The 72,089-nt window shown below is 37.4% G+C and overlaps 4 protein-coding genes and 1 pseudogene across 4 annotated transcripts; 4 read left to right on the top strand and 1 right to left on the bottom strand.

Moving 5' to 3' along the window:
* Positions 1–15,887: 15,887 nt before the first annotated feature.
* On the top strand, positions 15,888–21,789 carry LOC149840088 (tubulin beta-7 chain-like). The gene is made up of 3 exons (XM_090004340.1): positions 15,888–16,281; positions 16,768–17,037; positions 20,821–21,789. Exons 1-3 carry the CDS (start codon positions 15,888–15,890, stop codon positions 21,492–21,494), a joined length of 1,338 nt encoding a protein of 445 aa, XP_089860466.1. The 3' UTR covers positions 21,495–21,789.
* A 1,769-nt stretch (positions 21,790–23,558) lies between these two features.
* LOC149840087 (kinesin-like protein KIN-1) lies at positions 23,559–31,113 on the top strand (annotated as a pseudogene).
* Positions 31,114–33,794: 2,681 nt separating this feature from the next.
* LOC149840086 (ER membrane protein complex subunit 8/9 homolog) lies at positions 33,795–40,603 on the top strand. The gene is made up of 5 exons (XM_090003033.1): positions 33,795–34,072; positions 34,323–34,469; positions 34,596–34,655; positions 40,192–40,358; positions 40,439–40,603. The coding sequence occupies exons 1-5, from the start codon at positions 33,863–33,865 to the stop codon at positions 40,467–40,469; spliced, it is 615 nt and encodes a 204-aa protein (XP_089859159.1). The 5' UTR covers positions 33,795–33,862; the 3' UTR covers positions 40,470–40,603.
* A 333-nt stretch (positions 40,604–40,936) lies between these two features.
* Positions 40,937–45,379, bottom strand: LOC149840085 (ribosome-binding factor PSRP1, chloroplastic-like). The gene is made up of 5 exons (XM_090003032.1): positions 45,027–45,379; positions 44,762–44,905; positions 44,309–44,560; positions 41,310–41,418; positions 40,937–41,229 (listed from the first exon to the last, which is right to left on the bottom strand). Exons 1-5 carry the CDS (start codon positions 45,315–45,317, stop codon positions 41,153–41,155), a joined length of 873 nt encoding a protein of 290 aa, XP_089859158.1. The 5' UTR covers positions 45,318–45,379; the 3' UTR covers positions 40,937–41,152.
* Positions 45,380–50,273: 4,894 nt separating this feature from the next.
* On the top strand, positions 50,274–53,442 carry LOC149840084 (uncharacterized). Its single transcript, XM_090004991.1, has 3 exons — positions 50,274–50,576; positions 51,965–52,300; positions 52,954–53,442. Exons 1-3 carry the CDS (start codon positions 50,274–50,276, stop codon positions 53,440–53,442), a joined length of 1,128 nt encoding a protein of 375 aa, XP_089861117.1.
* Positions 53,443–72,089: the final 18,647 nt, after the last annotated feature.

Here is a 72,089-nt window from a genome sequence, read left to right as displayed (position 1 = left end):
TGCCTCTTTTTTTGCTTTCTGCAAGGTTAAATAATAAAAAAATCAATTAAAAAATATGTAGAAATACTTATAAATTTGACAATATATATATTAATGAGTTACCATTTTCTTCTGGTGGCTCCCAAAAGTCCTAGATCCACCTGTGTGTAGATGGGCATCGGGCATCTTCGCTCAGTTTTGTGCAGCCTTTGCTGAGCGGTTTCAAAATTCATTGCTCGCCCACTTGTCACACATTTCATCCCAATAATCTCTCCTGATAGTAGAAAGGTCATGGCCCTTCCACTGTAGTGGATCATCTATCTCAACAACTGTTTTTATTGTTGTAGTCTTCATATTGTGCAGCATGTCGGCAAATCGATTAGCAGTCACCTTCTGCCACACTACCCTCGCGTCCTTTTCCTTGTTCGCAGTCGCGAAGCCTACAAATACTTTTATAAAGTTAACACACATGACTAAAAAAATTTAAATATGAAACACATTAGTTATGATAAACAATTGCATACCATGAATGAGCACAATAATCTGTCCAACATCTCCTTTGAGTACTCTTTCCATTGAGCGATCGGTCCTGAAAGATGTTGAAGTAGTGACTTCCTAATTTCTCGTATTACTTCTTGTGACTCGAACCTCGCATTGTACATGAATTGATACACATTAACAATCGACTGTCAATATACATTATTTATAAGATAAGTATTTGACAAGTAACAATGAAATACTTACGATCGACTATCAATACACACTATTTCAATGAGTCATTGTGTGTCAGACTGAGAAGACCCTACATCCGACGTTGTCTCGTTATGTGTATGAGTAGTTGGTGTAGGTGGGTCATGTGTATGCGAAACATCACCTACAGAACAATGAGTTAGAAATTTATACAATGCATATTTAAACTAATCAAGTATATAATTATTTAAATAATATACCTATCGAAGCATTACGTGAAGACGAATGCTGAGACTGACTATCACTGAGCTGAGATCCTATAAATACTATTAACAAATAACAATTTTTATATCAACATATATGCAAAAACATAATCAATGCTTATATTTAAATATAACACAAAGACATCTACCTAATGATGTCCCATGACCTCCTCTTGGTTCTCGACCACTGAGTGTTCGACCATTGTTACCTCCATGAACCATATTCTGACAAATAAAAATGTTATTTGGATTAGTCACATGATATGCAATTCTATAGATACATAATCAAATAAAAAATAACTTCATGCAAGCATGGATACAGTCACATCAAACATGACAATACATTCAAATCATTCATATCACATCAATATCAAACATGTATTTGCATCAAATACATTCAAATATCCTGCTAACTACTACCATGACTAGCATGGTCTCCGAACAACAAAAATAAGAGCATATGAGAAAGTGATATGGTATGTATTACAAGATGTATTTCACTAGCTCAAGTATGTTTTCTCATCACTTGTTTGACATTCATATTCTTCTTATTCTTCCTCTTCTTCGTCCTCTTCGTCTTCTTCTTCATTGGGCGTCCATCCACTTGGTATATCATTTGGATCACATTCTTTCATACGTGTGCCATCGGACAATGGAGATGTGACATGCAGACCATGTGTGACATCGTGACCATAAGAGAAGTCATACATATCATCTGATTGATAGTAATCATCTTCTTCAACAATCTTGTTTTCCTGTAATTAATCATACTCGGGGTATAGTTTAGACTTCACCTTGCAAATCGCCCACCATTCATTTTTATCTGACTTTTTTGTATTCGGATATGAAGTATAGTAAACTTGTTGAGCTTACGATGCTAATATGAATGGTTCATATGTTCCAAAACTTGATTTATCATTCACCTCCACAATGTATGAGGCTTTGTCGACTCTTGTTATTGTGGGATCAAACCAATGACACTTGAATAAAGTGACTTTGTTATTTAAGTCTAAGTCAACTCTATTATTTCTTCAATAACATTATAGTAGTCAAGTTCATTTTCACCGTAACTGCTACCCTTGACACACATACCACTATTCATCATTGACTTGTTTATACCATAGTCTTCTGTATGGAATCGGTAATCATTTATGATGTATCCGTTGTAACATTGCACAACTTTGGTCAGACCATTTTGTAAATCACATATTTCTTCGTCATTAACATCACCATGGTGGACCTACAAGCATAAACAATGACTGTAAACTGACCAATTAAGTAATATATTGTTGTTTACATGGAAAGAATGCATGTCATCATCCTTACCAACTCTTTCAACCATGCCATAAACTTATTTTCACGTTCTTTTTGTAATTCTGAATCAGTGAGATGAGGAAGTTCTCTTCGCAACTCCAGATCAAATCGTTTGCACTTAACAAATAATTATATTACCGAACCATGTACGTAAAGAACTTAGTGTAACATATTATGTATACTTACTCAATATAGGGGTCGATCTTTGAGCAATTAAAATGGATATAGATTTGTGTTGTGTCTTGCTCTCGATCTTCTGAGAGTCTTTACCGGCAACTGCCAAAGGTATTCCCAAGTGGTGTAAATATTGATAGTTTGTCAGCTACAATAACTTATTCTCCATCATCATTACGAGGTGGGCAAGTGTAACGTGTTGGAATGTGAGGCTCAAAGTACATATATGAGAAATTTAAAATCTCTTCTAAACTGTATGCCTTACAAATTGAACCCTCCAGTCTTGCTTTATTCCAAACCTTTTGTTTGAGGTCAAACATGCATCTGTTAATAATATACATCTCATAATACAATAAATTTTTAATAGTATTAGAGAGAAAAATATATATAAAAAATACATTTCAAATGGGTACATCCATCGATATTGCACAAGACCACCAACCCTAAGTTCATATGGCAAGTGTATGATCACATGTTCCATAACGTCGGAAAATATTGAAGGAAATATCTTCTCTAGCTGACAAATAGTAGTGACGACAGAATCCTCTAGATTCTTTACCTCATTTACTACAACTTTCTATGCACACAATGTTCTCAAAAAATAACTCAACTCGGATAATACCTCCCATATAGGTGTGTCTAACATATTATAAAATGCTAGGAGAATCAACTGTTGCATGATAACATGACAATCATGACTCTTCAACCCATATAATTGTCCCTCGTCTATCTTCACAGCCCAAGCAATATTAGAGACGTATCCATCTGGAAATCACAATTGTCTCAACCACTGACATACCTGCTTTACTTGATCTTGTCCAAGCACGTACCTTGCCTTTGGATTCAGTAGTTTGTCATTATACTCTTTGAGTTACAATTCTGGTCTTTTACATATTACTTTTAAATTCATACGGACCTTCAAATTATCTTTCATTTTCTCTTTGGCATTCATTACCATATTGAACACATTATCAAACACATTTTTCTTCACATGCACCACATCCAAGTTATGTCGTATCAATAAGGTTGGCCAATATGGTAGTTCCCAAAATATAGATTTCTTTGCCCAATTGTGATCATTCCCAAATCCAAGGAAGGGCCTCACACTACGGACATCTATCAGTCCATATGGAAATTATCTCAAACGTTTTAAAATCTCTATGCCAGATAACCGTGTAAGTGGACCTTCTATTTTAGTTGTGTCTGCTTTGAACACATTCCTTTATCGTCAGAATGGATGGTCACTGGGTAGAAATCGACGATGACAATCAAACCAACATGGCTTCCTTCCATGCATCAATCTAAAAGATTTTATATTCTCCATGCAGTACGGACATGCCAACATCTCATGTGTGCTCCAACCAGATAACATACCATATGCAGAGAAGTCACTAATTGTCCATAGAATAGCATCCTTTATATTGAAGTTTTGTTTTTTGTGGGCATTGTATGTGAGAACACCGTCATCTCACAATATTTTTAGTTCATCAATCAATGACCTTAAATATACATCAAGATTTTAGCTCAGAGACGTCAGGCCAGGGATCAATAGAGACAAGAAAAGATTTTGACGCTTCATACACAAGCTTGGAGGAAGGTTGTATGGGGGTGACAAATACTGGTCAACACGAGTATGGGGTTGATCTACCCCCAATTGGATTAAATTCATTTATACATAAACCGAGCCTAACATTTTTTGCTTTCATTGTGAAGGTCTGATGAGTACGATCAAAGTGCTTCCAAGCTTTCACGTCAACAGGATGCGTGATCTTGTCTTCATCATGTCAAACTTTATTTGCATGTCATCTCATGTGTGTAGTTGTCCTCGAAGACATATACAATCGTTAAAATCTAAGGTTGAGAGAGACGTAGCAGAGTGACTTGTATGGAACTTCTTTTGATTTCATGGTATTATTACCCCTTGTCTTTGGCTTGAACCGAGGATGCTCACATGATGGACATGATCTGCTATTTTATTGATCTTTGAAATACAATATGCAGTGATTTGGACAAACATCTATCTTTTGATACCCCATACCTAAAGTGTTAACCATAACCTTCGCACGATAGAAATTTTATGGCAATTTCTCATCTTTGGGCAACATACTTTTCACAATAGAGCACAAACAGTCAAAACATGATTGACTCAAATTATACTCAGACTTCAAATTCATTAGTTGAAGAATTGCAGACAAGATAGTGTGACTCTCGCAACCATTCCAAAGTGGTTCATCAGCATCTCTAAGTAAATCAGAAAATCTATTAGCTGCATTGTTTGCTTCTTCTTCTTCTACCTCAGTTGGTACATCACTAGAACCCATAGCAGAACCCAGTTTTGGTCCTGCGGCATCAAATATCAAATTCATATATGGATTATCGTGCACCACATCCACCCGTGCGTCAAAATTATTCTAAAATTCTTCACCATGAAGCATTCAATTCTAATAATCACTCACAAAACCCTTTATGTATAGGTGATGTCTAATGCCATGAGGTTCTGCAAATCGATTGTTTTTACACATCGTGCATGGGCATCTGATCCGACCTGTGGGATCCACTGTACCGACACTTGCCATTGCAAATTCAATAAAACTGTCAACACCATCCATATATTCAAGCGATACCTCATTGTTAACTATCCTACGGTACATCCATTCACGGTTTGCAGTCATTTTGTCCTATGATGTTACAAATATGATCTTAACCAGTTAAAAGAGAATCATAAGAATGCTATGATAAAGAAAATATCAAATTTATCCTACATTCATGGTAAATGTAATGATTTGATATATATCACACACACACACATGTATATATATATGATGTCATTCAATCACAAGAACAATGATGCATGCATTGATAACTTAATATTTTTATGTGCAAAACCATTCATTTAAAGCATGTTTGAAGCATTGATAACTTATCATTCATTTTCATGTGCAAACTCATTCATAACATGATGCATTCATTTGAAGCATGTTTTCATGATATAATTTCACATGAAAGACATAATCCAATTGAGAATAATTGCATGCAATAATGGATACAGTTACATCAAACATTGTAATACATTCAAATCAATCATATCAAAATAATGTCAAACATGTACCTATAGCAAACACACTTCAATATCCCACTAACTACTACCATGACTAGCATGGAATCCGAACTTCAAAAATAAGAGCACTTCTATTTTCATACGTTAAAATCATGTCCAGCATGATCTCCGAACTCCATCAAAGCAGTCCTAGATATCCACAACTAAGTGAGTGTGTGAACAAAAAATTGTTGCATCCAAGAAATTAAATAACATGTGATGCACTTGCATCACTTACTCACCATGGGTATTTACTTGATTTGCATGCTATTGTCTTTATATTTTTTATTTATTTTTTTTTGTATTTCATTTTTAGCTGCATGCGATGCTTAGCACTAAGCATCGCGCAATTAGCTCAGCTACACACCTACAAAGCATAGTTATATATGACCAAGAAAAAAAATAGGGGGGTGCAGGGGCCAAAAGGCCCCTGCGACTCTTGAAAAGGAGGAGGCAGCCGGATCAAGACGAAAGGGGGGGGGGGGGCACAGGGGCCGATGGCCCCTACCGGACCAAGATGGAAAAAAAGGTGTGTGGGGTGCAGGGGCTAAAGGCCCCTGCAGCTCTTGAAAAGGAGGAGGCAGGGGTCGATGGCCTCTGCATGACCAAGATAAAAAAGGGGGGGGGGGGGGGGGGCAGGGGTCGATGGCCCCTATCGGACCAAGACAAAAAAAAGGGGTGGGGGAACAGTGGCCAAAGGCCCCTACGACTCTTGAAAAGGAGGAGGTAGGTGTCGATGGCCCCTACTGGACCAAGATGAAAAAAAATAATAAGAAGGAGACAACGCAGGGGAGAGAGGGATCACTTGAGGGAGAGGGAGCGCAGATGGGGGGCTCCGACGAGGAAAGGGAGCGCAGAGAAGGGGCTCCGGTGACTGAGGAAGCTTGAGAGGGAGAGAAACCAAGAGGAAGTGAGGGGGGGGGGGTTGAGGTGACCGAACAGGGTCGATCGCCCGACGAGTAGGCACCAATGGAGCTACCGGAAAAGGGGCAGCGGTGGTCGAACAGGAGGATCGGCGGAGACAGAAGTGTTAGGGTTCGATTTGGGAGAAATCAGAGAGAGAGGAGAGAGAATGTCGCAGCTTAGACGGGCTTATATCAAAAAATAGCGACAAATTAGCGACAAAAATATTCTGTCTCAAACTCTGTCGCTAAGTAGCGACTTTCGTAGCGACGGAAAACTTATGTCGTTAATCCGTCGCTACGTTGCGATAGAGTTTGACACAACTTTTTCGTCGCTAATTAGCGACGAAATATGAGACAGAATGTTTTCGTCGCTAAATCTGCAGCAAATTTCAATTTTAGTGATGACTACTTTTCTCTCACTAAGCCGTCACAATGTTTTTCTTGTAGTGTCAGTTTTCGAAAAAGAAAAATGAGTAGTTGTTTAATGTCGCCTCAGCTTTCCGCAATCACTCTATCTCAACTACTCAGTACCTGAAATTGTTTTAGTAGAGAGTCAAAACAACCCTCGATAGGATTATAATAATAAGCATATATGCATAGAAACATGCATACATGAAATGCCAGTCTTTTTAATTAAATAAGCAATTATCAGTACAAACAAATAACAGTTCAATATTACATGCAATAATCTTACTCATGTATGATCATTAAATTCATACATGACTTACCAGAAAGTGAAGTGATCATAGTAAGCGTAGATAACTTATAATTATTTTATTTTACATTTTATTTCTTAGATGGTGCATGTCATGCTTTACTATATGTACAAAATACTTTTTTTTCTCTTTCTTTATATTTTGCTGGTGTGACACAGACAATACTCAGATTAAAAGCTCGGTCTAAAGGTATATTCAATCAATTTGTATCTTATTATCCTAGCCTTGCTTCTCTTCTCATATTCTCTAATGAGAAATGTTTCGACGAGAGAGAAAACCCAACACATGCATCCTGATATATCAGATTTGACTTTCAACTGAAACAATCTCACTACCACCCTGTGACACTGGTAGTAGCTATCTCCTTCTATTCAAGGTTGAGGAAGCAATCTTTCGTACTTTAATAAAATCTCATGGAACATAGTGTACCCTCTTACTCTCTTATTGTAAGCTACAACAAGAGAATTAATATACACATTCTTTATCATTTGATTAATTCTCTTAACATATATACTTTAAATAATAATTAGTCTTTTATAGGTTCAATAGCTTCTATAACGTATAAACACATATGATTTCATTTAACCCATTCTAAGGTTATCAGCCACCCATTTGGGGCACTAACATATATCAGTCCAGTTGACTGTGCACAAGGTCAAGAGCCATTCATCCGGGCTCAAGCCATCATAAAATAACAAATGTATAACATGCATTTCATCATGGATATTCTGCAATAAATACATTCATTATTTAATATGCATTTCATCATTCATCATGTCATAAGCATAAACATCATGCTAACATGCATCATGAATCCATATTGTATTTATGCATCAAAATTTTGGTTTTCTATTCATACACATGCTTGAAATTACATAAACATTCTTAAGCATGCATATTCAAAAAGCCTGAGTCACATATATACAATTATTCAAAAAACTCAAAAATGCATTAATATGTACATGTTCGTAAAATCTGAATTACACGAATATACTCATAAATTTGAACATAAACGTATTTTTATTTAAAACATATTCAAAATATTCACATATGAATGATTTTGAAACTTTTTGCACACATACATATTTTTGCTCATAAAATCCAATGGTTTCTTAAATATACATTTTTTTCATAAAGTATGCAATACGAATAATTTCAAAAACTATATATATATATATATATATATATATATATATATATATATTAACTACGTAAATATGAAATTTCATGCATTTCAAATAACCTAAAACTACACATGTACATAAGTTATCATAAACCTATCTTATAGTGCATGAAGCCTACGATGAGCAAAAAAATCCTAAAATTACCCTTAGGCATTTTCCTCTGAAATGTGCAATATGGATCATACTTTGCTGATGATTTAGACACGAATGAGTATGTGTGCGCTTTCCTTGGGTTCCATGTTGTGAGTGTGCACGCAAGTGATGACGTTCCACTTAAGTGGGTCTGTGAACCAAGATGGCGGGTTGGTGGTAGCCGTAAAGGTGAAGAGTGAGAGTGTCAAGAAAAATGAGAGGTGGAGTGAGGTGTTGGTTGAGCATGTTGGTGGTGGTACCAGTAACTTACTTCTGCTCACCTGAAGGGAGGGTGGCCACCGTGAACCACTATGCGAAAGAGGGAGAGAAAGAAAAAAAGAAAGGTAGTGTGTGAGGGTATTAAGTGGGAGGGGGAGAGGATGAGTGAGTGAGAGTGAAGGGTGAAGGGGGGTATTTAAAGGGGAGAAAGAAAGTGGGTATGTGAAAAAACAGAAAAGTAGAGAGTAGGGAGTAGTAAATAGGAAGTAGGTTCATAGGTAGGGGGTTTAGGGTGGCTTGATGGGAGGTGAGAGGTGATATCATTTGGATTTAGATTTGGTGAGACCCATTTGGGTCTCATCAAATCCGAATCCAATCTATTATATATATATATATATATATATATATATATATATATATATATATATATATGGTCCCATTTTTCGTTTTGTGCCATTCTGCCACCCATAGATTTTAAGTGTTTTATGATAGATCTGAACCGTTAGATGTGTTCAGCATACTCGATTTAGTGGGGATAGACTCTTGGATCATATTTTTTTGACGAAAAACATACTTTTTTGAGATGGAAAAAATTGGAATGGGTCTAAAATACATTTTCAACTAGATCCAAATCCCTTTAGGGAAGGATCCATAATACATTTTACTTTAGGGAAGGATCCATAATACATTTTACTTTAGGGAATGATCCATTTGGGTCTTCAAATAGATCTAAATCCCTTCTATGCTCGGTTTAACCCCCGATATAGGTCTAAACCCTACCCAAACTTATTTGGATTGATCCAAATCATACAGAGATCTAAATATCTTGTAAAAACCTTGTAAATTCTAAATTAAATATCAATTATCTCATATAAATGCATGAATAATATCAATAAGTGATTTCCAATTAATCGAACAACATTAGCTAATTAAAATGCCAAAAATAGTATTTAATCAAGGCTAAATACCAGAATAATTCACAAAAAATTCTCTTTTATTCATTTCAAAATTATGAGAAATTTGTGAATTTTACAAAGGAGCTATTATCTGAAGTGGAGTGTAGGCTAGCCTGATGAAACAAGGATGTCATTGGGGATCTCCCCACTAGAATTGTTGAGGTGTTTTGTGAGCTAGAAGCAACATAAGTGGATGTAGACAAGGGTAATCATGTTGCAGTGGAACAAGAAGTGCACCTACTCATGGAACTCCAAACTCTCCTTTCTATGGTAGAATCCTTTTGGAGACAAAAATCAAGATGTATATGAATCGAGGAAGGAGACACAACGCATCGTTCTTCCATGCTCTTGTTAATTGCAACAACCGAAGGCACCACATCAGCGATCTCATTAGGGAAGATGGAACTTATGCAGTTCTTTACAGTGAAATTCAATAGGAAGCAAAGAATTTTTTTTAGAATTTGTTCAAAGGCTCAACCATGAGTAATAAGGGATTTGATGGTATACAAAGAGATTGTATTGAAAACAAAAGCTCACATCTTCACTATTCCATCCGACAAGAAGATCAAAATGGTTGTATTGGACATGGATGGTTCTAGTACCCCAGGTTCAGATGGCTTTTCTGAAGCCTTCTTTCAAGGTTTTTGGGATATTGTGGCCAATGATGTGTGATTTGTTGTGAAGGGTTTCTTTCTCCTTCCATCGCATTGTGAGGAACATTAATGATACCAATATTGTACCTATTCTGAAGGTGGATGAAGCATACAAACTTTCATAATTTAAACCTATTAGTTAATGTAATTTTGTTTACAAGATCTTTTTGAAAATCATTGTGGAGCACATGAGAACTATCATTTAACACATCATCTCACACAACCAAAGGGCATTTCTCAAAGAGCGCAATATTCAAGAAAGCATTATTGTCACTCATGAGTTGATGGATTCTCTACATCACTCAAAATCTTTGAATGTGATGTTCAAGACTGACCTTTTTAAGGCCTCTGATAGAGTGGATTGGAGCTTGTTAGAAGATTCTCTTTGACTCTTCGAATTTAGTGAGGAATGGAGTCACTTGATTATGATATGTGTTACTACTCTCTCCTTTGTCGTTATCATCAATGGTGAGCTAGGCATGAAATTCCACCGTAGTAAGGAACTACAACAAGGTTTCCCAATCTCTCCCTACCTTTTCCTCTTTGTGATGGAGAGACTCAGTAGAAGACTATTTAAAGAAGAGCAAAAGCATATGATATTTTCAGCCTAAATCAAAGACCATGAATGGGGTCATTTTTTTTTTTTTGCAGATGATGTAGGGTGTTTCCTACTGGGGCTATGGTTAATGCCCCTACTTTTAATATTTCAGGTAATCAGTAAGTTGGAGAGTGATGACGGAAGGCTCCGGGTGGCGCCAAGAGAGTCACACTTTTTTAGGTTGTTGAGAAGACTTGATATATTTTAATGATTTGATTATTTCATTAAGTTGTGTAAATTCTGATTATTGTGAGACTAGTATTTGATTAATTTCAATGCAAATAATAGTTTGATTAAGTTATTTCTAGTCTTATACATGTGAGTTGGAAATTGTAACCCGCCCAAGGCTTGAATTGTGCTTAAAAAGTGTTTTCATTATTTTCTTGAAAAATCGTGTAAAGGAATTTTAAAAAAAATCTAAAATTTCGGTATAAAAAATTGGGGTATTATAATTAGTATTGGTGTACATCTCCATCGACCATGCATTTATATCAAAAATAAAGAAAATCACATAGAATATATATATATATATATATATATATATATATATATATATATATATATATATATATTCATGGTTTCATCCATGAAAATCCTTTTTCATACCCACATGCATTACATGAATGCATTGTTGTATGGATTGAAAGGAGAGAAGCTTTAAAATAATACTCAAGATATAATAGATAGAGATTAACTTACTTTTTTTTGTTGTTGTAGTGGAACTTAATCTTTCAAAAATGTATTATACTACTACATAGGATGGAGTCCTTCTAGGTGCCCCACACTGCACTTGAGTGAAGAGAAATGAAGAACCTCAAAAACATTGGAGGAGAGAGAAAGAGAGAGAGCTCAAAGATGCCTCTCTTCTACTTTTTAAGAGGTATTTATAGGTAAAGGCTCATGTGTAAGTGAGATGTGTGATTATGCTTACATGAAGGAAGATGGAGTCGAATTCGAAAGGTCGTCATGCATGAAAGTTAACAATGAGAAATCTTGCTTATTTGAATCAAAGGCATTCTCAAGACATTGCACACCTTAGTGGATGATGCCCTTCCTCCCTCCCAATAACTTACGTAGATCTCCCATTATTTATGGATTCCTTGAAAGTCAACATGTGTCAACCTTTGATCTCTAAACTCCAATGTCACCTTATCTCCATGGCGAGGAGGGTGACTTATCAAATTGGTCATCACTGCCTTCCTATCCCACTGGATGAGGTGTTTTAAGCTTCCTTTGTCAATCATTAAGAAACTAGAAAGAACCATCAACTAGTTCTTATGGTATAATTCTAATGAAACCCGCCGAGTTCACCTTCGAAGTTGGTCAGCGATAGGTCGAACCACTAGTGAAGGAGGTCTTGGGTTACATTTCTTGACTGACATCAACATACCAAATCTGGCAAAACTAGCTTGAACAATAGTTTAACAAGTAGAGAACCCAAAATATTATGACCACAATTCACTTTGGTTCATCCGCATCCATTTTTTAAAACTCCTTTGCGTGAAAGAGTGTTAAGCTTGGGGCAGAAGTCATTTTCCAAGGGAGAGTTTAGAAGCTCGAAGATGGTACATCATTTTGATTTTGGGTGGAACCTTGGATTCAAGAGGATCCGATCATATCCACTATTTCCCAAGAATATAGGAAGATTCAGGCCCCTAAATTCTTTTCATGTAGAGTTGTTAATGTTCTAGACTCTTCATAGTAACCTCATCACCAACTTCAAGTCTAGCTCAAGAATATCTCTGCTCAAATAGTTACAAAAAAATAATTTGGTGTAAACATCATTTACCTCGTGTTACCCTCACTGTCTATTTTGTGTATTTCAACTGACTACTCATGATCGAGTCGATCCCTTCTTTGTTCAAGGTATGCAAAACCAGGGACCACCTCTTCCTCTTCTACCTTGTAACTCGTAAGATATGAATTCAGATTGTGGACCACCTCTTCCACTTGATTGGCACCCTTTCCAAGCATTCTTTTCTGATGTAATTTGCATATATATATATATATATATATATATATATATATATATATATATATAGGTATGGGTTGTTACGGAACGATTCATCGGCCTTCCAATGGATCAAAAAAATAAGCATGAAAAAACAAAACTAGAAAAAAATAGCCACGCACAAAAACAAGGATTTTACATGGTTCTATGAGAACTGCTTACATCCACATTCTGAGCCTTATTCTCTGTTCAATTGAGATACACAATACATAGGAGGATGCTTCCTTAAATAGGAGTTGTCTATAAATTTTACATGGAGTCTACCAGTATTGCTGGATACAACATGAAAACTACAAAAAGAGTTGTAGTTTGATCCTACAAAGAGTCTAGGGTAAAATTACAAAAATATCTTTCAAACTTATCTAAAAAATCTGTCTCGGGACTACCCCCTAAACCCCCACCTTACAGACAGGGAGGCGCGACCCTCATGCAACCCCTATGAACTTGTCGTGAAGTTGGATCCATAAAAATTAGGAATCTATATCCATGTAAGAAACAAGTTTTATTACTCCTCCAATAGAGATCATGCCAAACCCCAACACTTTCCATCAAAAAAACAAAACTTCATAAAAATTACAACAGAGAGCTTCAGCAACCAGGAAGAGTCGCAAATCAAATTAATGCATTCTATGCCAAAAAAGAGAATAGGGAATGCTTAGGAGTGTGCAGGATCATGAGAGGGTAGAGCAGCATTCAGGGATCCTTCTCAAACTGGGATCACTTGCAATGTACTATTGTATCTGAGCACCCTCCATCTGTTGTTGTACAGCCTGTCTGCCATGGGCCCCAACAGTAGATGGAGTGTTATCAGGTGCAGCCACATATTGCATTTGTATAATGTGATTACACTTTATCTGGCCTCATCCTCAGTAATACTACCAAAATGAATGGACATGGGTCTAGTTTTGTATAGAAGAATCTTGGGGTTAATTGAAAAATGATTAATTAGAATAATCTTTTTTTGTTGTTGTTAGTTAAAGCTGGTTACATCAAAAGGTTGCTACTCAATTTTACTTGTTGTTCTCTTTTCATTTATTTATTTTTTATTTGACGTGAAGAAACCACTGCTACAGTTTTTCTGTTCCGTTGCAGGTCAAGAGGTGTCACGTTGACTATGAACCTAAGTCTGTGTTTGCAGTGTAAAACTCCATGATTACTTCCCCTTGCTCAACACATGGAACTGGGAAACCAACTGAGCTTTTCTTTTCTTTTTGTTTGGATAATCCAAGAGAAATATCCTTCCGTCATCGATTACCACCTCTGGTTGATAAAACCTTTGAGGTGTCCCTTGCCCACCAGTGAGTACACGGCCAGCTTGGACCTTGAGACAAAGAATGTTACCTATGGGTTTCAAACTCGTGACATCCCCCTCACCTTGGTGACGTTCACAAGTCACACTTACCAAATGAGTGAAGCCCTTGTTAGCTTGTGGGTCGGTTCTATCTTGAAACCAATATACAGTGATAAATAATTCTCAGAAAATTGGGTAAAACGGTGCTTTTACAAGATTTTTGTGAAACACAATACAAAACATGACATTTGTCTTGTTTGGCATGGCATCCAAAGTATTTAGTGGGTCCCATTGCACATGATGTTTGATGCGTGTAGCTTTTGTGTGGACAATTTACATCAACATTTTACCTAGTCTGCTCTCTTAATCGGTTACGTCATTAGATGGACAAACTGCAAAATTACTAACAAACAGGCACTTAACAAATGAATACTTGTCAACATGCTACTTCACATGTCCCCTTGGATTAATACTCAAGCAAACTAATCAGATGTTGGCTTTACCATATTCAACTAATTAATTAGATGTTGGTTAAATGGATTTGGATTCGGATTGGGATGGTGAAAAGCCTACACCAGATCTGTTTTTTTTTTTTCAAGGGAACAGATTTGAATATCTGTCAATTTCGAATATTTGTCAGATTCCGTAACAAAAAATCAAAACTATATCCGCATCCGATTATAATCGGATATGATTTTGGCTTACCAAATGCAACTAAATATAATCGAATTCGGTTGTATATCAGATAAAATCCGTCCGATTGATTGACATCCCTATCGATCAGGCTCATAACATAATCTTCACAAATTTAACAAAGTGTCAATATGAGTGTCCATGTGTATTTTGCATGGAGCCCGACCCATGTAATTTATGTACGTTAAAAATATAAATTAGTAGGAAAGCAAATTGACACTCAGCTATGTTACGTTCAAACCCTACCCGGTATTCGATCCATCGACTCAAACCACACCTGAATTCTAATCGAGTCATTACGTACAGGTCTGGTATCCAGATTATTTCATATATACCGATCTAGGGTTGTCAACATAGTGGATTTAGATCCGATATCCAACTGAATCAAAATCCGATTAGTCAGATTTGGTCAATAAGCGGATTTTTAATTCATTTAGGTAGAGTTGCATCCAAATCCAAATTCAAATCCAAGTCTAAGTCCAAACCGAGTCTGCGTCGAGCTGACCCTATTACAAACAAAATCATCCGGTTACCTAATTGGGTTCAGATTTGGCACCTTTTCTCCATTAAACTCTGAATCCGATTAAGGTGGATACCTTAAGGCCCAATTCAGTGATGCCTAGATCTGACCCGAATCCGATTCCTTTACATGGCTACCCGGACACGAGTTGATTGTGATTTGGATGATTCATAAGGACGCGAACGTAATTTATCCTAGAGGTCGTTATATCGACGAACACGGCGACAAACATCCACCGGGAGTCTCATCAAACGGACGGCCAGGATTGCACGATCGCGGAAGAAAACTCCAGATCACGGTTATATCCGTTGAAATGAAAACTATTTAAGCGCTCACTTCCCACTTCTCAGTGAGCAAAGCGGAAACCCAACTCCTTCCTCCACTCTCATCCTCTCTGGTTCTCTGGTTTTCAGATTTTTTTTGCTAGAACCGGCTGATTTCCTCCCGGAGCTCCGGTTATCTTAGGGTTTCTTGCTTTCTTCTCCGGCGATAATGAGGGAGATCCTTCACATCCAGGGAGGCCAGTGCGGGAACCAGATCGGGGCGAAATTCTGGGAGGTCATCTGCGACGAGCACGGCATCGACGCCACCGGGTCGTACCACGGCGACTTCGGCCTCCAGCTTGAGCGGATCAACGTCTACTACAATGAGGCCAGCGGCGGGCGGTACGTCCCTCGGGCGGTCCTCATGGATCTCGAGCCAGGGACGATGGACAGCGTCAGATCCGGCCCCTACGGCCAGGTTTTCCGGCCGGATAACTTCGTCTTCGGCCAGACCGGCGCCGGAAACAACTGGGCCAAGGGGCATTACACGGAGGGCGCGGAGCTCATAGATGCGGTGCTCGATGTCGTTCGCAAGGAAGCGGAGAACTGTGATTGCCTTCAAGGTTAGATCAGAATCCATTTCCTTTCCCTTTTGTCTTTTTTTTTAGTTTAGAAGAATGTCTTCTATTCTGTGTCTTTGTTTGCATAAATTAAGCAGTTTTTTTAAATCGTCCGATCATGTTGCGTAAGCGGGTTTTCTAAGGGTTACACGATTCAACAGTTTACAACGTGTACTTTTTTTTTCTGATCAATAACCGGAAGAAACCGCAGTCGGCACAAAGACCTGGTCACGCTACTAAGAAAATCATATGTTTGCATCCAAAATCACTCGATCCAAAGTGCGTTTCATAGTATATTAAACATGCTGAACGTATTCATAGGGTCAAATTGGCCGAAGAAAGAGTGTGCCTATGAGATTCAGCTAGAGAGTACCGTACTCTGGAGTAGCCCTCTTTTAGTCATGTTCAACACGAGATAGCAACGAGGTTTTCAAGATCTTTCTCAAAACTTTTTGAATAACAGCATTTGGGTGGTTTTCTGCTGAGCAGGGTTTCAAGTGTGCCATTCTCTTGGAGGAGGAACAGGATCGGGCATGGGAACACTGTTAATCTCGAAGATTCGGGAGGAGTATCCAGATAGAATGATGCTTACGTTCTCTGTTTTCCCGTCGCCGAAGGTTTCGGATACGGTGGTGGAACCATACAATGCAACTCTCTCTGTGCATCAGTTGGTGGAGAATGCGGATGAGTGCATGGTCCTTGACAATGAGGCTCTGTATGATATCTGCTTCAGAACCCTTAAGCTCACTACTCCTACTTGTAAGATCTCTCTCTCTTTATCTATATTTAATCCTACAGACTTATTTGCTGCGTCGATCATGCTTTAATTTTTAGATTGCACTCCATGTATATAAAGATTGATGCAAACATGCTAAATGGGTTTTTTTTGGCTTTTCCGGTGCTTTTTTCACAGGTCGTGTTTTTCAATGAAAATGTAACACCTGTGGGCCTGGCATCTCTAGAGCCCGGGTTAGCGGATATTATAAGAAAATATAAAAGTAGCTCCAAAAAATATGGCACCATTTTTTTTAAATAAATATTATAATTTAAATTTAAATAAAAAAATCATACATAAACCATAAAAGTTACATCATTCAAAGGGGACATCACATCTTAAGTTCAATAAATAAAAAAAAGGGAAAACTATTCTATCAAAAGACAATAGCATATATATATATATATTGCAGAAGGCTGACAACATCCTACACCAAGTCATGTCTCACAAGTTATCTGGAACCTACAATTATAATAATTAAAAAAAAGTGAGTTTAAAACTCAATAAAGATTAAATTACAAGCAAAATAATTCAAATTACAATTGTAGTAGGTTTTATCACACATCGCACATATGTTTGTGCTTTTTAATTTTCTTCAATTTTTTAGTCGATTCTCATAAGTTAGCATACTCTCAATGTTAACCGCTATCTACTTTGACTATACCAATAATAGCCTACTATGGGCGTAGCAACCTATATAGAATATTTAAATTTTATAATGTTGGCCAAATTATGAACCACTTTGAGTGATCACATTCGAAATCACTAGGCACTACAGTGAAGAAGGACCCAACAATAGCGATCTGGCAAGTCACTACCCTAGAACTATACATGTCCCAAAGTTTTTCGTGGTTCATGCTACATCTTAATTTCATTCTAGAGTCTCAAATTTCTTGGTAAAACCCTAAAATTTCTTAGGACATATGCATCTTATGCATTCACATAAACTTTTACTCAAGTTCATACCCATTGTCTTTCGACAAGTTTTCTCAAGGAACATTCTCATTCAAGTATTCTCAAGGGACAATCATGGGGTTACGAGGTTTACCAATTTTCTAAGTACACAGAGATGTAGTCTTTCTACATCTATAAATCTTAAGAGCTCCAACAGTAACAACTCTCACGTTGATGGCTATCAGTTAGTCATTTTTACTCGTCTTTCTTGGTAATTTATGGGGTTTAGCATGCTAAAGTATTTCAAGTCATTAATAGTACCTTTGTAACTAGTATGTGACTCAAATCTTATGTCGATGACTCAGTTCTTATGCATGTATTTTTAAGTTCTTCACACAAACTCAAGTATGCATTTCATCTAAAATACAATAATTCAATACATGCAACTCATGCTAAAGTACCACATATATATGAAATCATTTATATCATTTAGGACTAATTCACATGTATTCATTCTTTAATCATAAGAAAAAGTGTTTCTAATTTGCAGTCGCAAACTCATTAGAAAAACATGATTTCATGTAGTCTAATTTATAAATACGTCAATATACAATATTTTGTTAACTAAAATGCTTATAATTTTCCTTCCCTTAAATGCAAATGTTGCACTCTAGCCTGCAGTCGACTCTCACGTGACTCTAATAATAGAATATGATCATCACACAAGCATATTTATATCAATAAATAGACATTCTTTATACTTTATTAAAATTGCCAAAATACCTCTCCTAAGGTGGTCTGTCAAACCTCAAATTTTGTACTTTTACTTTGGTTAGAACCATAACACAATAAACCTTACTCAATTCTAAGTTCGAGGCATGAAGTTATGCTCATTTTACTAACTTGATATCGGGTCACACACAAGGGTAATTTGATCATTTCAACTCTTTACAATTTAACCTAACTCAGCCCAGGTCATACTGAGCTCAGTCTGAGTTTAGAACACTAGGTTTACTGAACTTGGTTTGGACCTCACTAGGTTTGGGTTCAAACCCATTTGGACTCTCTAAAATTAATCTTGAATCCAGCTAATCACATACTGTATCTAGATACAATTATGATCTGAATTTAAGACTGACCCAACTAGTCACAGACTAGATCCAAACCCAATCCTATTATAAATCCAAAACTGATGGACTGGATCCAGACCTAGTTCTGCTTTAGATCTAGAACTGATCTATCTATATCCAGTTTTAATCTGGATTTAGGATTGATCCATCTAAATCCAGACTAGATCTAGACTCAGTTCTGTATGGATCTGGCTCAACCTAGATCAGTCAAGATCAACTGGATCAAATTGAACTTAGACCAAGTCTAGTCCAGTTCAATCCAGACCCAAACAAACAACCTCAGACTCTCTCAAACCCGACCCAATGGACTCAATCTGGTTCAGTCCAAACTGGTTATGTCAATCAAGACGAGCTCAAGAACTCGTTGATCAGACTTGGTATAGATTGAACCTGGATCAAGTCGGTCTCAATCAAACTTTATCTGGTCTGAGACCCAGACCGATTTGGTCAAACTAACTCGGTTTGGTTTAGTTCGGATCAATTTGATTGACCGAGACTATACAATTTTATTTATTTATTTATTTATTTGTTAACTAGACTCGGTCTGGGTTGCACCCGAATCGAGTGGATCCCTCAGTCTAACCCGACTCGGTATGGGTTCACACCTCGACTGGTTCAGGTTGGGCCAACTCAGTCTACTCAGCCCAAACCCAGTCGATCGAGAAATGGTCATTCTCTTCTTACTGGCTCAACCAAAAAGGTAGAGACAGAGGGTGTTCCACCCTCTCACAATTCATGGTGGCATCGTCGACAACCATGGTGGTGGCCGACGACTACTCTCTGTCCCGCCCCTCTTTCTCTCTGTCTTGTTGAGAAGAGACGTTGGCAGCCACGGTGGTTGTCGGTCGGGGTAGTGGGTTCCTAATTAGTGCGTCTCTCTCTTTGTCTCGAGTATCGCCAGCAACCACTCAGTTTTCGGTATTCATTCTCTCTCTGCATCAATACAGGCAACTGGTCTCCTCTCTTCAGATACACTGGCAGCCATGACTGCCAGCTTTCCCTCAAAACAGAAAAAGATGAAAAAAAGGGGAAAGGGTCATTACCTGTGGTGGTCGTCAGCAATGCTCTGACGGCTTCCTCCTCTCTCGTTCAGTCAATTATCTCTCGTCGAGTTGGGTGGGGCTGAACAACCTACCGTGAGGCAGGTGCGGATAACCCTCACCCTTCTCGATAATGGGGGGAGGGGGGTAAGGTTTATCCTTATCCATTGCAAACGAGAGGGGAAAGCGGTTCCTCATTTTGAAAAACCATTTTTCCTCAAATCTGTTTTTTTTTTTTTTGATGATGGGTTTTACAGAAAAAATGATATATATTTTGATCCTTATTTTACAAAGATTTCGGAAAGTTGATTTTTAGAACCCTATAAAAACCCACTCATGTGTTAGAATTGAATGCTCCAAGAGCTAATCCCTGTAAAATCAAGTACCTAGATCACATCTTTTTGATCAGAATTTAAAAATAAAATAAAAGAAAGCACACAAATTTCATTTAGCATGTTTGAGTCGCTCATTATTATATTAGTTGTTTAGAAGTCTCATCTTTTCTATTTTTCTAAAAAATAACAATTTTCATCATGTCTCTGTTATTCATCAAATATTTGTCTTTTTTTCCAGATTTACTGGATAAATTAGTACAGAAAGCAGATCTTTTAAAAGACAATGAACTCTTACTGCGCGCCTTCACAAGTCATCTTGATTTCTTTTGAAGGCTTCCTGACATGAATAATTTTTTTTTTTTTTTCAGTTGGTGATCTTAACCATTTGATATCTGCAACCATGAGTGGCGTCACCTGTTGTCTAAGATTCCCAGGACAACTGAACTCGGACTTGAGAAAGCTCGCCGTAAACCTGATCCCATTTCCTCGCCTCCATTTCTTCATGGTCGGCTTCGCGCCCCTGACTTCGCGCGGCTCTCAAGTGTACCGCTCCCTGACTGTCCCTGAACTTACTCAGCAGATGTGGGATGCAAAGAACATGATGTGTGCAGCTGACCCTCGCCATGGCCGGTATCTCACTGCCTCTGCAATGTTCCGCGGTCGTATGAGTACTAAAGAGGTGGATGAGCAGATGCTTAATGTGCAGAACAAGAATTCCTCATACTTTGTTGAGTGGATTCCGAATAATGTGAAGTCTAGTGTATGTGATGTCCCACCTAAAGGATTGAAGATGGCATCTACATTCATTGGCAATTCTACTTCGATTCAAGAGATGTTCCGGCGGGTAAGCGAGCAGTTCACTGCCATGTTCAGAAGGAAAGCTTTTCTGCATTGGTATACAGGAGAAGGCATGGATGAAATGGAATTTACAGAAGCTGAGAGCAACATGAATGATCTTGTCTCCGAGTATCAGCAATATCAGGATGCCACTGCTGATGATGAGGTTGAGTATGAAGAGGAAGAAGAGGCTGAAGCTAACTAATTGCATTGCTGATACCAAATTCCGGCGTTTTGGTTCTTACTTCTATCTGTAGTGATTCGGTTGGGCTTATCTGCTGCATTTTGTTTGTGGGCTTTTGACTGCAGGAGGTTGTTGATTTGTTGTTTCCTTCCTGTTCTATTTTTTTTTTAATTTTTTCCTTTTGAGTTTGACGAGTGATGGTCTTGAGTCCTGTTTAAAATTGATTTGATGTATGTAATTGATGGTAGGTTCCAGATTTGTATGTATTGATCTGTTGTTCAGTTATACAATAAATTTTGGATTTTGGAGTGAGAAATTGTTGGGGAACTCGTGATTCATTTTAGAGCCTCGCATGTGGAGTGAGAAATCTCTGAAAAAATATTGGTATCTATAAAAATATGAAACATACATAAAGTATGTGTAAAACATAGCAGACATCTTTGGAAAGATAAACTTCCTGATTGGTTTGCATATCTACAAAATTCTGCATATTAAATTCTATGCAATTGGTCGGGTCTGCCTAACCCCAGCTTGCCAATATTAAAAAAAAATAATAAACATCTGCATAACACAGAAACCAGTTTTTATTGATTAAAAATGTGATGTCATTAGTATAGGTGTTTTTTTAATATAATGTTATTTCTGTAAAATATCACCCATGAAAATATTGCATCAAAATATCTGCAATATTTGTGACATAGGTCCAATTTATGCTGGGTTGAGAAGATGGAAAGCCCATTCTCTACTGGTTTAATTTTCTTTTTCTATGCAAACCAAAGAAAACCACCCCTGGAGTAAGAGATCTGGCCACGCTGGTCAACCCTGACATCGCTTCTCCGGCCGTGGGCCGTGTAAAACCAGGGTGCACCCCTGGCTCCCAAGGAGTCGCCTTGCTTTGGTATTATGCAAGGGGTGACACCCATGAGAATGGAATCCTGACCACCCGTCTAGTGGCCAAGGCCTCACCCCACTTTACCAACACCCTTGGGGCTTCTACTGGTATAATTTAAACACCGGTACGTGGAAAATATCACAATTTTCTTGTGATATTGTCCCAATGAAAACATGTTTTAGTTTAATGATATCAACATGTTTTACATATTTTATTTTTTATGTATATCTATATTTTTAAAAAAATTATTGCTCGATTTTGCTTCATCGAGATTTTTTGGGTAACAAGATTTTGTTTAAAACATATATTTAAATATAAAAAAACGTATAAAATGTTTTGGTAAGGGTTGCATCGGGTGGGATATCCAATAAAAATCATAGCTCAAACCTCACCCGAATGTTATTTTGGTTAGGTTTGGGAAGACCCGAATAATCTTCCAGCAATAATTTTTGTGGCGATGTCTGTAAATTACGGTTTTGGCCGGTTCATGTGCCCGACACACGTTTGTGTTGTGTATATTTCAAACTAGGGGTTGCAAATGGGTTGGATCCAGGAAAAGGAATTTGCAAAACCGACCCAACTCTCCAATGTATTTTGAGATCCAAAACCCAACCCGTTTGCATCCCCATAATCTATTTCAAACCTGCCTGAAACTCAAGTGGATCAGGACATTCTTAAACTCGATGAGATCCATTTTTTCCAGATAATAGGTGGCCATCAATAAGATCCAGTTAGGAAAAGGAGATGAACTATTTTGAAATTATCGTGGTATTTTAAAGTTTAAAACGGTACTATAATATATCGCGTTTTTAGCGATATTTTCAAAATCTCTCTCTTAATCACTTCAATCCTTTCCCGCTCTATAAATTCAAGCGGCCAAAGGCCAACCGTCACACAGAAACGGAAGAAGCTCGGAGGACTCGTCTTGCGGTGGAGGTAAACCCTACGCTCTCCCGTTAATTCTTCCCCTCTTTCTATTCTTTTGCTTCCTCTATCTTCAAATTGTTTGCGATCGATTGAGTGACAGAAAAAGATAACAAAAAAGTTGTGATTTCAACTCGATTATCGTAAATCCGTACTCGCATTTTCCCGATTTAGTTAGTCCCTTCCGATCTCGAGTTGTTTGCGTCTAAAGTATCTTCCGATCGGATAAATTCTTGAAGAAAATTCCGATTTCGATCTGCTTTTGAGAGATGTCGAAAGCTACTGCTTGTGTACGCTTTCGGCCTTTCAATTCGAGGGAGAAGGCAGAGAACGGCGAGTCGTCTAGCATCCGAGGTGTAGATCAAGAAACATTTGTTTTCAAGGTATTTCGCTTACCTGTTTTAGCTTACATCCTTTGGGAACACCTTGATCTGGCTTCATATTGCTATGTTTTTCTTCTGTTTTTATGCTTTGCAGGATGAAAAGGAGGAAGAGATCATGTTTAGCTTTGATAGAGTGTTCTATCAGAGTTCTACACAAGCTGATGTCTTCGATTTAGTTGCGATGCCTGTAGTTAGAGGTAAAAACTAGGGAGTGTCGATGTTGTGATTCTTATTTTTTATTTTAGATGATTTCTTTGATTTCAATTTTACTTTAAGTATTTCCTTTGTAGATGCTGTAAATGGGATAAACTGAACAATCATCATATGTCACATGGGTGCGGGTGAGGGTGCGGGGATGAAAAACCCGGGTGCGGGGGCGGGGGGTGGGGCGGGGTTGTTGCGGCAAAATATATATATATATTTTTTAAGTCCAAAAGTTGCACATAAATGATTCTGGGTGCGTTGACTGCACCCAGGGTCAGGTTGACCGCATCGGTGCGGGTGCTGCACCTAGTTGGAGAATCCCTGTGACATATAGGGCAAAAAAAAAAAAATTCATGGCAATTTTTTTTTAAGTCTGAAAAATTAGACCAAAATGACCCTGACGCACCCAGGGTCGGGTTGACCGCACCCGCGTCACATCGCGTCGACGCGGGTGCGGCACCCTGCTAGCCGAATCCCTGTGACATAGATCATCACCTACGGACAGGTTAGTTGCAGTTGGACTGAGTTAATTTGAAAATTTGACCCATGAATTGCATATTCTATGCTTCAACTGTTCAACAGTCATTTCTAGTTATTGATCATAATTGACATGAAAAAATAAATGTCTGATTGTGTTTTTTTTATAGATGATAATTTTCAGAATAATATATTTTTCATGATCTGTATGTAGAGAGGCGCGTAAATTATAGATGCTTTCAAACACTGAGTATGTAAAATAGTGGCTTTTGTTATTTATGCATAGGAAATGAATAAACTATCACAGGACATGTTTCTATGTATTGTATGTTTAAAATGTGGTGTAATCATGAAGTTGGAGAAGTGTTGACATTTGACTAAACTAGATTTAATGTGAAATAAATTTACCTCTTTTAAATGATTGTAAAAATTTTGCATTAGTAAGTTTCAACGTGGAATGTCTACATTTCTGCTGTTGCAACATTTACAAAGAAATCAACGATAAAATGGTGCACTTTGTACAGTTCATGTAAGAGTGCTGGCTTTTGTCTTGTTTTAAGGGTAAAGAGAGAAAAAATCCCATAGCGAATAGAAAATTACAAATTTTCACTAAAGGTTAGATAAGGAAGGGCATGGAGGTATACTGTTCCAGGGTGAGTGATTTTCCAAGCAACAGGACATTTCAAATTATCGAACTTTAAGCGTGATATTAAAGCTTCAGCCCTTTACGATAGAAGCACGAGAAATTGTGAACATCATCCTCATGAACTGAGCACTGCACAATATCTTGAATATGCACAGGGGTAAAATTTCACTGGGCAGAAGGTGAAATGATCACTTTGAGAATGTAAAATAAATTGTAATCACTATCGGACGGAGTGAATTTTGTTTGAAAACAGATCTATTTTGGTTCTGACTTTTTGTCTTAGAGAATTTTATGTAACATACACCTGCGTGAATGGGAACTTTTTTGGAACTGCGTACAGGCAATTGGGCATAAACTAGGCTGCTATTTCTTTGCTTATGTACATATAAAGAGCTGGTTTGCTTTCTGTAACTCTAATCAACATTGGCACAAAGAAAAAGTGAAGGTTAAAATTATTTGAATTAGTGGAAATGCCATTTATTGTTACAATGGAATTTTATTGGTTGATAACTGCACTTGCTATCAGGAGCCCCAATTCTATTTGAACTGAAAGGAAAACTAGTTTGAGATTCTACGGTGTTTTTCCTGGCAGCTGTGTTCACATACATGATTGCTTGCAATGTTATATTGTTTGATCCACCTTAGTATTTCCTGGAGAGATTGTGCCTATGACCTGTTAAATCATCTGTTATCTTCCATCCACCATGAGCATGATGCTATCGGATTGCTTGCAATGTTATATTGTTTGAACTTTGATTCACCTTGGTATTTCCTGGAGAGATTGTGCCTATGACCTGTTAAAATCTGCTGTTATCTGCCATCTATATCCTAATTGAATGATAAGAAGGGATCCACCGTGAGCATGAAACTATCGGATTGTTTGCAATGTCATATCGTTTGATTCACCCTGGTATTTCCTGGAGAGATTGTGCCTATGACCTGTTAAAACCAGCTGTTATCTGCCATCCATATCCTAATTGAATGATAATAAAGGATCCACCATGAGCATGATGCTCTCTCTCTCTTGCTTTCTTTAGTTCTTTAACAATGATATATGAGAAAACCAAATCTCTTCAGTTAAATGGTATTGACATTCTTTTTGCTCATCATGCAAACAGACTGAAGCAGGGAGAACCTATAGTATGGAGGTGGAGTGATTTTCCTATGAGAATTATGGAAAAGGCCTGGTGGATATTTTCATTCAACATTATCAGTGGAGATTAGTTATTTTATTCTTTTGAACCAGGGCCCTAGTATATTAGTGTGTGATGAGGAGCAAAGAGGCCTGCTTATACGTGTGATGGAAGGGCTCTTCCAGTGCATTGAATCTGTTGGTGGAGAATCAAAGTAAACCGTGAAACTCTCAATGGTACTGGAACCACTGACCATCAGTTGTCCTACTGTTTGGACAAAAAGAAATTTCACTAAGAGGCTACCTCTTTTCCAAAAATTCTTCTTCAGGTTGAAATATACATGAAGAAAGTAAGGTCAGTCGTTGCATAGCAAACATTGTTAACATTTTCTTTAAGAATTTTCTGCCTTGTTTGGAATATGGATTTTCTTCTATTCCTCTATCTGAAATACAAGTCAGTTTTTTTTCTCTTAAGAAGAATCTCAACACCCCTACAGCGTATCATGTTCATTGAGATTTTTTTCATTTTTGCAGAGACCTTGATCCTTCAAAAGACAGAATCCAGGTTAAGGAGAGTAAGATTTGGGGAATATTCCTTTCAGAAGTGACTGAGGTTAGTAGGTCACTATCTTCAATTTTTTGTGCTTTCAAGTAAATTGATGTTTTGTTCTAGGATCCTTGTAACCTTAACAATTATGTCAACTAATTCTATTAAATTTTTTTGGTCTTAAATATTGGGATGTCTGATCCTTCATTTATTATTGTGCCATTAGATCTGTCTGTCTGATAGTAAGGAGGCACTGAAGCACCTCAGTGTAAGATTTTCTTATTTGGCTTTATTCTCATATCTGATTCAGTTTTTTTATTTGGAACTGACAACGTCCAGCGAGGTATTGCTAACAGAGCTGTAGGGGAGACATATCCACCTTTTTGTATATGCATTACAGTTATCTATTAGAGAGGAAAATATTGTTATGTTACATGTAATCATCTATATATATATATATATTCTACCTCCTGGAAGATGAAAGCAACTTATTGTTTTTGGTGTCTTAAGGTTCCTCCATAAGTGTGACCTTTAACATATGTAGAAATGAATATGGTCGGTAGTAGAAGCCACTGTCTATATATCATTTCTGTTCAACAGGGATCTTCCCAGGACGCATGGTATTTCAGTTTCTGTGATTTCTTGATGCTCTCTCACTCTCTCTCTCTATACATGTGTATGCCATGACCACATTTTTTTTTTGATATTTACATGGAGAAACCACCCATAGGATCAGAGACCTAGCCCTGCTGGCTCTACCTGCAGTACTTGCGGCCCATAAAACTCCGTGAGCTTATCCCTTGCCCTGAGGGAGTCGCCACACTTCGGCTTGCGCAAGGGGTGACACCCATGGGATTTGAACCTAGACCTCATCTTACTACACCAAACCCCTTTGGGGCATGTGCCATGACCACTTAAAGAGCAAAAACTTTTGTGTTTTTTCTTTAAGCACAACTCATGAAGTTCATAACTTCATATATTTGTGCTTCTGAATAATACTTGAAATTCTTGTGCAAAATCAATTATATTGGCCTCCTTGGCTGTTTGACTCACGTCTCTTCCAAATGCATGTGTATTCTTCTTTGGTATGTATGTTCAGCCATTAACCATTACTATGGTTCATGGCCTCACAGTCTCTCTTCCTATGCCCATTGTTATCTGCTTAGTGCTACATATCCAATTCTATCAATATAGATATTGCCTTGCACCAACTTAGTTTAGATCAAGGTTGCCAGACTAAGAAGCGGAAACGGAAAACGATAAAAGAAGCGAAAGTGAGAAGCAATGCATTTTAAAATGTATAGGAAGCGGGAAGCGAGGAATATAAAAAAGTAATATAAGAATTGAATGCGAATCAAAATGAAATAAATAAAAACTAAAGTAAAAGTGACTATTCCTAAATTTCATGATTTTTCAGTGTAAAAATTAAAATTTTAACCAAATCTAAAAATGATGACTGTCAATTTAGAGAAAGCACATGGAAGTGAGTGAAGCGTGAGAGGAAACACATAAAAAACATGAAAAATAGAGTGAGAGAACATAGAAGAATAGATGAAGCGTGTAGAAAGCATAGGAGAAGCGTGGAAGAATTGAGATTCTCATCAAGTTTCGGAAGCGAGGAGTATCGGGCTTCCGGGAAGCGAGCTTCCCACCTATCTAAGAAGCATCTGGTAACTCTGATTTAGATATTCAATACTGTGTTTATGATGCATGACTGGACAATTGGTTATCTTGATTCTAGCTTATTTGTGTTTATGTACTCAATATTGTTACATGAATCCAGAATAAATGGTGAAGGCAACTCCACATACCTTTCTTGGGACCATTCTTCGATTTAGTAATTGCCATGACAAGGTTTCCAACGTTTCAGTGGTCTTAATGAGTATATTGACTATTTATGTGGAGATCCAAAGAATTAGCAACTATTAAGCTTTGGGAGAGGAGCCATCAATTCTGCTGATGCCCTGTGGGTGCTCATTTCTTTTGCTCTACAAAAAAATTGATTCAAGAGTAATAGCAAAATGGATCAGGTCTGGATTGGATTGTAATTGATCTTTGTCTGGATATGAATCTTGTTGCAGCACAACTGGGCTATATTCAGAATTGTATCTAAGTTGGATCCAAAACACAGACTTTGGTTCATGTAGAAACAGGCCTGAAATGGTTAAAATCCAGCTAATGAAGATCTGGGTCCAGTTTAATAGGATCTAAAAAGATAGGTTCAGATCCAGTGCAAGTATGCAAGTAGACAATATGTCTTGATCCATACCTGAAAATATGAGTTGGGTTCAGGTTGGCTTTGATAAATTTCATGTTTATGCAAGATTTCTATTGAGTAATATGATACAAATTACAGAAATCCCAAATGTAAAACATAGCAGTATATGAGATATTATATATTCTGTTATGACTTATGAGCTGTCATTACTTTGAAATTTGAAAATTAATTTAAGTAGGTGATAAATGCATAAAAGTTTGCAAATAACGTATAAAATCAAATATGGTCTTATTGATGTTTACTAGAAAATAAACATCAGCATCTTTGGAACTATGCAACAGGCTAAAAGCTGGAAAACTCGTTCTTGTTGACTTGGCTGGATCTGAGAAAGTTGAAGACTGGAGCTGAAGGGAAAGTTCTTGAAGAAGCCAAGACTATTAATAAGTCTATCTCAGCGCTTGGAAGTGTAATGAATGCTTTATCAAGTGGTAATTAAGGACTGACATCTTTGTTTACCTGCAATTAGCATCTCCTAGCTTTCTTCTTTACTTGTTCACCTTATCTAATTCTATTTTGTAATTGTCTGGTATTTACAGGCAAAGTAAATCATGTCCCATACCGTGAGTCCAAGCTCACCCGTATCCTACAGGATGCTTTGGTTGGTCATCTGTTGCATATGCCTTCTCTAATCGTTAAATGCAATGGGTTCATGCTTTCATTTTGTACATTCAGGGCAGCGACTCTCGAATTGCATTGCTCTGCTGTTGTTCTCCAAGTTCTTTAGATGCATCGGAAAGCCTCTCCACTCTTCGATTTGGTGCTAGGTATTTTAAACTAAACTAAGCATGATGCATTTTTCAGTCTCAAGACAAATTTTGTCATTATACTGGCCTTCATCCTGCAGGACAAAACAGATAAAGATATTGCCAAAAGTTGCTTATAATAAAGACAAAAAAGGATTCACAACAAGAAGTTTTCAAGCATGAGAATGATTATCAGTAAAAAAGTGAATCTATGAACAAAATTTTAGACAAGGTAACTGGTAGAGAATCAAAACTGACTCGTTTTCTTCATCCATGGGCTGCATTAGCAGTACCATCATTGTTTCTTTCTGATGCACGTTTTGTTTGTTTGATCCGCTGATCTCAAGTTTGGCTTGCTTCTGTGTGTGATGTGTTATTTATACATACAAGAAGCCACATTTAATCATGCTGAGCATGGATCTGATTGAGCTCAACTCACTTATACAGTTAAACACTTAAACTCTGAATGAGTTTTGTTTTCTGATCTTGAGTGAGCAAGAGCCCAGCCCAAGCTATTTGCAATCCCTCCATGCATGATTTAGGCTATGTTTGGGAGCGTTGAATCGAAGGTTGTGTAGTGGTTTCCGCCATGCTCTCATACTCTCTTGCTATTTGGGAATAGTGGCGTTGCTGAAACAATGTGTTGGAACTGGTGTCTGGCCCAACACCACATTTTTTGCAACACACTGAAACCGTGTTTCCATCCCATTGCAAGGCTCCCAAACATAGCCTTAGTGACCAGTGCTGGAAGTTGATCATTTTACTCTCGTGAAAGTTAGGTAGCAAATGTCCCACTGGGATCCTTGCTCTATTTTCTTGTTTTATCTACGTTTTTGCCTTGAGATTTTTTTTGGAACCGAAGTGCCTATAGTATGTCCACGATTGTATGTTGAATGCTCCACCCTTATTGTGATTGAAATCCAACACACTTGTCCTTGCAAGTTCTTTTTATGCTTTTATAGTTTAAGTTTGATCATTGTATTTCTTTGGTTTAAAATAGTTGAGGCAGAGTTTGGAGGAGGAACATGTAAATTTGCTGGAGGAGCTGTTCATAATGGAAGGCACCATATTTGATCCTTCAGACATAGAACCAGTTTATGAAGATATGGTTGGTCAAACAATTTCTGCGCTGAGTGAAGAAGTAGAACAGCTTGCAAACAGAGTTGACGAGGTAAATGTTTTGATCTGGCACTCAACAGCTATTTGTGGGTCTCAGAGAGTTGTTTTCTAATTTCTGATTGCAGTTGACAAGAGAAAATGCCAATTAATTACTTGCCCGTGAACGATATTAGTATGTTGCATGATTTCTGTATGTAAGGCTGGTAAACAAACGGAGGAACCCGTGGCTCGACTCAGTTCTGCTCGTCCCAAACTCGTTCGTGTTCGGTTCGTTTGGATAGCTAACCGAACATGAGCTCGTTCGGGCTCCGCTCGTTTACAGCCCGATACAGACACAGTTTTTAAACAGCTTGCATAAAGTTCGTTAATAAAGAGCACGTCCGGAAGTGCAAAATTTTTCTTACAAATCTTAGATATTCATGTCATGTGAAGAGCATTAGATGTATTGATATGAAATTTTAGCTATTATTTCTCGAGAGCAGATCAGGTCCAAGGAAGTTCCTTGGACAGAAAACTGTGCAAAGGTACCTTGATGCCGTCCATTTTCAACCACTGATGCCGTTCATCTAAAAAGTGAATGGCATCCAAATTTTTTGTGGGACCCATCTGATCTAAGTGGGGGGGCATCCTTTTTGACAAATTTTGAGTGCCATTCATCTTGACGATGGATTGCATCCGAGGTACCTTCGTCAGTTTTCTGTCCAAGGCCCCTTGGACCTGATGTGCTCTCTTATTTCTCCACCTTGGTAGAGAAATTTTTGTTGTTTAGAAATTGTAAAATCGCACAAAATGGGAAAGTTTTCATAAAAAATTTTCCTCTCGTTTTGAAGTGGATGGGAAGTTATGTTTTTTTTTTTTTCCCATTTTGTACAAAATTTTCACAATTTTTTTCCTCTTCTAACGTGCTCAAAAGAGTTACATTGGTTTTGCTTCTGGCATTTTCCACAAAAATGGAGTTGATATTGTCTTAGCGACAATAGGGGTGCAAAATCATTTTTTCTTGGAACTAGTTAATATGTACTGAAATCCAGCATGAACATGGTCCAACTAGTCGGATCCAGGTCAGAATTTGATGAATAAATATAACTGGATCTGGGTTGAAATGAAATTAAATATGCATTGTTTTAATTGGATTCTTTACCACATAGACTTGAGTGATAACCAGATCAGGGACTCCACTGTCTCTGCAGTTTTTTGTAAGTGATAATTTAGGCAGATTTCTGTAAATTATCCTTGTCGTTGTTAGCCTGAAATGGTATAATACGTGTGGCCACGGCGCCTCGTCTGTTTGGGGGCGATGCGTTGAAGAGGTGAGCCCGCTCCCTCTCTAACGCATGGATTGCCTGTATGATGGGCATATCCAAAACGTTTTCAATTTCAAAAACAGTTTTAAAAATAAAATCAGAATTCAGTTTTAATCTTTTGGATACCCAAACGGTTGAGTAAAATTTTGGAAAGAGCCATTGAAGTCTGGGATGAAACGGCAACCCAAAGGAGGACATACCCAGCCTGTACATAGAAATGATACACAGAAAAAGAAAGAAGCAAGTCGTTCACACTTTCACAATCCTCATCCTCTTCCTTCTTTTCCTCTGCACTGCATTCCTTCAGTTGTTGGCTTTGATTTTGTTCTCTGGTGGAGACTTTTTTTTTTTAGTTTTACTCGAGAAACCACCAGGCACAGAGACCTAGCCGTGCTGGCTCAGCCTGCTGTACGGTCGCTGTCCTGTCAACATAAACTCCGAGAGCGTACACCAAGCTTTGGCTTAAGCAAGGGGGTCACGCCCATGAGAATTGAACCTAAACTGCCTGTCAAATGGCCTAGGCCCCATCCCACTACGCCAAACCCCTTGGGTCTACTGCTGGAGACTTGTTCTTGGAACTCATCCTCAACCATTTACATTAAGTTATTTGCTTTGCATGTGCACTTCTATGGTTACTTTGCAATAAGTGGAGAAGTATAAGATTTGATTTTATAAGGCTGTTCTTCGCATCATGGGAAGTTATTCTAACACAAGTCAGCCAGCTACAAAATTCTATTTATTTGGAAACTATTCCATCAAAGTTGCTTCTCTTGTTTTAGGGCGACTTGGCAACTTCTACCTATTAAGCACATAAAAAATTCTCTTGTTTTATTTGGATCTAACTTGTTGAACCAAAATGTGAGTTTTTCTTTTTTTGAATAGGCAATTTAGGAGATATTCCCTTTGTTGTTCCCAAGACTGCTTAGGTTATGATAGTGTGACAATCATCCTGCTATCTCATTTGATCTCCAAATGCGATCCAAGTTAAACGAGCAAGAAGTTTTTTTCCAGAAGACCCAATATTGTGATGGGTTTAGGTTTTGACTCACTTGGTATCCTCATCGATATCAATGGATTCTTCTATCTATGTCGTGGTATACAAGAAAACAGGTGGGATTTGGTAAACCTCTGATTTAGTCCGGATTCGATTTTCGAACAAGGCTAGATCAGGCATTGCAGATGAAATTGGATTGAATGATAAGATGTGACCATACTCATTTTGACCTGCCTTTAACACGTATCCAAACCAATGACTCAACTATACATTGTGATATGTTGGATTTTACCAAATTTCAAAATGTTCTATCTAAGCATCTCATGTTTGGTCAGACAACGGAATCAGATCCACTAGGACGGGATCCAACCCTAGTCTGATCCAATAGGACCTGGCATGCTTAATGCAGTGGGTCCAATTAGCTAATAAGGTCACTCACATATTTTAATTAGTATATGGACCCCCCAATCTGGTTTATAAATTTTCAATGTAAAATATAAAAAAAATACATGTTACCCATGGTTTTCTTGTCCGAACGCTGTACAGCACATCAATTTGGATCCGGTTAGGATCCACCCGATCTGGCTCAGGTCCGACCCGATGGCAGCCCTACTTAGCTTGGTTGACAGCGTGGGGCATATAAAGTAGAACCAATAACCTGATTTACCCAGAAGGGTAGAGAGAGAGAGAGAGAGAGAGAGAGAGAGAGAGAACTCTGCATCAAACTGAGCCAGAGCGAGGTGCAGATGGGGGGAGAGTGCAAGTTCCAGATGGGCCAGAGCCCTTACATCAAGCTGGTCCTCCACGCCCTTAAGCACAAAACCTCCCCTGTCAATGGCATCCTCCTCGGTCGACTCCACGACTCTTCCTCCTCCACCGTCGAAATCGTCGACGCCGTCCCACTCTCTCACTCTCAAATCGGCCTCCTCCCCACCCTTGAGATCGCCTTAATTCAGGTTTTTTCTTTCACTACCAAACGCTACCATCGATTTTTCTCCATCCCCTTCTTGTCTCTCAGAAACTGTTCAGGATGCATGATTAATTCATCGTTTTTCCTCTGTTTTGAGTTGCCCATTTCTGTGGGTTTCGTGTAAATCGTGCTTTGAAGTTTAAATATGAAGATGATTATTGTTTTTATCCTTGTTTTTTTTTTCTCGGATCCGGATTATAGAGATGAAATGGCATTTGTGATGATGGATTGAACAGGTAGAGGAGTTCTTTTCTGCTGATGGATTGAGCATAGTGGGTTACTATCACGCGAACGAGAGATACGATGACGTTGAGCTTGGGAAGATCTCGAAGAAAATTGGGGATCATATCTCTCGTTATTTCCCACAGCCGGCCGTTCTGTTGGTGGGTGCATACTTCAAACAGTTATTATGATCATTTAGTGTCTTAATTGTGAGTTTTCTTGTGTTCAAAATCACGCTTTATGTGATTCCAATGGATCAAAATATTTTCCTGTTTTTTTCTCCGCAGTTGGACAACAAAAAACTGGATGCATTGTCAAAAGGTGTTCATCGGGAACCAGTAATTCAGGTAAATTTGACGAAATATTGATTCTTATTCTGTTGGTTGGAAGTTGGAACACATAGTAGAGATTGCGATCCTGATTCATATGTAGAAATTTTGATTTACGTTCCATTCTCATTCACTTGGTTGAGACCACATGGAAGATCACTAGTTCCATGATTCGGATTATTTTACCTTTTTTGCTTGTTCAGTAATGTATTACTTGCTTTTGAGGCATTTGTTCCTGTTTACAAGGTGATTAAGGGCTCCTTTTTATTGTAGTGTTTACATTGATATTAGCAATTTATTTGGCGTTGGATGCAAACCTGTATTGTGGATTGAAGCACGCTACAAGGGAATTCCAGTCTATTTCTCTGAGAGATTCTTAGATTAGATTCACTTAAAGACATTGACGATTATAACTAGGGCTGGTAAACAAACCGAGCAGCTCGTGACTCTGCTCGGTTTGTCTTGTCATGAACTCGTTTGTGATCGGTTCGTATAGTTGGCGAGCCGGGCCACTAACAGCTTGTTTAGCTTAAACAAGTCGAGCCTGAACACATGGTGTTCGACAAGGCTTGGCTGGGGAGAGCTTGTATGGATAAAATATATATTCTTATGTATAATATATATTTTGTGTAATGTATAAGAAGAAAAATGCATAAAATATATATAAAAAGAGAAGGATGAAAGAAAAATATATACATAAAATATGAACTAAGAACTATTAAGTGTAATATATATATATATATTTGTCACATGGGTGCGGGTGCGGGTGCGGCACGGGTGCGGCGCAATTTTAAAAATTTTGGACACGGGGACTCGGCTATATATATATATATATATATATATATATATATATATATATATATATATTTTTTTTTAAAAGTGCACAGACACAACACAGTCTGTGACTGCAGCACAGCACAGCACAGTCCACTGTGCACAGCACTGTGCACTGTACAATTTTTTTTAAATAAAAAATATAAAAAAATTATTTTTTTAGGGACAAATGAACATTTTTGGACTCGGTCAAAGATGACCGAGTCCAAAATGTGGACGGACTCGGCCTCGACTCGTTGACCGAGTCCGACTCGGCGTTGACCGAGTCCGAAGCCGCACCCGTGTCTGCACCCGTGTCGGGGTGTGTTGACTCGGGTGCGGCACCTCCCTAGCCGAGTCCGTGTGACTTATATATATATATATATATATTTCAAGTATATTATATAAAAGTATGTATTCCATGTATAAATAAAATGGAATGTTTTTACACGAGCCATCTCATTTTGGCTTGTCTCATTCAGGGACAAGACGAGCCGAGCTCGGCTCGGCTAAGCACAAACACGAATTGAGCCATGAGCTCAATCCACTGGTAAACAAGCCGAGCTCAAACATGCCCTGTTCGGTTTGTTCGGCTGGTTCACCAGCCCTAATTATAAGTAGAATGCATTATATTTTTTTAGGTTCTTAGTAGAGGCAAACTTTTTCCTTTTCTTTTTTCTCATGGAACCATTAAAATTTCTGCATATGATTGATACAAGTAAAACACTTCCTATAGTTGGTTTACTGTGATTCGCAAGGCACTTTCCATAACCAGTCCTGTAATAGCTATTTAGAAATATTAGATGTGATTATTGCTCGAGGTTCTATGTCTTTTTTGAGGGATGAGGTCCTATTGACATGTTTCTAGGTTTTTTTATGCCAAGAAAAAAATGATGACAAGCTTCAGCTTTTCTGCTTTGAGCATTGCAAAGACATTCTGTTAAGAGTTACATTTATGAATGCAATGATAAATTCATCTCATCTTTTAAAGCACCTTTGTAGTCGAGCTGGTCTAAAACCTGTCATTTGAATTTCCTTGTTGGACCAGTGCTGGGAAGTGTCATGAGAATCTCATTGCCTGTAGACAGAAATGATGAGTTATCAGAAATTGAATTTTGCTGTGACTCTTTAAACTTATTAATAAGTTTACAAGACTTTGAATTTTTTGCATTTATTCTGTTCATGTTGGTTAAAAAAATTAAGGGTTTTTTCCAACATCATCCCTGCCTTATAGGCTAATCTCAAATCAGTCCCTGCCTTATATCGAATATCATATTCTTCCTCAACTTTTCCTCCGTCTGGGCAAATCCATGCTTCCTTTAGCAGACGTGAATTTAGCCATGGTTTGGAGCTTACCATGGTAAGGTTGTAACAGAAATAGATATAATTGTTTCAAAAATTACATGCATGCACAGCTTCTGCCTTAAGTCCTTAACCCTTCTCTTCCTCTATCGTAAGCTCTGCCAAACCCTCATCTCCCTCTATCATTGCAAAAACTCCCTTGACCTTTCTCAACTGTCGGGGGACATAGACTGCTCCTTGCTGCCGATGGCCGACCAGCCCTTTGCCTCTCCCTTGTTCATACACCGCAGCTCCCTACGGATGATTCTTTCTTGTTGCCATTGCTCTCTTTGGAGTTTGGAGTGACATATTTTCAATTGAAAGGATGTCAACTCGGGGTGATTTGGAGCTTTGATATTAAGATTTAATTTAATTTGAGGGCTTTGATATGGCCATTTGATTTGATTTGGGGTTTTTAATATAGGGTTTTAATTTGGTTTGGGGTTCTTAATCTAGGGTTTTATTTTGATTTGGTTTTTCATTTAGTGCTTTGTTTTGAGTTTTTTATTCAAGATTCTTAATTAAGGGGTTTTTTAGGTTTTATTTCATTTGGAGTTCTTATTTAGGGTTTTGAATTGATTTGATGTTCTTAACTCAGGGATCCTATTTGATTTGGGGTTTTCATCCAGGGTTTTGATTTGGGATTTTTGGATAGGTTTTTATTTCATTTGATTTGAGGTTCTTAATTTAGGGTTTGATTGATTTGAAGTTTTGATGTAGGGCTTTGATTTGGGGTTCATAAATTACTGCTTTGATTTGATATGGTGTCTTTCTTTAGGGTTTTGAATTGGGATATGTAAGCAGTACACTGCCATTTTCTAACGATCTGACTCGGTTATTCCAATTTCCAATAGCCTAAGCACTTTTATATTTCATTCTGAAAACAGTAAAAATTCATAGGAATCAGTTGGTTTGACTGTTATTGCCCAAATCTTATCAAGTTTGCATTTTCTCATCTAAAAGTTGTTAAAACAGTGGAATATTGATGTATTTAGTAGTGAAATTCCCAAACAATGGCTGGATCGGATACTTTTAAGATCTAAGGTTTGTGGATTGTGGACTAAAATGTACAGTTCAATCTCATTAAAAGTTCAATCCCTTGGTTAAAACCATATTCACCGATATTTTGAAAATATCGCAATATTATTGGCAATTTCATGGTTGCTGATAATATCGGGAATATATCGTGATATTTTCAAAATATCGGCAAATATAAAATATTCGCGATATTATTGTGATATTTATGAGTTTTTTTTTTAAATTTAAGTTTACATTTCCTATTTTTTTGTTTCTTTTATATTTTAAACCTTTAAAACATGTTTCTTTATATTTTTGAAAGAAAAATAATACAAAACTTATTATTTTCTTAGCTTTTTTGTTGTTATTTATATTTTTTTCAATTTTTTAAACTCCCCAGATTTTCCCGGGATTTATCAACTTTTGAAAATCTCGTCGAGAAATATCCTTGCCGAGAAATTACCTTTAATGATACTGGTGACTATGGTTAAAACTCAAGACAGGCTCACTATGCTAACTTGCTAAGTAGATTGCCCTCACAAGTCACAATGGCTGAGCAATAGATGGACTTGGGCATTGTTTGGAAGTTTATAAACCAGATTTAAGTCTAATCTAATATCTGATTAAAATTTCAGAATTGTACATGAAAATTATTAAATAATCAAATTTTTATCTAATTAAGGAGATCTATTTCTCACCATTAGACCTTGATGGGATCTGTTTTTTGTTTTAACCAGGCCTGGTTAGGGCCAGACCCAAACCAAATTTGAATCTCATTGTTAACCAGAAACACTTATTTCTTTGGCAAACCAGCCAAATGGTTTCAGATTAGTAAAGAAATCTGTCCCAAATTTTGACCTTTGACATCCTTGCTCATTATATTTAACTTATTAACCATGTAAATTATAAAAGACATGACATCAAAAGTAAACATCATAAGGGTAAAAAAGTCATTTTTTGTTCAAAATGAAACTAACACAAAGGCTTTTCCAAATTCGTCCTTACCTGATTGGCTTTTCCCTAAATGGTCCTCCTGTTAAGGGTAAAACTGTCATTTAACTGACCCTTGGTAGTTTTTGACGCCAGTTAGTATCAAGGGCTATTATGGCCAGGTTAAACATAAGGCCAGGGATAGGTTTAGTATTAGAGATAAAGCAAGGATGGATTTGAGATTAGTGTATAAGGGAGGGATGACTTTGGAAAAAAACCCAAAAATTAAAGAAGACTTCATTTGGCTACAGATTGTGACACATGAATGAATTTCAAGGCAATTGATAGAGGAATAATCTAGCAGACAATCTGAAATAGAATCTACTGTTGTGAAGTACATATTTTCCAACCCAATCTAACTTGAATTCTCTAAGCCCTTGTGCTTTGATTTTCTTCTCAATCCATCATCTAATGAAAACCCTTCTTTTTAGCTTGAGTAACATTTTTCAAACACCCTGAATACTACACATGCATTAACCTCCGGAAGTGTAGATGCTCTTGGTGTCAGTGTCTTTGTAGCATGGGGAAGCAAAGGTATTGCTTGAGTACTTCATGTATGCATGTTGTGTTTGGTATCTGCATACATTTTGGCAAACCTCAAGATCAAGTATTCTGACCTCCATTGGATATTGTATCTTTTCTGCCTCCACACTTGAGTTTCTTTCTCTTCAAGAGATTCTTGCACCCTGTTGTTTGGCAATTCTTTCATTATTTTGTTTTTTGAAACTTGAGTTTGGGAGCCGTCAAATTAGTGATCCAACTTTGCTTGCTTAAAGAAGGGGTTGAACTCTTAGTAGCATGATGCTTCTACCTATGTGGATAAATCTCTTACTCCATGTGTATTTTCTAGTTTATCCGTGTAAATTTCATAGCCATGATGTTCTTAATCGCACCTCCCACACACTTCTGGCTTCCACATTGTGGTTGCTGTCATAGTTGTCTTCTGCTAGTCCGACAAGAATCATTGATGGGTTAATAAAGTAGCTTAGCAATCGGTAAGAATTGATAAATTAAATATTTAGTGCTAGTGTTACCATCTAAAGTGGGTACTTCCTGAAACAGTCTAGTTTCTTGCTCAAATTTCAACCATTGGACTAGTGTCGCTATATGCTACTGGTCTCATCTTAAAGAGTTTAGGGGAAACCAGCTTATGTTAGTTGGATTTTGAAAATTTTACTAAAACCTATGGTTCTCTTAGGAGTTGCTAAAATTAGACATTTGGTTCAAAGATCATGGATAATGAACAAGGCGAAGAATCCATGAAAAACTGTGCTTTTCAGAATAATGGCTTTAATTTTCTTGTTCAATGCCTTGGATTGTCACTTCTTTTAGAATAGCAGGCACTCCCAACCTTGAGCTTCTTTTTGACAGATCCATGTTTTATGATAAACAGCTTTATACTAAAGATGCATCAAAAGGTTGGCGACAAGCTGGAACAGATGCGAGTGGGCAACTGACTTTGAAAGAACCTTCAGCAAACACAGTGTTGTGGGATTTTATTTTGTCCGAGAAGTATACAGAAATTGTGGATTTTGATGATTATCTTGACGATATCAGAAAGTAAGTGCAAGCCATGTTACCTTCTACAGTTATGTAATCAGATTGTTACATTATACTTTTGGTTGTCTACCGTTTTGCAGGGACTGGCTGAACCCTGACCTCTTCAAGTAGAGATGTGGCATCCCATTTGACATGATTGCAGTTTTTACTGTTACAACTATCCTATTCACCATGGTGTAATGAATTGGTTAGATTTGAATGCTACAATGAAAATTGAACAGAATTTCGTTAAAATTATGTTTTTGATTTGTGTAGAACATGTTCAATTGCTGTTGTTGGCTGATGCAGAAATGCTAACCATCTTTTGAAAACTAAACAAGAGAACTTGCATGATTGCTCACAGCTGACAAACAGCCTACTTCAATCACTAAAGGTAAGATAGAGATGGAAATAAATTTATAAAGCTAAAACGCTTAGCATCTCTAACAACTTGTAGCAAAATGGAGGAAATTATAAAGACATCCTCCTTTGCTGTTTCAAATGTGGATAGCTTAGAAATGTTAGTGATCAGATTTACCACAATGATGACCTATTAAGCATGGATATGGACATTCTGGCTCCTTGCTAGAGACCATCACTGGAAGAAATTTGAAGATTGTATTCCCGAAAAGATATGTTTAAGACAGCTAAACAAGAGATACAGGACATACTCATGAAAAGAAAATTGGCAGCTCCAGCTTTACAATGAAGAAAGATTAACTGTTCTAGTTCCAAACAGATAAGGGAAGCCTACTGTCCATCTCTTATTCAGCAACGATAGTCTCTTTTACTGTTTCTGGGGATGGGGGCGGCCATCAACCTCTCATGTTGCCTTTGGGTATGATTAAACCATAGCCACCATCTTTTCTTTTGTAAACAATATTTACATCTCCTGAACCAAATCAATTATTATTAGTATCAATCATGTATTTCCTTCATTTCCAAGTAAAAGTTCATAAAAACATTCCATACCACTGTCCTCATTGCAGAATGCATAAAAGTCATGGTCTACATTCTCCAATTGCTGCACAGCTTCATCAACGGTCAATGGTGGCATGTCAAAGTATTTGGTCCTTACAACCTGTAGCAGTGTCCAATTGTAATTAGAAGTATAACACACAGATTTGTATGAGGTTGTACTGATGGCTTCCTTTAAATACAAAAGATTCACAAGAGCATTAAGAGCACAATATTGGTGACAATGGACAACTAATTGGACAAATCTTAGTATTTTCTCTACAATGATCCTCTGGGAGATCCTATAAATTACTTGATATAGTGTACTTTGAGAAAATCCCATCACTTTGCTAAAACTTCTTAATGAGATCATCAAAATCAACAAATAATTCATACATTGTCTACACATATCCAAAGATCTAAATTTTTAGAACACCAATTGCACCATGAATGCACAAGGATAAATGATCCAAGGCACATGATACGTATGCAATAGAAGCATACTTTCTTTCAAAAACAACATAAGCATACAGACAGAATTTACGTGAAAAGCTTATTAGGGCAGCCCCACAGGAGCAAACGATCAACGTTGGGGAAATGGAACTGCATATAGCCTAAAGGTCCAAGCCCCTGTAGAACCATGGTCCTTCTAACCACACACTACAAAAGGGAAGAAGCTCTAACCAAATATTTGGTAGGAACTAGTGAATATGATTATGGTATCAGGACACACCATTTCGGTCGGCATACCCATGTGGACACGGGGGTGGGTACGAGACACGCCATTTTGTGTGTCCTATCCATTTTCAATTTATAACTTATTTTGTATTTATGTGATATTTAATATATATATATAGCCGTGTCCCCCTACCTACATGTTTTGAAATTGCTGTGTCGTACCCTCCATACCCGCACCCATACCCAGGTGACATAGGAATATGAAAACTCTAATGGCACTACAACACTACAGTAAAAATGTCTGAGGAGGAGGCAACAGCACATCATTGACCACACCAGCAGGAGGTAACAGAGCACAGGCACAAAACACAGCATATTCATGGTACTAAGAGAAAATGTGAAATCCTTAACCACACAATGACATCAGAACAAAGATGTGCAAGAAGGTTGGACGAAAGAGAACCAGCAATTGCTTCCAAGAGAAACAAGTTTAATTGGATCGCTAGACATGGCACTGATACCACATCTTTTGTAAACAAAGTACAAGTTATTCACTTCTTTTACCAATCTATCTAAAGACAGAGCTTCATGGCCTTCAGAGTTGGAGACTTGATTCTCATATACTTTTGCATAAGGAGCATTAATAGTCCTTCAGTTTGCGTCTTCAAATCAATGGACATTGCATCAGGTGAACTGCATTTTAGTCCTGGTTCTTCAATGAATTACGCTAACTATGATTGTTACTAAACTACCATGATGCGAAACTACATAACATGGCTACGTTGGTAAAGTATGCAAAAGAATGATTCATGAAGTCCAAAATGTTACTGATATAAAAGGGCTGTATGCTGGTGAAAAGGTCCACGAGCCATTTTGTTACTGAATTATGCAGTCACAAACATGTAAACCTGCCACTATGTATCAGGTGCTACATGTAGATTTTGTTGAAATAAGGAATAACATAGCTTGATCAGATCTGAACAAAGCACAGGTAGACATGCAAACTTCGCTTTCCACCATTTACTCCTCAACAACAGTGCACCAATGACCAAACTTAGCTGCTTAAAACTCTAGCAACTGGACTTTATAAGCCATCTATTGGTATCAACTCAAGATGATACATCACAAGAACTTGTGTAATAACCTTACAGTCCACACAGGTCTATATGCATAACTTTGATATTTCATTACAGAATCTTCTAAAATCCAACATTTTATTGAAGATCTTTGAAACTCCTATAAGCTACACAGTTTTCACTCAAAGTTTAAGATTTTCACAGTTCAACTTAGTCCAAGCGTCTAGGCATATTCATTGGTCCTATGTAGCTATAGCCAAGCGACAACTTATGGAAGGGTAAGTTCCCAAAATCAATACAACAAACAGCAGCAGTGGAAGTCTTTACCATCATAATCATCTTGATAAATCCATCTTTGATGTCAAATACTTGAGCCTATAATATTGCTCACCAACAAAGATATGTATGACTATATGTTGGGTTATCTATTGGAGTGAAAAGATCAGGCACAATATGATTGCATAAATATGTGTGCATTAAGCACCTGATCACCCTCCATCTTGGGGACAGGGCCTGTCAGTTGTGGGGCCCAAGGCCAGATGGAGGGCGATCAGGAGCTTAATGCACAAATTTTGTGCCATGTGATTGCACCCGATCCGGACTCTCTATCGGATTACCTAAATTCAGAAGGCTGTTTCAAGTTTTCAACAATTATGAGATGTATAGAAGTGCTTCTGTGGAATGACCTAAATGTTCTTAGGTTCTATCTTAGGTTGACTATTTATCATATCAGCAAGTTGTTACCAGCATCACCAATTACATTAAAAAACATTTTTTTCACTTTATGAAGAAAAAGAAAGAAAAATCATTATTCATGAAAAACCAATTATTTTCCCTCTTATCTGAGGTTAGGAGATAGAGTCCCCTGGCTTTGGAGGACACCCCCAAATAAATATGCTCCCACTCAGTTGAACCACTTATAGATAAAAAATACATCATTCGATATTGGTATGATCAACAGCATTCCGCTGCATGTGATCATCGTTTTCTTGGGCAATTAGAAAGAATCGCCAAAGCTGTCCATGAGCAATTCACTTGTATTTTTCTTGTTGAAATTTTTTGGCCTGAAGTTTCATAACCAAAATCACATGCAGAAACAGGAATGAAAATAGTAACTTTAACTGGACATTATTATAAGCTCTCAAAACTACAAACCTGCAAATTCACTAACACAAAAGAATGAACCGATTTTCTCATGGAATTAAAATAGCTAATACATAAAGAAAGACAATTTGATAAAACTAAGATGAACACATAAACCTTATCAATTAAATCCTCAGGCTCCTCCTCGGCAGCAATGGGTTCCAAATCATCAGCGACGTAATCGGGCTCCGGCTCCCGAACCTTGAGCCGATTGAACCCTTTCATGTGCCTCCCATGATCAGAATCCTTCTCCTTGATCTTCCTCAGCTTCCTCTGTATAATTGCAGAAACCAAATCTATGCTTCCATACAATGATTCCGAGACTTCTTCCGCACGAACAACTCCATGTTTTTTAGTGAACAAAGTTACCTAAAATTCAACATAAACCAAACACATAAGCCCAATCTCAGAATTCAGAAAAATTATGAAATAAAATCTCCCAAATTTGCATAAACCCCCAAAAAACCATCACGAAAACTCATTTGAGTAACCCCAACTTCATCAGTACCTCAAGAGGAGGACAAAAAATCAATACAAAGTTTAAGTTAATACTTTCAACTTCATCAGTACCTCGCATCTCCGAACTTTGGGGCCTCTTCCGAATTCGCCGCCCCGAAGAGACAACCGGACGTCGACTTCTCTAACAAGATGGCTGTGCTTCTGAACAGCTTTTCCCACCTTCTCCTCTATGTATACCTTTACTGCATCCGTCAACTACGCACCAACAAGAAACAATAGACAAAGACATGAAAAAAGAAGGAAACTTCTGAGTATTCAAACAGAAGAAGACAACAAGAAGAAGAAAGGGATGAGATGAAGCGAGTGAGGCAAATACATCCAAGTTCTTTCCTTGAATGATGAGACGAACGGTGGAGAGAGACCCATCCCAGGAAGCCATGCAGACGACCCTTCTTCCTCTGAGTGGTGATTGTGGGCATCCAAAGGAAAGAGAGAGCAATTTGAGATGGGTTTTGGTGTGGGCTGAGGCCTTCCATGGGAGCATGGCAGACGATAGGGAGTTGGGTTCCAGGTTGGTGGTTGTGCTGCTGATGAGAAACCTGATTGAAGGGGAGAAGCAGGAGGAGGAAGAGCAGCATTGGCTCGATGGTAATGTAGAAATCGCCATGGTATCTCGCAGGTGTGAGTTTGGTGAAGATGGTGTTGAGAGAGAGAGAGAGAGAGGGGATGGCGTCTATGGTGGCTCTGTCTAGATGAGGCATCCATATCCTAATTGTCCCAGTGGCACGTGACAATGTTTTAGTGGAGCCCACCGGATGAAACGTCTCGGGTCAGGACCCGATTCGGATATGAGCCACTTTTTTTTTTTTTTTCAATCTATCTAAACTTAGCCGTCTCTCAAGACATTCAGAGATGAAGACTTGCTTCTCATATAGCATTAGTTGTCCTTCAGTTTAGATCTCAGTGAACGGTTAAGTTCAATTTCTATAAGACAAACTTCTAATCCATCTTCAAATGAATGGCCATTGCATCAGATGCAATTCTCGACTGAATTAGGACAACCGTGATCATTCTGTAAAATACCACGACGAGAAACTGCACCACATGGCTACGTTAAAAGTATAAACACGAGTAGTAAGTCTCTGTTTGGGAACCGGAGTTGAGAGGGAGACGAGAATGGAGATGGTAGCTGAGTTCGCAACAACATACTCGGAAGGATGTTGAACTCCGCCAAAAATAATGAGTGGCATGCTCCGATCTCCCCTCCGAACTCTTCCCCCCTCTCAACTATGCTGAAACAACCAGCGGAGCTGAGGCGGGGATCTTGGAAATCCCCCGACACCAGTTCCCAAACAGATCTTAATTGATGATGCCAAAACGTTGCTTTTTGTAAATATATTTTTTGAAAAAAAATATGAGTGGCTCGATTCAGGGTAGAATAAGCCCAAAAGCCCAGTTTCTCCGTTTAAATAGTAAAAAAAAGCTGAAACAATAAAAGCTTGCTCTCATGACTGACACAATCTTGTCACAAAGTGAACAAACCTTCTTCAAATCAAGAAGATGCAACACAGTTTGGAATATTTAATTAGATTCAATTGTGAGTCATGTGCAAACAAGCCTGGTCTAATCCAGTTGGGTTTTGCACATGACTCACAATTGAATATCACAGTGATCTTTGGTTGCTAATTTAAAGGGATAACATTTGCTGCCCTTGTAGGTAAGGAACCCTTTAATTGGAACTCATACGAGAACGTTGTTCTGTTCAAATCTGACCTCATGGCTGTGTTCAGCATTATTAAAATAATAAAGATTGACCCTTGGATCATAGCTTTTTTTATGTTAAAATAAATTTTTTGATGTTTGAAAATTTGGTATATTTTAGGCCGTTGGTTTTTCAACCCTCGTAAATTTTGACATATACATCAAGAAAACATAGTCCAAAGGTCAGTTTCTACTAAACTTAATATATAGATCCCATCTGAAAGGTCAGGCATGCCAAAAAAAAATAATATTATAATTTTTCACCAGGGTGTTTCTAACCAAAGAGGATATCAAACATTACCCTTAATTTAAAGGGTTAATATTTGGTGCTATTAAGGGCACCAAATAATGTGGAATTATTGAGCTGAAAATCATATGTTCCAGTTTTGTCATCTCTATCTGATCGCATAGATGTGTTTAGAAAGGTTTGTTTGCTTAGGATCAAACCTTGGATCGTGTTATTTCAATACAAAAATATGATTTTTTGAGCTATGAAAATTTAGCACAGTCTAAACCGTTAATTTTTTAAGCCCTTAAAAAACCTGCTTATGTGTCACAATCATATGACTCAAAAATCATTTCCCACCAAACAAACATTATAGATTATATCCATAAAATTTAATTTACAAAAAAAATCTAAAAGCTATGATTTTCAGCTCAATAGTTTCATATAGTTGAGTGCCTTCAATAGCACCAAATATTGACCTTAATTTAAATAAAATATATATTAAAAACTAAAAATTGACTAAACTGTATGAGAAAAATTATATGTTTCTCGAAATGTCTCATAATTTAAAAAATCTGCCTCATGTCCAAATTTGTAAATGCTTGACTTTTTCAGAACATTTTTAGTGTTCGAACAAGTGAACCTCCTAAAGTTCATCCTATAACATGAGAATCTTTTTTTAAGTAATTGATTTGCCTCATGTCCAAATTTGTAAATGCTTGACTTTTTCAGAACATTTTTAGTGTTCGAACAAGTGAACCTCCTCAAGTTCATCCTATAACATGAGAATCTTTTTTTAAGTAATTGATTTGCCTCATGTCCAAATTTGTAAATGCTTGACTTTTTCAGAACATTTTTAGTGTTCGAACAAGTGAACCTCCTAAAGTTCATCCTATAACATGAGAATCTTTTTTTAAGTAATTGATTTGCCTCATGTCCAAATTTGTAAATGCTTGACTTTTTCAGAACATTTTTAGTGTTCGAACAAGTGAACCTCCTAAAGTTCATCCTATACCATGAGAATCTTTTTTTAAGTAATTGATTGTCAAGGAGGTTCACAAATGTGTAATGACATATGCATATATATATATATATATATATATATATATATATATATATATATATATATATATATATATATATATATATATATATATATATAGAACGACATTTGCGAGCTGCTATACAAATCTTCTTTAAATAATTGATCATTAAGAAAGTCTGCAAATGTGTGAAGACATTCACATATATATAGTACGACATTCACAAGCTATCATGTGAATCTCTTTAAAGTAACTAGTCATCAAGGAGGTCAACAAATGTTTGGGGACATATATATATATATATATATATATATATATATATATATATATATATATATATATATATATATAATATGACATTCGTGAGCTACTATGTAAATCTTCTTTAAGTAACTGATTGTCAAGGAGGTCCGCAAATGTGTGTAGACATTCACATATATATAGTACGACATTCACAAGTTATCATGTGAATCTCCTTTAAGTAACTGGTCATCAAGGAGGTCAACAAATGTGTGGGGACATTCACATATATATAATATGACATTCGTGTGTTACTATGTAAATCTTCTTTAAGTAACTGATTGTCAAGAAAATTCACAAATATGTGAAAACATTTACACACATATATACAGTATGACATTCGTGAGTTACCATACAAATCTCCTTTAAGTAATGGATTGACAAGGAGGTTTACAAATTTGTCGTGACATATATATATATATATATATATATATATATATATATATATATATATATATATATATATATATAGTACAATATTAGTGAGCTATCATGCAAATCTTTTTTAAATAATTGATCGTCAGGGTAGTCCAAAAATGTATTGTGACATTTGCATATATATTACGACATTTGCGAGTTACCATGCAAAAGTTTTTTAAGCAACTGACCGTCAAGCTAACAACTTAAAGGTACTGATAAGAAAATTTGAAGATCCAAATAATGAGACAATATTTTTTTAGACCTTCTTAACAATTAATTACTTAAATAATATTTTCATGGTAGCTCACAAACGCCATACTATATACCTCCTTGATGTTACTTAAAGGAGATTCTCATGATAGCTCGTGAACATTGTATTATATGTATGTAAATATCCTCACACATTTGTGGGCCTTCTTGATGATCAATTACTTAAAAAATATTCACATTGTAGCTTGTGAATGTCATATATATATATATATATATATATAATGTTATCACTCATTTGCAATCTCCTTGACGATTAGCTACTTAAAGAAGGTTCAAAATAGTACATATTTTGCCAAAACTCAAAGGTCAAGGTCCTATCATTAATGACCGTCAGATGTTTACAAGGGTGGAATTGGATTGGATTCGGTGGGAGCCACCATATTGAATGATATAATATTCTGAAATATGGATCTTAAATAAGATCCCAATGTGTTTACATCAATTTCGAACTTGTATTCGTTTGCATTTTATGGACATAGAACTGAATCCGAATAAAATAGTTTTGGTGAAGATCTTCATCCAGTTGCGATCGTTTACACTTTTTATATGTAGAGCTCTTGTTTCCAACAATTTGATTTACTGGATCCAGTATTACCACGTAAAATTCAGATCTTGGTTCAAATCCCCACCTTGTTCAAGCTTGGTTTCTTTACAATTTAACTGAGCTCGAATTCAGCTTGTGCTCATAGGTAGGAGAGTTGAGCTTGATTCCAAACTGATCTTAAGTCAGGTGAGCTGACCCATGATCTGGCTCGTGTTAAAAGAATGTAAAAATCAATGTTGTTGACAATGGGGTTTAACCAGCTGTTCAAAACTATTCTTTCACATGCCTTGTGATCTAACCAGCTGCTTAAAGCTACCTTTCATGAAAAATATTGAACCTAAATTATTTATATTATATTATTATGAGCTTATTGAATCGAGCTGAGCATCCTTTGTTCATGTTCGGCTTGTTTTTGGTTAACGAGTTGCTTGTGATCACTCAGCTCGCCAATTTCATGAACCAAACACAAATGAGTTCATGGTGAGCCCAACCAAGCCAAATTAACCACGAGGCTTTGGCTTATTTCCCAGCCCTAGACGTAAGGAGTGAATTGGAGCATTCTTGTGACAGCAGCCAACCAAACCAGAGAAGAAAAGGAAAACATAGTTGTCAGAGAGAGAGAGAGAGAGAGAGAGAGAGAGAGAGAGAGAGAGAGAGAGAGAGAGAGAGAGAGAGAGAGAGAGAGAGAGAGCTATTTGCTTAATCGGGGTAACCTGCTTGTAGGGTCTCAAAATATACACCATAAGTCCCTCCAGGTAAATTAAGGAAAACCATCAAATTGTTCCTCCAGCTAAAAATCACACGCACGAAGTGCGTTATGGTGTTCAGTTTTGGTTTTGAGTGGCACCCCACTTCAAAACGTGGGCCCATCTCATTGGCCCTTAAAACCCTTGGACAAAATCCAATCCCTTCCCCTCTCTCCTACATGCAACGTAAAACAAGGCTAGCCACATGCTCATGGAGAAGTGCCATCCGGGCCTCTGGAAGGCCAACCGGAGGCCAAGGCCAAAGGAAGAAACTGGTGGTTTCGGTGTTGTTGTTGGTGGTGCGCTGGTCTCCATGAGGAAACTGTGCCCGAACTTTGACAGGGAAGATGTGCTCGACACGGTTCTTGAAGTGCCCGTTCCGGAGGAGGTGTTCACGCAAATGGGTGGCTGTGGCTCGCCTAGGTCGCGTTCATGGCAGAACGTGAAGACATGGCTGAAATGCTCGCATGCTTCGGCTGATAGGCCACAAGGTGGTGGTGCTGCTGTTGGTAACTCCGAGCTCCAACTTCTTCTCAACGTTGTTGGTGCTCCATTGATCTCTCTACCTGTTCAAAACGAGCAGCCTCCTAATGGGTCTATCATGGATCATCCCATCGTAAGGATTTTATCCTTTTTCTTTTTTTTGTGCACATGATTGCATATTCATGCTTATGCCTATGATTGTGGTGTATGATCAATGCTTCTCCTACTTTGGCCTTTGGCCTCTGGTTCGAAAATGGGAATCGGAATTGTTTGTGAAATTATAGTTAGAAAAAATTAATGATCAACCTAGGCAAGCTTTGTTTAACTTTGATGCCGTGTTGATAAACGGCCAACCTTCTCAAACGATAGTGTTGCAACGCGTTCATATAGCGGAATCCAATGCAGAAAGCTTAGCATGAGATCGTTCTTTGTCTCAACACAATATGGGGCCTTTGATTAAGGGCTATTGATGAACATGTTGTTTGTTCAACTGTTTTTTATTGGACTGAGCTATCTATTAAGTTTTGTTTTTTTTTATGACGAGGGACCGTCGCTAAAGGAAGAAAAACCCAGGGTGGAGCCCCACGACCACCTTGCCTTACCTGGCCCACCTCTGAATGCCATAGACACACCCGTACTCCAGTGGGGTTTGATCGAGTGCCTTCATCTCCCCGCTGGCCACATGAGCGATCCACACGGTGGTCACCGATCTATCTCTTATTGAACACATCACCACAAATATCGTTCTAGGGCAACCTCACAAAAATAAAATTTTTTGGTTTCTCTCAATAAAATCTTGGAAAAAATAACAGTAAATAAAATACAGAAAATATATACACATGAATAAAAAATAAAGAGTATAACAAAGCATCAGAATTTTTGTTGTTGCTTAATATCAATATCGTGAGAAAAACACGATATACTCTGTTTTCGATTCGTGAAGATTAGCTTTGCCACTAATTTTCATTTCTTATACAAAAATCTCCCTTGTGCATTTTTGGAAGAAAATCCAAAACCTTTCTAGATCCTAACAAATGAGATCTTCAGAAAGCTTTTTCCATGCAGACGGGACAAGGAATTTCTCATTTGAACCATCACACATGAAAAATTGCACTCAAGATTACTAGTGTATTCCCATAATAGATGAAGATCAAGGCCATCCAAATTTAAGATCCAACAGTTTAGAACCTGCTTATTTTGGATAGTTCTTTTACTTTTTCTCGGCAACTAGCTCTTCTTTTTGTTTTTCTTTTTTCTATGAACATTTTAACTGTAATGCGTTATAATGGATTTATTATGCTTAGATCATACGCACACTGCACGCAAAGAATACAAAGATGGATGTAGATATTCAATTCTTGAATGTGTTAACTCCCTGGAGGTTATGCTGCTAGCACAGTGATCGTAAGTACGGCAGGCAGAGCCAGGGCAACTAGGTCCCGGGGACAATTTCTCAGTGTAAATATAAACAAAAAATTTTTCCTGAATGTCTGTTTTTGTGATTTTGTTGATTATGTGCAGGAGTCTTCAACAGCCAAATACATTGTTCAACAGTACCTTGCTGCAACTGGTGGTTTGCAGGCAATGAACTCTGTGTCAAGCATGTATGCAATTGGGAAGGTAAGGATGAGAGCTTCAGAATTCCATTCCGGTGATCAATTGGTTAAACCACGAAATGCTGAGTTAGGAGCATTTGTGCTGTGGACCAAGAACCCCGACCTCTGGTACTTGGAGCTGTTGCTTTTTGGTTACAAAATGAGTGCAGGAAGCGATGGGAAGGTAGCTTGGAGGCAGACACCATGGCACCAGTCACATGCTTTGAGAGGACCTCCTAGACCTCTTCGCCGTTTATTACAGGTATGAATTTGTTCTTTAATCTTGTTGTCAAATCACATATATAGCTTGGCGCTATGGCACGGAGCCTTGCCCTCTAGGCGGGCAGTCAAGATTCTATTCCCACGGGCATCATGCACCCCCTGGTTTAGGCAAAAGGCGAGGGGTGCGCCACAGGTTTACACCACTGGTACAGCAACCGTAAGTATAAAAGGCTCTGCACCTGAGGTAGTTTCCTTGTTATGAAAAAAAAAAAACATCACAAATAAAGCATCTACAGGTTGAATGCCATTGGATCGGATTTCATTCGATATCTGACCGATCTGACTTCATTTAGTCAGTTTTGGTAAGTCAAAACCATATCTTGTTATAAAAGGATGTGGAAACCAAACCCAATGGATATTCGAACCCAATTACATGTAAAAAAATTAGATTTGGTATGAGTTTTTCACCATCCGGATCTGATACCAAATACAAATTCCTCTAGCCAACATCTGATTAGCAGGACCTGTTATCGGCCACATCCCACCTGAATCCGAACCGTTTACATCCTTAATCTACAGTGTGGATGTTCAGTACTTTTAACCAGTGAAGGGCAATCCATTGATGAGAAATATCATTATTACTTTGATTTAAACAGTTTATGGGAACTCATTGCTCTATCACTCCTTTTGTAGGGTCTTGATCCAAGAACAACAGCCACCTTATTCGACAATGCTGTGTGCATAGGAGAGAAGGTGATCAACAATGAAGACTGCTTCATTCTAAAGCTAGAGACAGGGGCCCAAACATTGAAGGCAAGAAGCAGCTCTAGCTTTGAGATAATCCACCATACAATATGGGGTTACTTCAGCCAGAGGACAGGCCTCCTCCTCCAATTTGAAGACTCTCATTTGCTCAGGATGAAGGGCAAAGGGGATGAGAGTGTCTTCTGGGAGACCAGCATGGAGTCCTTAATACAAGACTACAGATTCATTGATGGGATCAACATTGCACATAGTGGTAGGACAGTAGTCTCTTTGTTTAGGTACGGGGAGACGTCCACTAGTCACAAAACAAGGATGGAGGAGACATGGACCATTGAAGAGATTGATTTTAACATTTGGGGTTTGTCTATGGAATGCTTCTTGCCTCCAGCAGATCTCAAGAGAGATGAGGGTGATTAGCTTGTTCTACTTCTCACTAAGAGAAATGCAGAAGAATGAGGATTATGGAGGGTGAGTGTATTGGAAAATCCTCCATGTACAAACATTTGTATTTCCTTTTCTTTTAAATTTCTCCACCCCTAGTCGTTGCCTTACCTTACATGTCACTATGTCAGTTGATTGATCCATAGTATTTCATTAATGTGATACAGTTAGCTTTCAAAGAGGGGCCACGTAAGGCAGGGTGGTTGTGGGCCCACCCTAGGTTTTCGATGCTTCGGTAAAGGTTTCTCATTATAAAAACAAAAAATTACAATTTTGAAAGAACTGGAAGGGTCCCTAGTTATATATAAAACAAAAAGTTACAGTTTTGAAGGAAGTGTGAATGTGCATGTTGCTGGTAAAGAGCTCTTTCGACTAGAAAATAGGCTTGCAAGCTAAACATGAATTTTCCTTATCGGGATTGTCATTTTTTCCATCAATTCACTATTACTAAACGAAAAATGACTACTATATGACCAAAATAATGTGTTTCTTCAAATATCTTAAATTTTTTTAAAATTCACCCATTGTTCAAAACCATAAATTAATAGGCAACTTTTTAGGACTCTTTTACTCTTTCGTACAAGCGAACGTCGTGAAGTTCAAGCGATATATCATTTCGCCCATCTACTAAGGCAAAACCTCACTTAAATGTATATTCATACATATTTTTTTGTGGTCCTTAAAAAGCATGCAAATAATATATGGTATTTGCGATTTTTCCTGTTAATCGCAAATACCTTAGTAAAATTGTATATTTTATACTAAAGTCATGAAAAATGGTGCAAACCTCCTTTCTCTTTTATTTAATCAACACTTAAATGTATATTCACACTTATATTCTGTACTCTTCACGAAATGTGCAAAAATAATTTTTGTGAATCTCTTTATGATCGTAACTTTATAAATACCTTAGTAAAATTACATATTTTATACCAAAGTCATTAGAGACCGTGAAAACTTTCATTCTTTTTCCTTTCAACTCTCACTTAGATGTATATTCACACATTACTTTTTGTGGCCTTCACGAAGCACACAAATATAACTTATTAGAACCTCCTTTGATCATAACTTTGCAAATAACACAATAAAATCATATATTTTATAAAAAGCTCATATATTTAATTGTGTAGAGATGCAAATATATTTTATAGGAAGATCATATACATATATTCATTAAAAAATAAACATGCTCATACTTATATATGTATTCAAGTCATTAAAAAATGAACTTACTCATACATATATTTATTCTATTCATTAAAAAAAAAAATGTTACAAGCATTCACAGTATATAGCTTAACATTAAAAGATTTGATCTTTAGCTTCTTAATGTTTATTATTTTTTGTTTGTAAACCTTCTTTTATCTTGAGCAAATGATTGAGGCGAAACCGCATTCTCTGCAATCCGACCCTAGAACACACACTTGTTCCTTCAAAGGCTTGTTTTCAATCAAATATAGCTTAATATCACATTTTAAGTTCAATCTTTGACATCTTAATGTCAGTCCGTTTACTTTTTTTTGTCTATAGACCCTCAATTCTATTGAACAAATGATTGAGGCGAAATAAATGTGCACTCTCCATTACCAAGACCTTTTTCTATTGAGGACCATCAACGTCACTCACCAGCTCAACCATGACATCTTCTCCTTATTGTTCTAAAATCTTCTTTATTGTTGTTTTTTAAAGGCAAAAACAAAACCTAAAATGTGAATTGTTGCACTTTTAATATCAAAGCATCATTTTAAATATTGAAGTGTCACAATTAATGCAGTTTAAACAAAATTTACATGCCAAAAATTTGTGCAGTTCGCTATGTATTTACAAATATCTTGAGAGAAAATTTGCATATTTGGAAGAATCTCCATATATTTGAGAGAAACTTCACATACTTGTGAGAAAAATCTCATATTTGGGAGGAGTTTCACATATTTAGGAGGATATATATGCAAACTTAGTCTGAGTATTTGCAAAGTTTCGATATTTGAGTTTAACAGGATGTTCACAAATATAATTATGCAAACTTTGTGATGTTCGCAAAAAAAAAAAAAGTGCAGACATCTTTTGCGATACCCAACGAGCAAAGTGATATATCACACTAACTTCATGAGTTTCACACATGCTAAGGTTAAAAAGTTTTTTTACAGTTCGCTATTTGCGATTTTGGACATCGATGAATTTGAGCAAATTATAGGGCTTTTGGAAAAACATGTCATTTTTGTTGTACAATAGAGTCATTTTTTGTTACTAAATACGTACTCGGCTCGGCTCAACTCATATAAGCTCGTCAAGTAGTAAAAAATATATTTTAGATATGTTTTATATCATATAATATATTAATATAGACATATAATTGGACTATTTGATTGGCAAAAAATAGACTGCGGCAAAATCTTATTTTTGTAACTTTAAAACAATGTATTCCTTCGACTTGGGTGATTTCAAGATTTGAACCCTATAGGGTTCGGCTTGCGCAGGGGATCACGCTCATTTGATTTGAACCTACACTTAGGATTCAGTCTACATCCACATCAAGATATCCACTTCCATACCTGGCTAGGACGATCCATATCCAAGCCAATTATATCTTTGAACATTACGTACTATTGTACAAAAATATTAAATTTACTTGGTTGAATTTGGATTTAGATGTTGATTTGTGTTCCCAAGGCCCATAATCATATAATTAGTGCATAATATATCACAGACCCGTATTCTACCCTTTTTCCTTGCATTAATATAACCATCCCCGCCCCATGGGGTTTGGTGCAGTGGAGCGGTCTTGGCCACTAGACGGGTGGTCAGGGTTCCATTCTCACAAGTGTCAAACCTATGGCATTAATGAAGGCAAGCAATAAGCTTTTGCTCAGCCGAAGACGGGTGACTCCATCTGGTATGAGTTTTTTACCATCTGAATCCAAACCCTAATTCAAATCTGTTTAGCCAACATCCAATTAGTTACATATGGTATTGGCCCAATCTGATCCAAATCCGGACTGATTACATTCTTATGTGGAGTGCAAATGGCCAGAAGGCCCAGTGGGCTGGATTATGATGGGTCCAAATCCTGCTATGAATATGGGGCAACATGTCTGACTTTGAATCTGGATCTGAACCAAGTCCAATATAGTAGAGTTGAATCCACACCAGCTTCATAAATAGTAATAGTGGACTGTGGAACTGAAAGAAAAGGTCAAAAACAAATATTTTACATGTAAAAAATGCAAACAGACCAGTCTTGATCTGGATCCAAAACCAAAATAACTACGACCCAAACATACATTCGGATCTTATCTTAGCATTCATATCTTCAATATAATATTATATAAAGATTGATGCATCCCATGTGTGTGGGTGAGTTTGTGTGCGCACAAGCATGCGCCAAAAGTTTTCCGCCCAAACGTACACCAGTAGGGGTGTCAACAGGTTGGATATGGTTTGGATCCAGATGAGTTTGAACCTGGTTCCACCGAACCTGGTTTCGACTTTGATGTGCGGGTAGCAGGTTTGGACCTGAGTTCAATCAGGTCCATCATAAAAAAAACCATACCCAGGTTCAGGTTCTATAAAGACCAGACCAAGTTCATACCTGATAAAATATTTTTTTTTGTCTTTTCAATATTGAAAAATCACGGTCTTAATTAGAACTCGGGTTGGACATCCGATGAAATTTCACAAACTATATCATGTTTCATATACTAATCAAATCCTTTGGATCTGACCTGGTTTTTAATCGGACCTTCTTCTTTATAACCAAACCCTGACCTTATAAGGTTTGGTAAAGGCCGGGTTAAGGTCAGACCTGATTCATTGACACCCTATGACACTGGATCCTGTTGGTCCTTCCTCGTTACCACATCTAGGAGTGGGCAATCTTGCCGAGATTTTCTCCAATTTTTTCTAAGAAAATCTCACATTTTTTAAAAATGTCTCTGAAACATTCCTTGCCAAGAATATCCAGAGAATGAGATTTGTGGATATGGTATGGTGGCTTGTGGGTCCGGTAAGTCACCCTTACCAGAGTTCCACCCATATATGGTTTCACCTTGTCCCATGTGGGTGACCCACACTATTAACGTACATGGTATTATTTTATTTGCTAAAACCATTAGCTGGGGAGATGGAGCTGGCTCATTCTTGTTGAGTGACAAGCCGAGCTTGAGCTCATAATCAACCCAAGTTAAACAAGCCAAAGCCCAAGTTCGAGCTTGCTTGTTTATAGAAAAATACATTGTTCTTGAACTGCAAGGAATAGAATTATAAAATATATATAAAATATATTTTTTATAATCTTATCAGGTTATAAGCAATGTTGTCAGTATCGGTATCGGCCCTGTATCGATTGTCCAACGCATTCGAATCGTGCTGATACCAGTACTCAAGTGAACCGTTTTGAATAGGCCACAACTAATTAAAAAATATTAAGTATCAATCAAAAATGTGACAGGTGTTAAAGTTAATCAATAATAAAAAATATTTTTAAGTATTTTTTATTTTTATTAAAAAATATCCTATTCAAGGATAGACCGTATCGATTATCTGCTGATACAATACATATCGGCCGATACAGGCCGATACGTGACAACATCGGTTATAAGATTGAGCTCAGTCGAGATATCTGTTGTTACATTCAGCTTGATGAGCTTATTTTGCAGGTTTGACCAAGCTCTTTAAGAGCCGAACATGAGCTGAGCCACGAGCAGCTCCGCTTGTTGGCTTGGGAGCTGGTAAACGAGCTGAACGAACCGAGCTTGGCTCATTCTTGTTGAGTGACAAGCCGAAATTGAACTCATAATCAACCCAAGTTAAACAACCAAAGTCGATCTTGATTGTTTATAGAAAAAATACATTGTTTTAGAATTGAAAGGAATAGAATTATAAAATATATATTTTTATAATCTTATGAGGATAAAAGAGTTGAGCGCATCGGACATATCTGATGTTGTTGTTTATATTCAGCTTTGCTGAGCTTATTTTGCGAGTTGGACCGAGCTCTTTACGAGCCCAGCCGAGCCGTGCCGAGCCACTTGTTTCCCACCCCTTTGGGCCCCTAAACTTGGTGATTACCTCTTGTAATCGTATTTCTATCGCGATGATTTCAGAGATGCATAATTCAAAAAATAGATTTTTTTTCAATATATGGCTTATCTTGAAAACATTAAACACTTCTTAATATTTTTTTATATTTTCTTTTTGGTTTATAACCTTATATATAAATTTTAATGTTTTCTGAAAATTTTCTGTGATTTTCACGAGAAAAACAAAGGTTTGTACACATAATAGATAGTTGGTGAAAAAATTCAACCTAATTGCGATTTCACCCATGAATCATGCTTCCTGAACCTAAAAATAGGATCCAATCCTGCCATCTACCAGTGAATAATCTCGAAACTATGGAACATTTCAGCTCTCATTCACTTTGAATTGGGTAAATTTTATATGGCCACAGCTTGTAGTCCTAATTAATACATCCACCAAAGTTATTATTATTTTTCAAATACTCCCTTTCGCGAGAGAAACCGCTCCGACCCAAACTCCACGTAGATTCAAATTTCAAAGTAAAATCACAGCAAAAAAAAAATCCCGAAACCTCCACTTAAAAAATGGAAACATATTTTTCACTGCAGGGCTACATCAATACGAGCCTTCGCTAGTTCACAGGAAAAGCACATAACACACCAAATCCTTCTCACAGGAAAAAAAGAAAGAAAGAGAGAATATTTTTCTGGTTCGCCATATCAAACACATATGTCGATCGACCGAACCATATTTACAACAACAACAACAACAAAAAAGAGGGAAAGAAAGAAGAGGAAATTTATAACCCGAACCCTAGCGCACCACGGGGATCGGGGTTCATAGATGATCGGGGCAGGCCAACCTGGAGGCGATGGCGGAGTGGTACATGGCGTCGTGCCAACTCTCCGCCTCCCTGAGCTCTTTCCTCAGCAGCCTCGCCTTCTCCGCCGTGAGCCCCGATCTTTTCGCCGCCCTCGCCCACCGCGGCTCCGCCACATCCTCCTCCTCTGCCTTAGGCGTCGGATCCTTCGGATCGGCCGCGATCGCGAAGATCGGCGCCCACCAGGGCCGCTTCGCGTCGGAATCCATCAACGCGCCGCTAATGATGTCCGCAGTCCCCTCGCCCTCGCCGGCACCGGGCTTCGCCATCGCCACGACGAATGGCCCCCTCGCCGCCTTCGATTGGAGAAGATTAACGGACGAGAAAAACTCATGAGGAGAAGAAGAAGAGGGGAAATTGTTAAGGGAAAGAGAAGAAGCCATGGATGTGTTGGAAGGTATTAGGGTTTGCAGTTTCAGATGGATGGTGGGGATGGAGAGGAGAGGGATTTAAATAGAAAAGGGGAGAGTACGGATTAAGCTCGGTGGGGTCCGGCAGAAACGTGGATGATGACGTGGCGGGTGAAACAGTCAAAAATTTCGGAATCGGGCAGCATATTCAGTCCATTCCCGTACGGATCGGAGACGTAAACCGCGTTTGGACCGTTTCCCTGTCTAGGTCAAGGAGAGTCACGAGATCCGTCTCTCACTGTCCGGTTCTGGGTCCACCCGATGGGACATAAAATGACCTATCCATATTCGATATATGGTATTGGAGGTAGGGATGGCAGTCGGGCGGGGCGGGGGACAAGGTCTCCACCCCCGCCCCGCCTCAAGATTAGAACCTCCATCCCTGGCAGGAATGGATTTTAACCTCCACCCCTGCCTTCATCCCCGTTTCATGTCCTCCATGCCCGGTTCAAACGGGGTTGAGGCGGGGCGGGGATGAGGCATGGAAAAGTGGCAGGGACAGGGTGGGGTGGGGATCGTGGCGGGGAAAAGGGCACGTCCATCCCTGCCTCCATCCCCGGACGGGGATGGATTTTAACCTTCGTCCCCGCCTCCATCCATGTTTCATACCCTTCATCCCCAGTCCAAACGGGGCGAGGCGGGGTGGGCCCCCCCTTTCCCCGGTCCACTGCCATCCCTAATTGGAGGGGTAACAGACTGACAGGATTTGTGATGCAGGGGCGGGAGTAGAAGACCCAGGTTGATATTTTATGGATTTTGATAGTTTCAATTATTTTTAGTATTTGAATTATTTTATAATAGATATTGAATCCGATATTCAAATTTTATTAGATTAAGATAATTAAGAAACGTTTTATTTTTTAAGAGTTTATAAAAAATAAGTAGTTTACTAGGATTGAGATTTGCAAGACCTCTTCTATAAAAATATAAGAGCTCTATTAAGAGCATGATTTGAAAACTTGTTCACTTGGTTGACTGGGCCTGAATCGCCCATCCACTGGGTCAAAAACCATGTTGAACTCATTATAAGCGAGGACTCACCCTGACTTGTTTGAGACTCGATTGACTCGGCCGAGTCACGAGTCATTAAAAAACTGGACAAGTTTTGATGATTTTTTACAAAACAAAATTGGATGAGTTTTTCCAATAACTCGCTTGACTCGACCGAGTCACTAGTCACTCATGACTCGGTCGAGTCAAACAATGAAAAAGTTAAAAACAATTCAACACATGTTTTTTAGTTTAAACTTTAAAGACTAAAAGTTTTTAAAAGTTAAACACTTAAAACTTAAAGTAAAGCTTAAAAATTCAAAAAGCTTAAAATGGGGAACAAGAAACCCGATTTAGGTTTCTTGTTCTTCTCTGAGTTCTCTCCCTTTATCCATCCCTTGTTTCCCAACGACAACGACGCAACTGAGTAACGGCAGTAGATTATCGATATGGTAGATTGACGAACACGGTGAGTTCTTCTCTCTCTCTGAAACGTGAACCAAGAGGGGAAGGGAGAAGGCTCTCTCTCTCTCTCTCTCTCTCTCTCTCTCTCTCTATGAAATGTAAACCCAAAATGCACAACATTGTTTCCCATCCACCCCCATCGAGAAACGATTTTGTGATACCTTTTCCTTTCACCATTGTGGAGCCCACCATGTGCAAATGTTTCATCTCTTCTCCATTTTTCCTCTTTTTGAGTTTTTGATTTGATTCTTCCGAGATGGTGTGTTCTCTTTTTTGTTCTTGTTTTGTTTTTCGTTGGAGCTGAGAAGAGGAAGCGATTGAGATTTGGCATAGTAAGGGCGAAGGGACATGCCAAAGAGTTTGATGTTTGTGCCTTACATTTCATTGGATGGGCAACAAGCACAAGTCTTACCCTCACATGATCGCTACATTTGACAAAACCTTCCCATTGATTTGAAAATTATTTCTCAAATTCTTGGATAGAAGCATTTGGAGAAATTTGTCTCAAAACTTCCATTTGGATTGAAATTGTTTGTTAAATTCATAATCTAGAACTCACGTTGGATTGAAGCATTCGGAGAAATAAGTTTACACTTTTGTGCTTCGGTTCTACTAAATTGTTTTTTGAGTTTCCTCTAAGCTTTTAAGATAGCAGCCTTTGAAAACTGGTGCCCAGTTCAAAATCAAATGCCCATTTTTTTCAAGCAGTTTGGTAAGACCTCATAGGGTGTCCATTGAACATGAAGATGTTGATCTTTATTGTGTTTGCAATAAGAGAATATGTACTTTTGTGCTTGCTTTCTGTCAATAGCTGCATAATTACTTCCTTAGGCCCAATTTGAGACATCAAGAGAGTTGAATGGTGGAGAAGATAAGGTAGACCTAGTCATGTATTCTACAAAATATCCATAATTGTCAAAGACATTAATAACTCTCTTAATGATGAAGAGCTAAAATCTTTATGTTCCCCTTTGATGCCTCAAATCCCTTTATATGTGGCATCATGAATAAGTTTTGCTCAAATGGATCAAATTAGAAAGATGAACGTTGATGAACAATAACCGAAAACAACAGCAAAGAGAGTACTCTTTGGCATATACTAATTGGGATCTAAATGGAAAACCACATAGGAACTACCAAAATTAATTATTGTTGCTTCAAAAGCCAAATAAATCCACTGCAACTTGTCACAAATTTGATGCACATAGGCAAATCTACTCTTAGATACCATAGCATCTTGTCCCCTCATATGGTTCAAAAACTCCGTGACTCGAGAATCGACTCATCCATTAGTGACTTGTGACTTGGCTGGGTCAACTCGGTGACTCGGCTGGGTCATGTTAACTTTTGATATTATAGAAAGCTAAAAAATGACATGATTCTTCCAAAAACACTAAATAAATCAAATAACATCATGCTAAGTTATAATTAAGCTAAATCTAAACATTTACTAATAAAAATTTAAAGTATCGAACAACTAAACTAGTGTCTCCAACTATAAAGTATATATTATAATAACATAGTTCATGTAAGGAGTTTAACAATATCAATGAATTAAAACAAAACCAAGCATTGAACTTCAAGATCTTCAATAAATTAAAATTGACTCATAAATTTTAGTATTAAACAACTAAATTTATAGTGTGTACCTATAAATGACTACAAGATGCCAAGTACCAACAATTAAAGTCTAAAGGTCCATAATCTACAAACCATTGTCCACAGTCTACACTTCATCGTATATTTCACTTTTCAACTACACACTTTTATTTTCAAGTTTCAAGCTACAAATTTAACAAATCACAGCAATTTTAATTTTTTACTTCTAAATGCTACTAGATTATCAACTTCATGGTCAATCACATAATCATACATTAGAATTCATTGAAGCATTCATCAATGAACATAATTAAAATCTTAAACAATTAAAGATTAGAGAATAAACTCCAATAGTTCAATTCCTCCATCCAAGCATTAGAAAATATAAACCTTAATGTAAACTTAAGTCTTAAGAGTTTGCACTTTGGATTTTAAGTTTCATCACAAATCACAATCACACAATTCTCATGTTTAAAACTTAAACGTTAAATTTCAAGTGATTAGTATTAAAAAAACAAGGTCAAACTTCATATTGCTAGTTATCTTCCATTGGTGAATTTGAATTGGAAGAGTCAATATGCTCAAAAGATGGCTTGATTATAGGAGTAGGAGCACTTGCTAGTGCTTCTTTACCACAAACATTATCCTCAACTTCATCAATGTTGATTTCTTCCTCTAATTCCTTCAAAAAGTCCTCACAAATAAGAAAATAAAACTTAATTAAGAAAAAATAAAACATAAAAAGTTAAAAATGAATTTAAAACAACAATTATAAAATTTAGATAAAATAAGGAAATATAAAAAAAATTAACCACATCATCTAGAACTCCTTCGTCCATGATCCATTCATCCAATAGTGTTTGCAAGTATATATAGTCCAAAGAAATTAGATTAATGATATTTTTTTTATAGGTCTTTCTCTCAAATGTAAATTATAATGGACAAATACTAGGTCATTTAGTTTTTTTGTGCCAATCTATTCCTTCTTTTAGTGTGGATCTGGTCAAAAGTACTCTAATTGTGTTCACATGTAGAAGAAAAATATGTTTGGCTAAGTAAACACACAACAATTCTTTGAAGTTCAGGTGTACCCATTTCATGTATGTTTCACTATATTGTTGCACACATAAATGTTAACAACTTAATAATTATAACTTACAACATAAGTATAAAATTATAAATAAATAATAATTTAACTGATGCAACTTTTTTAATAGAGTATTTTAAAAAGATATTTTTAATAAAAATGTTTGTGCAAACTGTGCATCAAATAATAAAAACCGGTTCACACTAGTGGTGAAGTCCGGGTCGAACTCAGAGAACAGAAAAATACTTTGTATTCAAGCAAATAGTTAACTACTCTTTATTGCCAAAAATAAAATCAATTAATTGAGTAAATAAAGGAGAGAGTGCAACCCTCTGCGGAGGACTTTAAACAATAAAATAATGACCTTATTACAAACCCAAATTAATTGAATAAAATAAAATGAAAACCTAATCTAAAAAGAAAGAGAGAAGTCTTCAGTTCTTGAGCTTCTTGTCACCTTGAGGTTATGTTTGTTTTCTTGAACTTTTGTTTTTCTGAGGGCTCCTCTGAGGGCCTGAAGGGCCTTTTGAGAAGACCATTTAGGGACCTCAGAGGGTTCTTCGAAGGTACGAAAAGGGGCTCATTGCACGTCCAAACGCTTTCCTACAAAAATCAAAATCACATAACATAGCCGAACGAGTAGAACTAAATAAAATCTAATAATTAATAAACTAAAAAATCAGCAAGAAAGAAAGATCTAAACTATACAAACTAACTACACTAAAAGACAAAATAGCAAAACAAACTACTAGCAAATTATAAGCTAATTCAACTACTGAAAAATTAATGACTAACTAATTCAAGAAATTAATTACTAAGAGATTAACTAAAAGACAAGACTAAAAACAAAAGAAAATAAGTAAACAAAAAAATCAGAAAGTGAATTAAATTAATATGACTAACTAATCTAACATCACTAAATGATGAAAGCTAACAAGAACTACTAACTTCAAAGTAAAAACACTACTCGGCTAATCTTTAACAACTAATTTAACCTTAATGACTAGTAACTAAGAACAAGAAAACTACACTAACTGAATTCAAGAATCAAAACTACCTAACAACTAATAAGCAAATAACTAACTAGCTATAAGACAAAAACTATAACCGACTAACAAGAATTAAAAATTAAATGTAACATGCTAACTATCAAACAAAAATCAAAGATGTTGTACGGTTTCTCAAAATTAATTAATTAAAATTAAGACATGCAACCTATCTAACTAAATCAATAGAATAGTAAAGAGAATCGGTTGTCTATTACTTTGACTAAACATGCAAGACACAATAAACAAATATGCACTAAATTACCTAAATATCGTGAACGACAACAACAACAACTACGCCTTCATCCCAAAACAATTGGGGTCGGCGATATGAACCAACAAAGAAAATCATTCTGGGTCTTCCACATGAATTCTTCTCCTCCAATCATTTCTATCCAATGCCATGTCCTCGGTGAGGTTCAAAGCATTCATATCCTTTCCTATCATCTCCATCCAAGTCTTCCTAGGCCTACCCCGACCTCTTTTAACTAATATATTTTCTCATTTCTCCATCCTTCTAACTGGAGCATCATTAGGCCTTCGCCAAATATGTCCAAACCACCGTAAACGATTCTCTCTCATCTTATTTTCAATGGGTGCAACGCCTACCTTCTTACGTATCTCCTCCTTCCGAATCTTATCTTTTATTTTATTTCCACACATCCATCTAAGCATACGCATATCAGCTACACTCATTTTTTGAATATGATGTCTCTTGGTAGCCCAACATTCCGTACAATATAGTAAAGCGGGCCTAATAGTCGTCCTATAAAATTTTCCCTTCAATCGCAATGGCATTCTACGATTGCACAACACTCCAGTTGCACTTTTCTATTTCATCCACCCAACCTTTATCCTATGATTTACATCTCCATCAATTTCTCCATACTTTTGAATGATAGATCCCAAATATTTGAAACAATCATCCACTGATATTTCTTGCTCACCAAGCTTCACTATACTCCCATCACTACTTTGTTGCTTACTAAACCAACATTCCATATATTTTGTCTTACTCTTACTCAACTTAAAACCTCTTGCTTCCAATGTCTGTCTCCATAATTCTAACTTAGCATTAACCCCAGCTCTAGACTCATCAATCAAAACAATATCATCAGCAAACAACATACACCACAACACATTTTCTTGAATTGATCTCGTAAGCTCATCCATCACTATAGCAAATAGGAAAGGGTTTAAAGCAGATCCTTGATGTAACCCAACCGTTATAGGAAAATTGGTTGTCACCCCTCCACAAGTACGGACATTGGTTTCTACTCCTTCATACATATCCTTAATTATACTAATGTACTTGAGAGAAACACCTTTCTTCATCATTATCCACCAGAGAACGTCCCTAGGTACTCTATCGTATGCCTTCTCCAAATCAATAAAAACCATATGCAAATCTTTGTTTCTCTCTCTATTTCTCTCAATAAGTTATCTAAGAAGATGTATAGCTTCCATAGTTGATCTTTCAGGCATAAAACCAAATTGATTCTCCGATATCATGACAACCTTCCTCAACCTAGACTCAATCACCCTCTCCCAAAGTTTCATAGTATGACTCACGAGTTTTATACCACGATAGTTTGTGCAATCTTGTATATCACCCTTATTCTTATATAGAGGCACCAAAGTACTTTTCCTCCACTCATTAGACATCTTATTTGTCCGCCAAATCTTGTTAAAAAGATTTGTCAACCATTCTAAACCTTTTTCTTCCAAGCATTTCCAAACCTCGATAGGTATACCATCTGGGCCAACTGCCCTCCTTGATTTCATTTTCTTCAAAGCCTCTACAATTTCTTTCTTTTGAATCTTTCCCATGAAGTCACGATTCATCTCATGAAAAGGAATGGACAAGTCTCCAAGATCCTGAGCATGACTTCCATTAAATAGCTTATCAAAATAATCTTTCTATCTCTCCTTAATCTCCTCATCTTTGACTAAACCCCTTTGTGTTTCATCTTTGATACATCTAATCATACCCAAATCCGTCGATTTTCTATCTCTCATCTTTGCAAGCCTATAAATATCCTTCTTGCCCTCTTTGGTATCCAATTTGTCATAAACCTCCTTATATACCTTATCCCTCGCGTTTCGAACTACTTTTTTAGCTTCCTTCTTTGCTATTATATACTTCTCCAAATTCTTATTATCACGACTCTTACTTAGATTTCTATAACACTCTCTTTTAACCTTAATAGCTAATTTGACATCCTCGTTCCACCATGATGTATCCTTACCTAGCGGTGCACCGCCTTTAGACTCACCCAATACCTCCTTAGCCACCTTTCTCATGCCACCCGCTATCTTATTCCACATTGAGTCTGAATCCTCCTCGAGACACCAATTAGATTCCTTAACTACCTGCTCTACAAATATTCTTTGTTTAGCTCCTTTCAGTGCCCACCACTTAATTCTAGGATTTATCCTATGCATTGTCTAATTCTAAGATCTAAAATTAAGACTTTATGTTGTGTAGCTACACTTTCTCCCGGTATAACCTTACAATCGATGCAATAACCCCTATCTCTCTTTCTAAGTAGAAAAAAATCTATCTGACTCGTATTAACCCCATTTTTAAATGTTACTAGGTAAGACTTCCTCTTCCTAAACCAAGTGTTTGCTAAGATCATATCATAGGACAAACCAAATTCTAAAATCCTTTCTCCACTTTCGTTTCTTTCTCCTATACCATAGCCTCCATGGATACTCTCAAATCCATCCCTACTAATGCCTACATGTCCATTAAGGTCATCGCCCACTATAAGAAACCTGTGGATTAACGACAACCTAAATCCGTCGCTAAACTGTTTAGCGACGGATTAGCGACGGATTAGCGACGGATATGATCCATTGCTAGTCCTTCGCTATTTTAAATTAGCGATGGATAATATCCGTCGCTAATCCGTCGTTAAATTTAAAATTTAAAATAAAAAAAATTGCTCGCTGCCGGCGCGTTCTTCGGCAGGGAGCAAATTTTTTTGTACAGAACCGGCATCGGGACGCTCTTCTGCAGCGAGCCAGTCACGACTGGAGACGGGATCCGGCGAGGGTCGTAGTGGAGACGGTATCCGGCGAGGGAGAGGCAGAACAGGCGGTGGAGACTGCTGAGGGGCACCGCCGGGAGGAGCGGTCAAGGCAGGCGGCGTAGCCAGGGTTCACGGAGGAGAACTTGCAAGAGGCGTCGGGCTGGACGACGACGCGGAGGATGGAGGTGCCATTGGTGCCCGAGCAGTCTCCACCGAGAGGTGCCTGAGAATGGAGGATGGAGGTGCCGTCGGGCTGGACGGGGACAAAGGGACCGCTGTAGAGCGGCTGCAGAAGTTGCACGTGGTGCGAGAGGTGCCGTCGGGCTGGACGATGAGACAGGGACAAAGGGATCGCTGCAGAAGCTGCCTATGGTGCGAGAGGTGCCTGAGAAGGTCGACCTTCGTGGTGTGAGAGGTCGTTGCGCATCGTTAGAGGAAGGTGGGGATGGTTTAAATCGAACGGGAGGAGGGAAAAACATAGGGAAGAAAATTTTTGAACGGGGGGGGGAGGGAAAATTTCGCGCCTCAGGCGAGACGGGTTTAAATAAAAAATTAGCGATGGAATTAGCGAGGGAATTTTTCTGTCCCTAATCCGTCGCTAATTAGCGACGGATTAGGGACGGAAAAATTCCCTCGCTAATTATCATTTTTTGTAGTGTTTTGGCGACAAAAAAACGTTGTCGCTAATCCGTCGCTAATTAGCGATGGATATATTTCCGTCGCTAATTTTGCAAAAATTTCAAATGTTAGCGACAAATAGTTTTCGCTCGCTGATCCGTTGCAAATTTGCGACAAAAAAAATCCGTCGCAAATTTCCGTCGCTAATTAGCATTTTTCTTGTAGTGGCCGATGAAAAGCTTTTCACCATAAGATATTCCTTGTACTACTCCATCTAAATCTTCCCAAAATTAACGCTTAATGGAATCATCTAAACCTACTTGAGGTGCATAAACACTAATAATATTAATAATATCCGTACCTAATACTAATTTAATAAGTAAAATCCTATCACCCTTCCTGCGGACCTCAACTACATTATCTATAAACTCACGACTCATAACAATCCCTACTCAATTCCTATTTCTATTTATTCATGTATACCAAATCTTATATCCTTGAGGTTCTATCACTTTTGCCTTCTCACCTACCCATTTGGTCTCTTGTAGACATAAAATATCAATCTTTCTCCTACACATAACATCTACTAACTCTACCAACTTACCAGTTAAAGACCCTATATTCCAAGTAGCTAACCTAATTTTATGGTCTTGGACTAACTTCTTTACCCCCACCCGTCCAACAAAGTGAGGGAACCCTTGCCTATTTGACACCACACCCGGGCGCCGGTGTGATGTGTCGCTTCCGGGCGACGACCTAGCAACCCTTGCCCATTTATCACTGCCTCCGGGTCTATAGAGTACAACACGTCGCTTAGTAGGGAACACCCCAACGAAATTCTCATATTGGTTCATATTCATAGGGTATGACTAAGTTTTTATGCTGGCTGTCACTGGCCTACCGCAACCCTCCTCCTTTATCCGGGCTTGGGACCGACAGTGTATAACTAAACAATTATACACAGGCGGAGTTTAAATATCGTGAATGACATTAACACTAAACTATACTAATTGATTTAACGCTATAGCAACACGTGAATAAGATTTTTTTTTTAATGTGAATGATTTAACTAAAACAAATGACTATTACTAAAAGGGAATACACTATTACGATTGAACCATGCTCAAAAGAACGATAATGTTGAATCTTATATTCTATGCAAAATAGTAATTAAAAAAAATCAAATCTAATACCTAATCACTTAACATAGACTGACATGCAGGATTATATGAAGCTAAAGGAAATATAAAAAAACAAACTACAACAATGATGGGAATAACATGTTGTGCTAAAACGCTAATGATTAAATAAAAAAGAGGAAAATCGGCTGAACCATTCTACTTAAGCAACAATATTGAACAACAATAACACAAAAAGAACTAATATGATATTCAATGGAAGTTCGATGGTCTGTATTGACCAGAAAATAAAGCACACTGCGATCTATTTGACAAAAAAATTTATTTCAGAAAACTATGCTGAAACGCTAAATCAACTAATAAAGAAAAGAAACTATTTGTGTGATCTAAAAAAATTGAATATGAAAACGTGATGCAGACTGACTCTAACCTAGATCTACCTTAAACTCATTTAAAAATCAAGAAAAGATATGGAAATCCTATGTTAAAACTATCGATCTACATAGATTAGTGTTATTCTATGCATAAATCAAGAAAATGGCTCAACGGCTAGATTAGGCAAAATAAATTTTTTTGTTTTATTTTTTTATGATAAATCTAAATTGATCTAATCTAAATATACAGAATATGCAATGGATAAAACTACATGTCATGCTATGATTTATGATATGCGAAAACTAAAACTACGGTGAAACAAGGGAGAAGAAGATAGTTTTTACCTGCTGCACCCAAACGAACTTCAGTTCTCTCTCCGGCAGAGAGGATGCAAGGAACCGGTGACGACGGGGTTTAGAAGACAGATTGAGAATCATAAGAAGCAAGAAAGGAAGAAGGTAGGCAACCAGTCGATCAAAAAAGGGGAAGAAAGGAAAAAGGAGAGGCAAAGAAGAGAGAGAGAGGGGCGCAGGATCCAGCCAAGAAAAAACGTATTCTCATGTTGAATAATCCTATTTATACTAAGTGGATTAGGTTAAAAATGAATTTTTCAAAAAGAGTCCAAAGATTTTTCACTAATTTCCAAAAAGGGTCTCTTCTTAAAAATGCGTTTTTCTAAAATCAAAATTTCTAAACTAACTAAAGTCAATTAATTGCAGCCTAATCTATCTAAACTATAATTAAAAAAAATTAAAACTAATAAAAATACAAAAACCGTAGGGCCAAACCAGAAAATGGGATGTTTTTTTGAAAAAATCAATTTAAAACAAAACCTCAAAAACAATGATAAAGATGAGTGTTTGATGCTATTTTATCATGGATCATGCATAAATAAAGATGAATACAATGCGAATATTATGCATGATCAAATTCCTCCATGTTTATCGTTTGCTAGTCCTTGAGCAAACTGAAGCAAAAAGCAAAAATACTAAACTAACTAAGACAAAAACCTAACTCACTTTTCTAGGAATCACAGTTGTATTTAACGTATGCAACAGGCCCTTTCAACCCTTGGGTTACCCTAGTGGATGAGTGAGGTCTCGTGAGAGTTTGCAGTGATGCTACCCACAAACATCTCTGTCATGTATGCATAAAATAACCAACTTCAAAAATCATTAGGCAATTAAGGATTTCGTTTTCATAAATATTTCATGACATTACATTATCAAAACATAATTAGAGTATTTTATAGGCTACCACAGAATAAAAATTTTCTTTCACTTTTCCAAAGAGCATAATTATTTATGTTTTATTCTCAGAAAATCAAATATATACATGTCATTATTTACTTATCCTCACTCATGTGTTTTCTGCACAGGTTTTCTCAATACTTATTCCTAAGCAGTGAACTTTTTCTTTTACGCTTTTTTCTTTCTTGATTTTCAAAATTTTCACATTTTTTTCTTTCTTTCTTGTTGAGCGCTATTTTAAATCTCCAGTTTTTGTGACTCGTGTAATGATATTTGGGTCAGTGACTCCCAGGCCAGATGACCTTAGGGCATCAGATACTAAGTATCCCTCAGACTTAATTGCTCAAGTCACTAGACCTTCAACTTTTATAGTTTTACGTATAGTCTAATTCTTTGTCATGTGCAATGCCAATATCTATTAGGCTCTCTATAAAGTTCATGTAACGGGTTTTCAGGCCGGTGACTCTCAAAGCAGATGGCTTTAGGACACCAGGTGTAAACACCCCTCAGGCTCTACTTGCTTGAACAAAATATGCAACAGATATTAACTTAGACAAAGAAGTGACTTCCTTGGTTATCTTTTTTGACATGAAACTCAAACACTTTAACTTGTGTCTAAGCCCAGCTATTGGGGAATACAAAGATATCAAAAAACTAAATGTATGCTCTTTTCACTTTTTGAGCTCTTATTTTCAATGTTGTTCATT

Source organism: Nuphar pumila, chromosome 4, assembly GCF_984573655.1.
Source record: "Nuphar pumila chromosome 4, dmNupPumi1.hap1.1, whole genome shotgun sequence".
NCBI classification, from domain to species: domain Eukaryota; kingdom Viridiplantae; phylum Streptophyta; class Magnoliopsida; order Nymphaeales; family Nymphaeaceae; genus Nuphar; species Nuphar pumila.
The sequence above is the reverse complement of the archived record's forward strand: the minus strand, read 5'-3'. Positions and strand labels throughout refer to the sequence as shown.

Coding starts and splice junctions, on each gene's coding strand:
- LOC149840086 (XM_090003033.1), top strand. CDS start 33,863: ATGGGGGGAGAGTGCAAGTTCCAGATGGGCCAGAGCCCTTACATCAAG. Junction 34,470..34,595: donor CACAGCCGGCCGTTCTGTTG/GTGGGTGCATAC, acceptor TTTTCTCCGCAG/TTGGACAACAAAAAACTGGA. Junction 40,359..40,438: donor TATCTTGACGATATCAGAAA/GTAAGTGCAAGC, acceptor ACCGTTTTGCAG/GGACTGGCTGAACCCTGACC.
- LOC149840084 (XM_090004991.1), top strand. CDS start 50,274: ATGAGGAAACTGTGCCCGAACTTTGACAGGGAAGATGTGCTCGACACG. Junction 50,577..51,964: donor CTATCATGGATCATCCCATC/GTAAGGATTTTA, acceptor GATTATGTGCAG/GAGTCTTCAACAGCCAAATA. Junction 52,301..52,953: donor CTCTTCGCCGTTTATTACAG/GTATGAATTTGT, acceptor CTCCTTTTGTAG/GGTCTTGATCCAAGAACAAC.
- LOC149840088 (XM_090004340.1), top strand. CDS start 15,888: ATGAGGGAGATCCTTCACATCCAGGGAGGCCAGTGCGGGAACCAGATC. Junction 16,282..16,767: donor GAACTGTGATTGCCTTCAAG/GTTAGATCAGAA, acceptor TCTGCTGAGCAG/GGTTTCAAGTGTGCCATTCT. Junction 17,038..20,820: donor TAAGCTCACTACTCCTACTT/GTAAGATCTCTC, acceptor TTTTTTTTTCAG/TTGGTGATCTTAACCATTTG.
- LOC149840085 (XM_090003032.1), bottom strand. CDS start 45,317: ATGGCGATTTCTACATTACCATCGAGCCAATGCTGCTCTTCCTCCTCC. Junction 44,906..45,026: donor TTCAAGGAAAGAACTTGGAT/GTATTTGCCTCA, acceptor GTTGGTGCGTAG/TTGACGGATGCAGTAAAGGT. Junction 44,561..44,761: donor CCAAAGTTCGGAGATGCGAG/GTACTGATGAAG, acceptor GTTGAATTTTAG/GTAACTTTGTTCACTAAAAA.